Source organism: Helianthus annuus, chromosome 1, assembly GCF_002127325.2.
Source record: "Helianthus annuus cultivar XRQ/B chromosome 1, HanXRQr2.0-SUNRISE, whole genome shotgun sequence".
Lineage (NCBI taxonomy): Eukaryota > Viridiplantae > Streptophyta > Magnoliopsida > Asterales > Asteraceae > Helianthus > Helianthus annuus.
This window is the reverse complement of record NC_035433.2, coordinates 144,157,017-144,213,934: the sequence shown is the minus strand read 5'-3', so window position 1 is coordinate 144,213,934 and position 56,918 is coordinate 144,157,017. Positions and strand designations below refer to the sequence as shown.

Below are 56,918 nucleotides of genomic sequence, written 5' to 3'. Positions count from 1 at the left end.
AACATCCCTATTCGAAGATACCTAGCCGCCTAAATCAAATGCTACTAAGACTATGCGTAGTCGTTGGGGTGAATAATGTCCCACCCTTGGGCGTTGCGCGCCATGTGGCAGCCCAGTCAGCAATGAGGCGTTTTTCTAAAATGGGTGTAGTAAGGATGTGGGCATTGTGGTGTAATAGAATTAAATAAATGAAAAACCACAAAAAAATTGTTATTGGACAAATAAAGATTGGAAACTGGTGATTGGGCAAAAGATTTGAAGCTGGGCGTGGAATATAGCACGCTCCAGACATATTTTCGCAAAAAAACACCCACGAGGGCCGAAAAGGGGCGTGGTTGGCATAAAAAAACGCCCATAATTGCATGACTACGGATGGTCTTACATTTAAGAAGCGTGTTTGGATTAAAAAAAAATATCTGGAAAGATCTTCAACATATTAGAGTATAAGTCAGATTCACTTTAAATAATGTATGATGTAATTATCGCTGGAAGATCTTCAACGTAACTTCTTGACCTGTGCCCATGCATAATATACAACACAATTATAAACTTAATAAGTCACTAAAATACAATTACAAATTTAAAAATAATTGGTAAAAACTGAGCTTAATGGTTACAGAACCATAACCAAAATAAATAAATTAAGTTTTCAAAGAAAAACATAATTTTGAATATTCAACCCGTTTTGACTGCATCTATGAATCAACTGGGCACTCATTTCAAACCACAAGTTGCAATGTGTAATTGTGTATAAAGCATGTTGCAAAAGTCGCTAGACGTTTACTAGTCGGATTTGAGAGTACTCGCGAGTACTCAAGAAGTATTCGGCCTAGGCGGAGATTACTTGGGGAGTAATTGGCCTAGGCGAACAATACTCGGGCCTCGGCAACCGACCTTGTAGCGAGTACTCGGGGAGTAACCGGAGCCTAGGTGAAACTTTTACAACCATGGTACAAAGTGGGACTCTCAAGTCCAACCACTCACTTGAGCATTATTTTAGCCCATTGGACCCGTTCGATTTCAAGGGCCATTTAAGTTGGTGACCATTTCAACCCGTAAGACTTTTCTTATGGCCCAGATTGACCCAGAGAGTGAGAACAGGTAGGCTGTTTCTAGTGTTCAGATTGGAATTCTTATTAATTAATGTAAACCATATTTAAAAATTCTTATTAATGTAAACCATATTTAAAAATTCTTATTGGGGTCGGAATGTTGGAAACAACAATATAAAAACATACCCTGTTAGGCCAGGCGGGGTCGACAAAGTTCGACGCGTGATGGCAAACTTCAACGCGTTGAAGTTCCGTGATTCCCACCGCCACAACAAAGTTCCACGCGTTAATCTTCCACGAAATCAATTTTCGTTATTTTTATCACGACGTTATTGTTTTGTTTTGGGAGGATAATTGTTGGTTGGGGGGAAATTGTTGAGTGTGGTGATGAGTGATGACCACCCTCACTAAAAAAAGTTGTGAATGATGGAAAAATGGTTGCTGACATGGCGGAACATGATTGGATATTGTGAGTGATGAAATTCTATCACTAGTGACCACCTCTCTCCTTATTATTTCTAAAAGGAAAAAAAGGGTTAGGATATAATAGCAAGTTTATTTGGCTAAGGCCATCCGTAGTCATAACGCCCCTTTGTGGGCGTTATGCGACACGTGGCGCACCACGTCAGCGTGTGGACGTTATGGGGCCTTATGCATTTAAGCCCGTAGTCATAACGCCACTACCTCATCATTACCCAATTAATTAATAAACCCTTAAACTATACATATATATGTATATATATATGTCTGTGTGAGTGGAGGGAAAACAAACAACAAGCATGGCGCCGCGAAATATATAACGGGAGGAGAAAATGTTTACCCCATAACGCCCCCCGTAGTGGTGTTCAGGGCGCTATGGGGGCGTTATGAAGGAAAAGGGCGCCATATACAGCCCCATTACACATAGTCTAAGGCTAGCAAGTAATCTTGATCATCCATTTATTTAATCAAGGGCTAAAATTAGGAGAATATGGGTGGTCACTAGTGATAGAATTCCATCACTCACAAACATCCAATCAAGTTACGCCATGTCATCAACCACTATTCTATCACTCACAAGCCTTTTTTAGTGGCGGTGGTCATCACTAGTGATGGAATTCCATCACTCACAACTTTTTTTTTAAATTAGAAATTAACAATAAAATACCAAATTATAAATTTCATTTAAATTAAAAAATAAATTACATAGCGAAATAAAAAACAACTAAACATTAGAAAAAAAACTTAAATTAGACGGGTGGCATCTCCCAACCCCACCTTTCGCAAATCTCGCGCTTTTGTTGAATTACAACCGACCAGTGGCGAGGCTTGAAATTTTTTACGGGGGGGAGGGGGTCGAAACGTATATATATACCCGAAAATTTCTATACGAAAACTACATATATAACACTACTGGCCGAAAAGCTCGGGGGTCGGGCGCCCCTCCCGGCCCCTTCAAAGCATCGCCCATGCAACCGACTTAAGCGGTTCGTCGAGATGGGCAATTAAAGTTTAGATAAAGATGAGGGACCTGAATTGCAATTAAAGGAAAGCTATTTAAAAATAGCTAACAAAAAGTTGAGGGGCTAATTTGCACTTTTCATCAAAGTTGCCATTAATTCATTCATAAAACGACAAAACAATCTTTGTGGCTAATTTGTTTTCAACACGTGATATAAACAACGCGTTACAAATTCAACGCGTTAAAAATATGGGCGGCGGCGGCGTGCGATCGAGTTCCACGCGTGATGGGGTGGCCATCACGGACCACCCCCACTCCCCTTATGGTGGTGTTTGTTTTTCCTGAAAAGGTCTTCAGAACCTCTTATGTCTGCGCCGCGCAGACCTTTGGGTCTGAAGACTGTTTGTTTTCTCGAAGACGTTTCATTAAAAAAGGTTTGTGAGACCACTTCTTGGTGCAGACATGTACCAATGTCTTCTTAGGTCTGCACACCCATTCTTCTTCACAAAACCCTACCACCTCTTCTCCTTCACCCCTTCTCCTCCACCCACCGTCCGCCACCACCTCTACCTCTGCCGCCCCTCCACCTCCGCCGCCCCACTCCAGCCGACACCCACCTCTAGCCGACACCCCTTCTGCTCCACATGAGGTCCCGACGCTACCAGCCTCTTCTTCGTTGAATCGCCTCACATCAAATTCGAGATCTCATCACTTCATTGGCGGTGTTGTTCGCCGAAAAAATTGAACGCCGGCGATGCAGCAGCTAAGCTCCGTTCTCAGTTCCTTCAACTTCTTTCCAGTCGTCGGCCTGCTGAAGGTACTCTCATAAGTTCTTCACTTACATTTATTGATGTCATATATTATAGGATTGTTATAGTATAGCCACTTTATCTTGTTGACTTCTGTCTGCATCTAAAAAAAGGACTCAAATGTGAATGGATATTAGACTTTTTAATCCGTAATATGATGAATTTATTAGTTTTAGAATTTATATAAGTTAGGCTCTTATTGTAATCATAATAGTTAGGTGATAAGATTTTATTAGGTTCCTTTGTTTGGTATTATTCCAGCAGTTTGCAGAAGATAAAAAACAAACAATCTTCTTATTGCAGACTGCATAGGTTTGGTTCACCTCTTCTACTACAGATGTCTGCAGATGTGGTCCGCAGATTGCAGACATTTTACCTCTGAAAAACAAACAACACCTAAATGAGGGAAATTGAAGGGAAGAAAAGAGGCGCGTGAGTTTGTTTAGCGGCATTCTAGTCAATCCAAGGCAATAGTTTCTCTCTCCTCCAATTCCCCCCAATTTTTTAAACGCTAATAACTCTTTCATACGACATTATTTTTTTTTATAAAAATTGCACCAAAAAAACGAGCGTTTTTATCTTTAAAACGAGTATACTATTGCTATATTTTCGAATTTTTTTTCTAAAACCCAGTTGCGTAAAACGCAATGGAAAAAACCTAGTTGCGTAAAACGCAATGGAAAAAACCTAGTTGCGTAAAACGCAATAAAAAAACCTAAAAAAATGACATTTTTCTAAAACGCAATGCACCAAAAACAAAAAGAAATGTCTTATTTTGTAAAACGCAATGGCCAGAAAACACAAAGAAATGTCTTATTTCTAAAATGCAATAACATAAAAACACAAAAGAAAGTATACTTTCTAAAACGCAATGGACAGTACCTAAAACGCAATGCACAAAAAACACAAATAAATGTCTTATTTCTAAAACGCAATGGCCAGAAAACACTTAAAATGTCTGTTTTCTAAAACGCAATGGACTGAAAACACATAAAAATGTGTTTTACCTAAAACGCAATGCACCAAAAAACACAAAGAAATGTCTTATTTATAAAACGCAATGGCCAGAAAACACTTAAAAATGTCTCCTTTCTAAAACGCAATGGCCTAAAAAGAAAGAAAGTGTTCTCTCTAAAACACAATGGACTGAAAACACCTAAAAATGTGTTTTACCTAAAATGAAATGACTAAAAACACTTCAAAAATGTGTTCTTCTAAAATGCAATGGCTAGAAAACACATAAAAATGTCTTAGTTCTAAAACGCAATGGTCTAAAAACACCAAAGAAAGTGTTCTCTCTCTACAACGCATTGAACCAGGACAATAGTTTTGTCTGTGAATTGTCTAAACCAGGAAGTATGAAATCAAAAGGCTGTCTACAAATGCAATTTTCCAGAGGCAATTTACAGAAAATTAAATTTTCTGATGCATTTTTATTAAAGCAATTTAATCTCTGCCCCTTGGACCCCGCTAGGGGCTGCCGCTCCTTGGACCCTGCTACCAGGGGCGCTGCCCCCGGACCCCTGTCAAGATCGTAAAACGCAATGACTAAATCAAAAACCCTGATCGTAAAAATGAAATTAAAGAATTTCTTACATGGATCGAAGCCGATTTCTTCAACGATTGACGAAATTTGAATGATTGAAACACTTATTAGCGATCGAATCAGACGGATCGAGTGATTATCTTCAAAAACACCGGAAAAAACGAGATTTTGTATGCAATTCAACTGGGTTTTCTTCAAAAAAGCTGAACAACACGTTGATCGGGTGTTTAAATCATTGATTGGTGACGAAAGTCGCATTATAATGTAGTGAATATTGAGATAGAAAGTGAAGAAATGGTTAAAGATGATGGGTTTTGAAAATGGTGGTTTTTGAAGTTACTGTAGAGAAGAAGGAAGAAGAAAGGATAAGATTGACTAAAATACCCTTCGTCTTTATTTTAAATTTTGCTACATGTTCTAATCCTATTGCTTCCTATCTTTTCTAGCCAAAATAAATTTCCCATTTGATCCTCACCGAAGGAAAAAATACAAGTTTTGTCTTTTATCTTAATACCACTTATCAGGCGGTGTCCTTTTTAACGAATTTTGATAAGTTTTGCCCTTTATAAGGAATTTTGTTGCACGTTTTGTCCTTTAGACTTAGCTGAGTTAGATTTTCTTGTTAAATCTTGTCACCCAAGGGTATTTTAGTCTTTTTACCCATTTATTTAATATTATTTAAAAGAATAAAACAAAATATTTTAAGGTTCACTTTTGAAATAAATGGGTAAAAAGACTAAAGTACCCTTGGGTGACAAGATTTAAAAAGAAAATCTAACTGGGTTAATCCTAATGACAAAACTTGTAATTTTTCCTTTCTAAAAGGACCTTTTCTGAATGCCCAGTCAACATTGACGGTCTGAGTCAGTAGTTCCATTGAAGTTATAGCTTTCTCCGCTTCCTCGTAGTTTTCATATTCAATAAGTGCATATCCCTGTATAATACAATACATAGAGTAAACTTCCATTTTGCTCCCTCTGGTTTGATCACTTTAACGGTTTTGCTCCAAACCTTTAGAAATAGCCATTTTGCTCCCTGATGTTTCGGTTTTTTGCCAGTTTGCTCCCCGCCTCTAACTCCATCCAAATTGTTTGTGTTTCCATTTTGCTCCCCGCATGGAGCAAACTGGCAACAAAACCAAAACATCAGGGAGTAAAATGACTATTTTTAAAGGTTTGGAGCAAAACCGTTAAAGTGACCAAACCACAGGAAGCAAAACGGAAGTTTACTCTATACATATTTTACATAATAAATCGGAGAACTGTGTAAATCACTTGGTAAACAATAACCGTTAACTAACAAGTAAAGAGATTAATCGGCATGTTGTAATCGGAAACAAAGAACACAAGTAGAATACGATTTTTCACCGTTTAAACGTTTTTCCAGTAACCAGATCTAGACTAACGGCGTTAGGGTTCTGTAAGTCAGGGTTAATAGTTGGGATTACCAGTGGTTATTTTTTAAGTTGGGACTCTTGGCAGCCAACGGTAAATAATTGCGATTATTAAAATTCATCATTCTTATGTATAAAACACTTTTAATACATTTATCTCAACTGCCGAGTCTTCTTAATTGAAGCTCAAACCATACTTGGATTCTTTTTTCGGGGAGAAAACCCCAAAATGTCTCTCTGACGGGTCTCCAGGTTTAGTGTTCTCATCAAACATCGCAAACAAATACGTCTCGATAGATCTTCCACGCTTCAACGGTGTACCCGCTGTCCCTCTGACGTGATTGATCAAGTTCCTATAGTATGTTCCCGCATTTCCTACCGTCGCTTCCTGACCCTTATCCGAAGGCCATCCACTCTCTGACACGACAATCTCCACATCCTTCCCACCAACACGCGCTTGAGCTGCATAATGCGCGTCTAACATGGCGTCAAAAAGGTTGGAATACCGCAGACCATTGTCATCAGTCACCACTGTTCTTCCTGCGGTAAACAGTGCATATGGGAGATTTTTGTTAGGGTCACCAAGGTAACCAAAGTAGGGGTAGATATTAGCTAGCACTGGCAAGTTGTTTTCTGCTAGAAATCTAACTATTGGCTCAGCAAATTATTTATTTCTAAAAGCAGCATGGCTTGGTGGATAGCTGTTCATCAAAAGACCGGTGTAGGTTGCGGTTGTTACGGCCCCCAACCCGGTTTGACCCGTTTCAGGAGCCGCGGGACAGGAATCCCGTGGTATTTAATTTAAGTGACAGCGGAAGTCTTTTTAAAAACAGGATCTTTCAATAATTTAAACTGCTCGTTTCATAACTTAGGGATAAATTCCCGAAATTTACAATAATGTGATTTCTCAGGGAAATCTTTATTTTCAAAACATGTTCATTTATTTATTTACATTGAGCCACTTTTCTAAGCTGGGAGTGCTCCACGGCACTTTTCTTTGCTCATACCAGATCACCTGAAACATGTTTGAAAAAGGTTTTGTCAGCGGGGAAATACTGAGTGAATCATTCATTTTACTGAAACCGACACATTTGTTATAATCTACAGTATTAAGGGGAATTACAATGTTTCTGATATCAAACCAACTACCCACAGTATTTGTCACTCGACCATCCATTGGCTAGCCCATTTGTCCAATGGTGTCTGTGACTGTGGTCAGATCACCCCTTGGCCACCCGTTTGTCCAAGTGTGACGGGAAACAAGTAATGTATACAAAACCCCACATACCGGCTGTAACTTGGTGATTACATAGACTTAATCACTGTAACTATAACTTTGAAAATAATTTGGAGTTTTGTAAAACAGTTGATAAAAAGAGAATGACTCACAAACTGTGAGAAAAGAGTTTATAAAAGAGGAATGACTCACTTTGCAGATTTACAACCAGAGTATAAGCTTTACTGATTAGCCTGCTAACCTAATTTAAATAACAATGCACACACAAACGGGATTAGTAACTAATTCAGCAGTTACGTCAATTCACGAGATTAAACCCTCACAACTATTATCAAGTGCGATACTTAATAATCCAATGGATTCACAACGAATGACAGAGCATAGTCCGAATTTGAACAACACTCAAACATTCAAGTTGAAATCACAATGAATAACAAAGTACAAGCTCAATTTGAGCAGCACTCGGACAATCGTTGGATAGTTATAATCGATCGGACGTTGAATCGTAATAGTGACCGAGTTATTATCCTGATTGCCGCAGCACCTCGTTATCGTGTGTGTTTAATTGTGGACTGTTTTGAGTATAATTCGACGTACACAGAAGGTAATAACGTCGCTTCAACTCCTCTGTGCAAGTCCCAAGGTCGGCTATTTATACTAATTTTTGGGTCTCCCTTACGGACCGTATGCCGGACCCCTTACGGTCCGTAAGCTAAGCAGTCTAATTCATAGACTGCCTAGACTCGGTTATAGCTTAGGTGACTCAAAAATCCAGCCAATCAGAACATAGCTACGTTTTAGTTTAGATAATTATCAACTAGGGTTTGCCCCCCTCAAGTTTTAAGGGCCCTAATCCTGATTCTGATCATTCTGAAAATTTTAGAGTTAGTGCAGAATTACTTGGGTGTCTCAATTAGGGTTTTCTTATTGACTAATTATTGTCCTAACTATTGATTTTAGTGGCAGTTGTTACATCCTCCCCACCTTGAGAAAAATCTCGTCCTCGAGATTTACTGAAATAGATGAGTGTACTTTCGCTTCATTTCTTATTCCAGTTCCCAAGTATATTCAGGTCCTCTCTTGGATTCCCATTTGACTTTCACTAGCACTAGTCGTTTGTGTTTGAGAAATTTGATCTTCCGGTCTTCTATTTGTAAGGGTTTCTCTATGAATTTCAGCTTTTCGTTTACCTCTATATCTTGAAGAGGTACTACCAGGGATTCGTCTGATAAACATTTCTTGAGATTGGATACATGAAACACATCATGTACTCCAGCTAATTCTTCTAGTAGTTGTAAATGATAAGCTACTGGTCCTATTCGTTGGATCACTGGGAATGGTCCAACATATCTTGGACTCAGTTTTCCTTTCTTACCAAATCGTACAATCCTTTCCAAGGAGATACTTTCAAAAGTACTTTGTCTCCGACTTGAAATTCTAATGGCTTACGGCGATTGTTTGCATAGCTCTTCTGACGATCCCTAGCTGTCTTCAATCTTTCCTTGATTTGAGTTATTTTGTCTGTAGTCTCTTGTACAATCTCTGGACCTGATAACTGACTTTTTCCTATTTCTGCCCAGCAAACGGGAGTTCTGCACTTGCGTCCATACAGTGCTTCGAATGGAGCAGCTTCGATGCTCGAATGATAACTATTGTTATAGGAGAATTCAATTAATGGTAAATGGCTATCCCAATTACCACCAAAGTCAATTACACATGCTCGGAGCATGTCTTCCAGGGTTTGTATTGTCCTTTCACTTTGTCCGTCCGTTTGAGGGTGATATGCAGTACTCAAATTAAGTCGGGTTCCCATTGCTTCCTGGAAACTTGTCTAGAAACGGGAAGTGAAACGACTATCTCTAGCCGATACAATGGAGAGTGGGACTCCATGTAAAGATACTACTTCATCTACATACAACTTGGCTAACCTTTCCATGCTAAAGGTTTCCTTCATTGGTAGAAAATGAGCTGATTTGGTTAATCGATCCACAATTACCCAAATAGCATCATTGCCTTTTCTGGTTTTGGGTAACTTAGTAACAAAATCCATTGTTATGAGTTCCCATTTCCATACAGGCATTTCTAACTGTTGTAGTAGTTCTGAAGGTTTCTGAGTTCGGCTTTAACTTGTGAACAGGTTAGACACTTAGATACGTATTCGGCTATATCCTTTTTCATACCTATCCACCAAAAATTATTTCTTAAATCTTGGTACATCTTATTATTCCCTGGATGTACAGTATACCTTGATTTATGAGATTCTTCTAAACTCTTATTTCTTAATTCTCCTTGTTTTGGTACCCAAATTCGTTTCTTGTGGAATCTCCAAATTCCATCTTTTCCTTGTTCTAATTCCTTTAGGTAACCTTTCATTCCTTCGGCATCGTCCTTGATTGCCGTTCCCTGAATTTTCTTCAATTGTTCCATTAAATCTAATTGTAGATTTAACCTAAGAGCACGGACTCGCTTTTGCTTTTCATGATACTTACGACTTAAGGCATCGGCTACTACGTTCGCCTTTCCTTCGTGATATTGAATATCACAGTCATAATCACTTAGGATTTCCATCCACCTTCTTTGCCTCATGTTTAACTCTTTTTGCCCAAATATGTGTCTTAAACTCTTATGGTCCGTATAGATAGTAAACTTACTTCCATACAGATAATGTCTCCAAATTTTAAGGGCGAAAATTATGGCTCCTAATTCTAGGTCATGAGTCGTATAATTTTCTTCGTGCTTTTTCAATTGCCTAGAGGCATACGCAATTACCTTTTTGCGTTGCATCAATACACATCCATATCCTAATTTTGAAGCATCACAGTATACTTCAAAGTCTTCCGTTCCTTCGGGTAAAGCTAAAATTGGAGCATTCATTAATTTGTTTTTTTAGAATCTTAAAGGCTTCTTCTTGTCTAGGTCCCTATTCAAACTTAACGGCTTTACAAGTTAGTTTAGTTAAAGGTACAACTATCTGTAACACCCCGAAAACGGGTTTGGTAATTAAACCCCGTTAATACTAGGAACGGGTAAAATACCGTTAGTGGTAAAACTAACCCGGTGAAAAATTAGGATTTTAATAATTAATTTTATGTTAATAAAATTAGAAAGAGAATAAACGCTTTGATAAAACAAAGCGTATATAAAGCCCGACGGGTTAACGGGACTTAGAAATACTACGGGTTATGACTTCCCCAAACCCATTAAGTAACTAGGGATATCAACCTAGTTGGTTAAGTGTTGTTTAAACAATAAAAGAAACAAGAAATAGATAACCCTTTAAATAACTTGGGTAAATTGAGGGACTAAACCTGGGCAAATGAGATAAGCTTTTATCAAAACAAAATAAATAAATAAAACACACACATACGTGTGTGTATGTCTGCGATTTTAACCAGAGCCAGGAAGGCTCTCTTGCTCAAAACCCTAAAGTGCCAAGAATCACCAAATTGAAGGGCAGAACTAGCTCAAATCAGATGCATGAACACGAATTCATGATCACCTAGTCATGGGGATTACAAGGTATGTCGAATTTTACGATTTGGTGACACTTTGAGATTATGATGAATAATCAAAATCGAAATTCTGGAATGAATGTTGAATCCATGAGTGTTGTTGTGATTATATCTTAGTCTAGAAACAAACCCTAGTAGAAAGCTTGATGAATTGTTGTCAAAACTAGGGATTTGATAATTAACCTATTTTGTGCTAAGTGGGTTTTGATTATGTAGTGAAGATGATGGTTTACACATGTTTAAAATCATCATAGTTGCTAGTAGAAACAAGATACTTGAACAAATTGCAAGTTTGAGTGTTTAACATACATGACTTGAGATGGGTTTTTATGATATGATGATGTTAGTGTTACACTTGTGATTAGAATCATCATATTAGTTAGTAAGACAAAGTACTTGAACCATTTAGGTGTTTAGGTACATAAATCATATTTACCATGAAATGGGTTGTTATATGATATAGAGGAATTGATGTTAAGATCGTGATATAGATGCTTGAAATCATGTTACCTAGTTGTAAAATGTGTAAAAACAATGTATGCACATTAGGTGTTTGTTAAAATGCCTAAATGAAAACTAAGGTGTTTTAAATTAGAGTGAAAATGTGCAATGAATAAGTTGATAAGTCGATTGACTTTAAAAAGTCAAATCGACCAAGTGTATGATCGGATGGTAAATTCGATATAAGAAGAGTAGGATGGAATAGTCGTAAATGATTATGACTAACCTAACCATCTTACAATTACAATGATAGTTTGATGATCAACAAGCTAGGTGAGAGCTTGGGAACAAAGCGGGTCAAACGAAGCAAGAATGACGGGAAAAGCACAATTCGGATGCAAGGTAAGTATAGCTTACACTAGTCATATAGTTTAGAATGTCCTTTTGTTGTTTTGATTTCGAACAAGACAAATGGGAAATTAAGATATGGTGTTTCCGGCGTGTAGTCGTACGGAACAAGATAACCATGAAGGGTAAAAAAAATTGAAATTTGGACACTTGTTGACAATAATTATCGATTTTTGAAAGATACATATTTCGTAAGCCTTAATAGGCCAAAAAGAGTTAAGAGGTGAATTATAGTTAAAACGACCGTGCGGTGTAAATTTGAACGAGTCGTGTAGACGAGATGACAATAAGCTTTATCTCGCCAATATCATCGGTCATTTAGACCAACGGGTCACAAGGTGAAAATATCACATTTTGACAATATCGACTAATGGTTTGATGAGTTGTTTGATTTCAGAAATAAATATCGAGTGGATATTTACATCGCTATTACTTAGTAGATATTGAGGCAAGGTGCTTAAATGGGTCAATGTAATGATCCGAGCCAGGTACGCATAATAAGATAACTCACATTTAAATGTAAGACTAATGAGAGTTAAACGAAGCCTAGAATAAGTTTTTGATTACCCTAATAGGTAAACCAAATGTTACGGACGATGGTCATTATATTTGAAAGGCCTAGTGCCCTTTTAAATAAAATCATAGTTAAAAGATCGGAGTTTGGGTTAAACAAGTAATTAAAAGTCATTCGTCGTAAATGAAGGACTAATGTTGACCAAAACGCCCTTGTAGGCTAAATTGAACAAACAACCCTTAAAGGTTGTTTGGAAACGAGTTTTACAATTAGACAATTACTTAGGATGAGTATAGAAGTTGAAGGATGTAAAACGTTAGTCAAATGGCTCTATTTGAGTCTTTGCCGTAAAATAACGCTTTGAAGGGTAAATTTTGATATATATAAATCACCACATTAAATCCACCACAAATATAGTTGTGGTGGAAGATCCTTTGATAAGAAATGTGGACATATATATTTGGAAATGAATGAAAGCAAATGGGGCTTAAAATATGCTTAAATACCTCAAACGGGTCAAAATAAGCATATGGGTGAAAATGGGTTAAAGAAGTTATATAATTCTATAATTGGAACCTAATATGTTAGGCATCATTGAATTTAATAGAGTTATGAGAATTAAGGGTCAAACAAACTTGTATGTTTGATAAAATCACGAACGGGTCAAATTTTGGTAAAAGAGTAATAAGCCGAAGACTTAAAAGTCTTAAATTTTATTCAAGCCGGATGTCGGATTTAACTCCATATGATGGAGAATTAAATTAAAATCATGTAGGAAGAAACGGTAGGTCAAACGGATAAGCGGTTTGAAAGATACGAAAGATTTCGTGCCAAATACGGTAAAATGGAAAGCTGGAATGCAGAGACCACCGTAACTTACGGTGCCACAGTAAGTTACGGGGGAGATGAAAAAGCTACGGTAGATTCCCCCTGTTTTACGGTGGGAGAATTAACATTCAGAGGCCACCGTAACTTACGGTGCCACCGTAAGTTACGGTGGAGGCCAGGTTGAAATTTTTGTTTTTCTTATCAATTGTTTCTCGGACTCGTTTAGACACGTTTTAAACCCTGTATGACTAAAGCATTTCATGTTTATGAAATGTAGGTACACCTTGGATGCCGGAAGACGATCAAGCTCAATGAAGAACCGAACACGATAAAGACACATGCTTCCGCACATTGCCTCGTTGTAAATTTTAACGACGAACCCGATCACGTTATGTAGAATAACTTATGATTTGTAAAAGTTTTAATAAACCCGTATTTTTGTAGTATGTGTAGTCATAACTACACATCTAATTGTTGGTATTACATATAAAATCGCTTAATAGTAACTAGGGTGTTACACTATCCTAGAGAAATCTTTAATAAATCATCTATAGTATCCAGCTAAGCCTAGAAAACTTCTAACTTCCATAGCTGTTCGTGGAGCTTTCCAATTTGTGATTGCTTCTATTTTAGTAGGATCTACGTGAATTCCTTCGTGATTCACCATATGACCTAAAAATTGCACTTCTTGTAGCCAGAATTCACACTTCGAGAATTTGGCATAAAGCTTTTCCTTTCTTAACAATGTTAAGAGTGTATGCAAGTGCTCACAATGTTCCTCCTGACTTTTGGAATAAATAAGTATATCGTCAATGAAAACGATCACAAATTTATCCAAGTAGGGTTTACAGATCCTATTCATCATGTCCATAAATGCAGCTGGAGCATTTGTTAATCCAAAGGGCATGACTGTAAACTCATAATGACCATACCTAGTTCTGAAAGCAGTTTTAGGTATGTCCTCCTCTTGCACTTTCAGCTGGTGATATCCTGATCTTAAGTCTATCTTAGAGAAATACCTAGCTCCTTGCAATTGATCAAAAAGATCATCAATCCTAGGTAATGGGTATCGGTTCTTAATTGTAACTTTATTCAATTCCCTATAATCGATACACATCGTCATTGATCCATCTTTCTTTTTCACAAACAACACTGGTGTACCCCAAGGGGATGAACTAGGTTATATGAATCCTTTGCTTAGTAATTCATCTAACTGCTTTTTCAATTCTAGCATTTCAGTAGGTGCTAATCGATAAGGTGCTTTAGCTACTGGTGTAGTACCTGGAATTAGATGAATTCTAAACTCTACTTCCCTATCCGGTGGTAAACCAGGTAATTCTTCTGGAAAAACATCTGGGTATTCTGAAACTATAGGGATGTCCTGGAGTTCCTTACTTTTAGTGTTAATGATTACAGAAATCATATACACCGTTTCTTGTTTCCTTGAATAACTAGCCAATTTCATTACTGAAATGAATTTCAGTGGCTTTCGAGGTCTATCTCCTGTAATTAGAATTACTTCTCCTGTGGGGGTACGGATTTCTACGGAATTCTTATCACATAGGATTCGATCATGGTTGGCAATTAACCAATCCATTCCTAATACTACATCAATTCCGGCTAAATTCATAGGTAATAGGTTTGCAGAAAACTTATGACCTAACAATTCTATCTTTCCTTCTTGCAAAACCTTGTCTATGTTGACAGAATTTCCATCTGCCGTTTCAACAGTAAAGATCTGCCTAAGGGTAATTAGAGGTAAGTTAAGAGCTTGGCAGAATGCAGTATTAATGAAACTTTGGTTTGCACCAGAATCAAATAATACTTTTGCATAGACGTTATGCACTAAAAACGTACCCGCTATCACGTCTGGAATGAGTTCGGCTTCTTGAGTGGTCAGCTGGAATGCTCGTGCATTTTTCTTAGTAGTTCCTTCGGTCGTTTTAGCTCTACTGTCTGCTGGTTTAGCTAACTTAGGACATTCAGATTGGAAATGTCCCGTTTCTCTGCAGTTATAACAAATTCTTGTTTTCCTTCTGCAGTCTTCTTCCCGATATGTCCTTTCGCCTTGCAGAAGTTGCAAAATATATTGCACTGTCCATAGTGTTTCTTTTTGCAATTTCTGCAGAAAGGAGGTGATGAGGATTGCCCTGTTCCCCTCTTTTTGAACTTATTATTACTATTACCTACACGAAATCTTTGGGTAATCTTCTGAGCCAATTCCTTCTTGTGATCTTCCTCTCTGGTGCGGACTAGTTCATCGGTTAAGGTATTAGCTAATTCCACAGCATCGTCAATCGTGCGTGGTCTCGCAGCTTTAACGATGTTACGGATTTCTCCAATTAATCCCCAAATATAACGGGAAATAAGTATCGGTTCTGGCGAAGCCAGGGAAGGTACCACTCTCGCATATTCGAAGAATGTCGAAGTATATCCTCGACAGTCTACACCTATCATACGATGGCTCAGGAACTTGTTTGCCATTTGTTCCTTCTCGTATTCGGGACAGAATTTTCTTTCTACAAGACTCTTAAATTCTTCCCAATTCATCGCATAGGCCATCCTTCTTCCTTTTGCTTGTAGCACCGTGTTCCACCATTCTAGCGCCCCTTCTTTGAACAAGTTTGACGCATACATCACTTGATCATCTTCAGCACATTTACTTATTGCAATTACTGCTTCGGTTTTCTCTAACCAACGCAGTGTTGCAGTTGCCCCTTCATTACCTGCAAATTCTGCGGGTTTACAGGCAAGAAATTCTTTGTAAGTGCAACCAGGCGTTGCAGCTTTCATTTTCTTAGGGAGTGGGGCCTGTTGCGGATCATGATTGTCATGATTGCCGCCTCCATTTATGCTGTTACTGCCGTTATCTTCCGGAGTACGTTTACTAGGAATTAATTGTGGTTCGGCAGGTTTCTGAACAGCAGCCACAATTTCTGGAATAGCATTGGCTATCCCTTGAGCAATAAAGTGCTCAATATCTTGTCTAGTTATATATTGATCTTCCTGATTGTGCTCAGACTGATTTACTTCATTAACTGGTTCACTATTAGCGTTTTCCATCTGCTAATTAGTATTAATAAAATTTATTAGTGTCTAATTATTGATACCAAAATCACAGATAAATACATAGATCAGTATAACATGCAAGCATAGCCAAAATTGTCGATACCTCGACTTCTGTTTTGTTTTACATATTATACCTGCTTCAATACACACTTTTTATCTTACAGTGTTTTATTGCCCATTTTACAGAATCAGTTTTACTATATTAGTTATAATACAAACAAACTTCTCCAAACCCCTCCTATCTTTTGGTTCACTGGCAGTTTCAGTAACGACGCTCCCTCTCGTCGTACTTCCAAGAGATCTGCTCCCCCATTTCCCGGATCCTATTCCCGGTGCCTATCAGTTCTTCACCAAACTGACGTAGTTCAGCTAAATTTTCATAGCTCATTGGCGGATTAGGGATAGGTTCTGGATCAAACTGTGGGAGAAAACTATAGGGACTATTGACTATATTTTGGAATTGCCAGTCATTGGTCCACCATTCCTCCATTTGGCCTAATGGTCGGGTGTGAACTAGTGGGTCTGGAATAGCTGGTGCTAGGTTCATTGGGAATTGGGCTGTAGCAGGATAAGAGAAGAGATTATCGTTGATAGGCTCTAGTATATCACAATTATCCAGTAGGCGGTCTATTTCGTCCTGGAATGTGATTTCTTCAGGCTGTTTAGAGCTTTCTCCGATTTCTATTCCCTTTTGCTTTAGGTCTATTCCTATTTCTGCTGGTTTGGAACTTTCTCCGGTTTCTATTTCTTTTCCCTTGCTCACACTCACAGGATTTTCTATTTTAGGGAGTCTCCTAGGTTTCCTTCTGCGCACTTTTCGCCACCCTACATATCTTCTTCTCTTTTTAGGTTTTGCTTTTTCCAGCGGTGGAGCTTGGAATTCCAGAGGTTCCTCTATGTCAGCAATGTAACCAGTGAAGTTGTGGGAGACTTCAATTGGCACAGGATAGAGGTTGAGGTTCTGAAATGCTTCCGACATCTCATTCATGCTGTACGACATATATGAAAAATGCACAAAATGCCAAGTTAAAACTTTGGAACAAAGCTTAACAAATAAACATTTTTATTGCACACCAATTTGTACAACATAACAGCAAACAGAACACACTCAGATTTATTTATTTATTTACTGGGAAGTACTTATTTCTAGATTTAGAGTTTAAAGATTTGCATTTTCTGCTACAGTAGCGAGCAGATACAGATTTGCCCATTTTTCTTCTAAGTTATTTTCCCCTGGTGGATTACTATTAATTTCCTGAATTTCTGGGTTAAACCTCACTCTCTTGGTTTGGGGTTTCTTTTTCTCTTGACCTTTCCTAATAATCAAATTCCTTTTCTCCGGTGTAAGTGGGTTTTCATAATTTGCCTTACGGACAAAGATTCCTTCCTCTAACTTGACGGAAGATTTGGAGGAAGAGGTTCCCTGTTCTTTAGGTGTACTATCTAATTTGCGGTAGATAGCAGAAATCTTTTGTTTACCCATACTGTAAATTTAACAACTAATCAGTTAATAAGCATATATTCACAGAATGACAAATAAAATTTTCCTAAATACTTAAATTAAAATAGTGAGCTTAATCACTAAGCTTAAAACAGTGGCTCTGATACCACCTTTTCCTGTCACGGCCCCCAACCCGGTTTGACCCGTTTCAGGAGCCGCGGGACAGGAATCCCGTTGTATTTAATTTAAGTGACAGCGAAAGTCTTTTTAAAAACAGGATCTTTCAATAATTTAAACTGCTCGTTTCATAACTTAGGGATAAATTCCCGAAATTTACAATAATGTGATTTCTCAGGGAAATCTTTATTTTCAAAACATGTTCATTTATTTATTTACATTGAGCCACTTTTCTAAGCTGGGAGTGCTCTACGGCACTTTTCTTTGCTCATACCAGATCACCTGAAACATGTTTGAAAAAGGTTTTGTCAGCGGGGAAATACTGAGTGAATCATTCATTTTACTGAAACCGTCACATTTGTTATAATCTACAATATTAAGGGGAATTACAATGTTTCTGATATCAAACCAACTACCCACAGTATTTGTCACTCGACCATCCATTGGCTAGCCCATTTGTCTAATGGTGTCTGTGACTGTGGTCAGATCACCCCTTGGCCACCCGTTTGTCCAAGTGTGACGGGAAACAAGTAATGTATACAAAACCCCACATACCGGCTGTAACTTGGTGATTACATAGACTTAATCACTGTAACTATAACTTTGAAAATAATTTGGAGTTTTGTAAAACAGTTGATAAAAAGAGAATGACTCACAAACTGTGAGAAAAGAGTTTATAAAAGAGGAATGACTCACTTTGCAGATTTACAACCAGAGTATAAGCTTTACTGTGACAACCCAAAATTTCAATCCATTAACATAAAATCCGACAACTTTAATTGTTTCATGAAAGTTCATATAATGTTTGTTGAATGTAATGAATATGTTGGCCGACAACATCATTGAAATCGCATGCAATTCTTGGGCCGATCAATTTGAATTGATACATGAACTGTTAAAGGACAACAATTCTCACATGTGGTGATTTTAATTGGACCTCATATTGTTAGTGGGCTTTTCATAAACTATTTATATTAAACTCCTATTGGACCATATTTTAATCCAATCAATATTTAAAAGATTTGACATAATAATTGTGAGTAGAGTTTAGTCACAAACCCTAACACATCCCCTACCTGTCTTCGGTTATCGGCAGTAGCAGACACCCCCCCTCGAAGTATAGATTATTCGGTTAGTATTGTTAATCTCAATCCTTGTTGTTTATGCGACTGTAATTCTTGTTGACTAGGGTTATGTTTATACACATCATATGAAATTCGTAATAAAGATGACTAGATGGTGTAGGTTACTTGTTGATTGTATTGATCATGCGTATGTGTCGTTTAAATGGTAATGATAATGAATCTGATATTGTTTAGCTATTCTTGGATGTTGTGCATAATAATTGATGAATTGTCGAAATCGATTAGTTTGCTTAATGTTATATGATGATTATGATATTTCATGGATATGTGCTAATTAATGATCGAGAAACTGATAGGGGTGTGGGTCCGATCAAGTAACAGTGTAGGTGTACACATGTAAGTTTGGTGTACACATGTAAGTTTTGTAGTATTTGATTTGATACTTGAGAGGAATATCATGATATTCGGACTTTGTGACAGAATGATGGTGTTATATTAATGAGTGTGAATTTGATATTTGTCACTTGACACTTTGGGGTATTGTTGATATTATTTCACTGATCATACCATATAACCTCATGGCACAACAGCCATAACCAAACTGGACTAGATATATAACTATGTAATGGGCCGCGCAACAAAATGATGTGCCATGCTGTGAGTTGGGCCGGTCTAGGTGGGCTATGAGCTGAAACAGAAACCACTTAAGGGTTACAGGCCGGGACAGGATTGGGCCTGGGCCTCGTATGTCGGGTTTAAGGGCCACGAATGGTACATGAAGCCACACATTGTTTGTATGTTTGAAATGAGTTGTTATATGAATAATTGAAACGTGGTATTTGTCGTATAACTTTATATGCGTAGCACCTAATGTGTAAACACACTTTAATGATGGAGTTGTGTGCTTGATTGACTGATATACCATGCCTAGTGATGAGTGTTTATTACTTGTGTAAACCTGAACAATGTATGCCATATAAGTAAACACAAAACTGATTGGTGTTGGAACCTATGCTAGGACGTGTCTGATCAACTGGTCAACAAGTAAATTAATCTTACCGAGCAAAACTAAGGTGAGTTCACTGCACTTTTCTAAGCATGCGTCCCGGTGGTTTGGGACATCTGGTAAACGTTTCTGAAGGGAATACTGGGTAAACTGTTTAATTGGGATGTTGGTCATTGAACACAGTATAAATCATGTAAGACCCCGTACATCTACCGTGTTGCTGAAGAAGCAACGAGGTATTTAGTTGATAGCGCTATTAGGTTTGGCACCCTCACACCGGGCTGAAAGGACGGGCGTGAACTAATTACCTGGACTTCATGACCAATGCCTGGTTAGAGGCATTGGGGTTGGGCATTCTCATCGTATATATATATAAGACCCCTTACATCTATTCAAGGTTGTTTGATACCTTGACCTCATGACCAATGCCTAAATGGAGGCATTGGGGTTGGGCATTCACATCTAGTCGCCATATACGGTAATCGAGTAATAACAACATCAAAGCAAAATGTTGAACTGTTGTAAACACACATCTGGTAATTAAACGCGTTAACAAAACTTTGAACTCACCAGCGTCGTCTGACACACTTGTCTGCATGCTTGCAGGTCTATAGAGTTATATCTTGGGGAACTTGCTGTCTGAGAGGCTGGAGTGGTCATGGGACGAGATACATGGAATCGCAATACAAGCTTAATGGTTTATATACACATGATTTACGAAACACTTAACAAATGAGTTATGCTTCCGCTGTATACAATGAATGTCATATAACATTTGTAACACTTTATGCTAATGAATGAAAGTTTTTATTTAATTACATGTATAAGTTCAATGTGATTGGTGGCTTGGATCCTGGTACATCACACACCTCGCGGGGGTTCCCGCATGTGGTATTTTGGGGGTGTGACAGTTTGGTATCAGAGCCACTGGTTATAGTGAACTTGGTTTTAAAAACGTTTTTATAAAACCAGACTATAACCGAACAGTTCTGAAAACGGGAATACGACCATGACACTCAGCTCCAGATTGCAAGGTTCGTCTTTCTCACTTGATGCATACATTACATGACTAGTGTACACCTGTTTATGATGTAGCATATGGACACACACTCGTGACTATAGCATAATTACATGAACTGCTTGTTTACATTATGATGTGTTGTTAGTGTGTCGTAGCCCTGGGATTCTTGTAACCTTGATGTTTTTACAGCCCCTGTTTGATATATAAGTTTGAAGGACCATTTGACATGAGTTAGGAGGAGCTGAGATGAGCATGCAAATCACAATATTATTGTGGGTGCACACATAATAATAATGTGGGGTGCATGTGAGTCCCAGTGAGGCTTAATGAGTGGAAAAGGGGTTTCGTTCCGTTTTTCGGTTGATTTGAAACACAACAGTCTATAGGAGTCATAGGAGTGGTTGTCTCCTACTTGAATGTGATCTTTTCACCTCCCTCTGAAACCTTTCGAATCTCGATGCTATTGAGTATTACCTGAACACCCATCTGAATGCCTAGCTAACTGTGTAGAATGTTAGGCGCTTGTACGAACATCCCTTCCCCCTCCCCCCCACTCCTCTTTGTTGTTGGAAATCAATGTACTGACGCCTTAGACCCCCAAGTGTGATCACATCTGCAACACTCTGGAAATATACCGTGCATTACCCAGGTAACTTGCAGGAACGATGGACAAGAGGATGAGCGTAGAGCCTCACCAACCTCAGTATTAGAACGACCTTGATTACTGGCAGCGAACATCAGCAATTTGTCTTCAATCGAATCCTAAGCGACTGATGAGAGTCAACTCTTCCGAATCAATCGGGACATCGGCGATGATAATCGACTGTAGTATGGAATGTGTGACTGTTAGCACAATGAGTAATGCTCTAGGACGTGGCACGGAAATGTGACAGGATAGACCTTGTTGGTGAAAGGTCGCAGGGCTCCGTTTCGAGCAACGACATTAGAGGCAACAATCATGGCAACAACAAGGTACTCGTAATCGTAGCATGGAAACGAAGGTGGCATTGGCAAGGAATGACTGCTGTTAAGTCAGGACGACAACAACCTAGGGAACAATGACAGTTTTGGGAGTTCTAGTAGTAGTAGCAACAACACTGGATGTGGTACTTGTGAAGGGCATTTAGGATTAGCGTGGGCGACGCCAGGATTATAACAACATGGTGGCCTACACGTTCTTAGTAACAAATCGCTTCGTCACTGTTTTGCTCAACCCTGATACTTCTTGAAACCAAACCTGCTGTGGAATCGGCAGATGGCAAGCCAACTGAAACCTCATATGATTGCTGAAATGCAAACTCGACCTTGTGGGACAAGTGTTCGACGTCGACCATCCTTCTACTACCCTTGAAAGTTTTGATGCAGTAGTCCGTATGGATTGGTTATCCAGATATCGCGCAGATATACCTAGTAAGGAGGAAACTTTGTGTGGAGAATCGTTATTTGTTCTAAAGCATTAAAGTAGTGCAAAAGATAGCGCCATATCAGCTGTGAAGGCCAGAAGTGTCTACGGAGGGATTGTTCCACTATGTTAGCAACCGTTACTGATGATAGGGCTGAGGGAAAAGAGGATCGAGGATCCACCTATTGTTTGTGATCCCTCTCGGTTTGTTATCCGCGGAACTTTCGGGCTTACTTCCACAACTGTTAGGCAGAATCTCAGTTTAATCTCACGCCAGAAGCAGCTTGATCACTCGTACTTCATACCGTCTTGCACCAGAAGGGTTGCAAGAACTGTCTAGTCAACTTCAGAAACTACCGGGTCGGAGTTTTAGCGATCTAGCTCCTTGTTCTGGGGAGCCCGAGCTCTATTGTGGAAAATGAAGGACAAGTCCTTTCGTACGCGTACAGACTACCCCAATGTGGCAATCATAGACCATCACCCTCTATTTTGCATCGAAAACCTGCTCGACCCGCTGCAATGATCAAGCTTCTATTAGGAAACCGACATAAGATCAGACTGTCACTTGATGGAAGACCCAGGGGAGGATGATTTCTAACACGGCGTTATAGGCACAGTAAGACCACTACGATTTTCTGTTCTCGTTGTTTAAAGTTACCCAACACACTAGCAGCCTTAGGGATCACACGAGTAGTATGTGCCAACCCCATCTTGCCAGATTCTCCAACCGTGATTATCTATGACGTTTTGAATCACTTCCAGGAGAAAGGAGCACCATGAATGGCACTTGTATTTCATCGTAGAACTTCTAGGGGAGGAGCATCTACGTGTGAAGTCTACCTAAGTGTGACTTCAGGATTCGGGAAGAACACCTTTTGGTCATATAATCAACAAAGTGGGAATACACGTGAATCCCGCTAAGATCCATTTTGGTTAAAACCGATCGACACCAAAGATTCCTTAGGGGATACAGGAATTTATTGGTTTTGCTAGATGTTATCACAGATTCATCGAGGGATTTTTGAAAATTGAGCCGTTGTAACCTCTTTAGCACAGCAGGGTGCTGTGTTCGGGGAAGACAAAACAGGAGGACTTCTTTTCAGCTTTTGAAACCCAACCCTGCAATGCACTGAGCATCACTACTATCTGAGGGTACCGATGATCTGGCGTATACCATGATGGTTCGAATCAGAGCCCCAGTTACACATCGATGCAACATAAGAAGGAGATAGCCCACGTGGTGGACATACAGGAAGGACTGCACGAGTCACGACCTGCGGTGGAAGCCGTAGTCTTTGGATTTAAATGGGAGGCATTACTTGGACGGTACCGAATGCACCACTTAGACCGATCACAAGGGCCTCCCGTGTACCCTTGTTTCAAGAGAGCTGAACATGTGATGGCATCGCTGGATGGAACTTTTGAATGAATACAACCATGAAATCTGGACGGGCACGAGCTTTGCAGCTTGCTATCGACTCTAACATACCTGATCAGACTCGCCTTGCTCAAACTGAAGAACTAAAGGATGAGAGTTCTCAAGATTAACCCATGCGGGGCATGGGGAAGCAACCTTTGGCAGATCGGACGATATTACCTGCTTCCTGGAACGAATATGGATCTCACTATACAACAACATTAGGGGAACCGGTGCAGGCGAAGCACATAGGTCTCGACATCCTATTCAACCGAGTTTTGATAGGATGTATTAAAACCTGAAGACCATGTATGGGTGACTGGGCCTGAAGGCCCACATAGCAACGCATGAGAACAATGTTTGACTTGTGAGAAAGTCAAGGTGGGTTTTAGCAACCCGAAACACATATAGGGAAATGAGAACAGAATACCATGGGTTCTGTCACTAGTTACTTACAACTTAAAACGGAAAACAATACCACCTGGGTGATCGTTGATTTCCTCATGTAACCGGTACATCCTCTTGCAATCAAGGAAACTGGCGAGTCTTCACAGGTTGTGGATATTCCTCTGAGAGAGGCGGCTATTTAGGCACGAGGTGCCAGCTCCAGTATTTATGATTTTGATCTATACCTGATTTATGACAAGCACATAAGACTCTTGGCACACGTCTAGTCATGAGCAATACTTATCACCTTAGAGCAATTGGTCAGAGTAAACAACCCCCCCCCCCCCCCCCGACACTCGAAGACATGCTGCAAGCATGTGTGGGATTGACTTAGTGTAAGTTGGAAGGACGCATACCTATGGTTGAGTTCTACCATAACTGTTACCATTCTTGTATTCAGACAGCTTGTTTCAGGCATTGCATGGATGATAATGCCAGTCTCCTCGTGGACTGCGGTGGATGACAACCTGACCACGGGTCCAGGTCTTGCACTCGAAACTCTTGGAAGGACTATTTAAATTGGAAATTGTGTGGCGACAACGCGTGATCGCCAGGAAACGTGATAATTTAGAAAACACTGGGAGTTCGCTGTAGACGAATGTGTCATATTGGAAGTCTCACCCTAGGAGGGTGCGGTACGCCTTGGGAAGCGTGGTAAGCTTAACTTACGTTGTGTTGGGCCATTCAGAATTCTGGAAACATGTTGGCAAGTGGCGTACAAGCTTGAATTACCTATCCGGTTGAGTAACGTGCATGATATCATTTATGTCTCGAATCTAAGGAAGTGTTCGTCCGATGAAACGCTTGTGATACCCTTGTTAGAGTCGGAGGTTAATAACAGGTTGCAGTTGTTGAGGAATCTACTGAAATCATGGACTAAGTCAAGATTCGTTAACATCACTGAACTTCAATCGTGAGAGGTCGCTGGAACTCAAGATGTGGACCGGAGTTCACGTGGGAACGCGATGAGCGGAGTAAGCTCTAGTATCCTCAGTTGTACAGACGGTTGTATCAACTACTGATATCATTGATAAATTTCGAGACGAAATTTCTTTTCAAGTTGGGGATGATGTGGTATGACGTGATGTCGTGGGTCACGCAAATTTAATCCCTAAACAACTGTAGTTAGCGGTAGTAGGGTATCGAACTCAGGGAGTATGTGGAAAATGTGTTGATTGTATAGCTTTGTATTTAAACTAAAATTAAACTAAATTGCAAAAAATTAAAATTCAAGATTTTGGATTGTTGTTTTGGAAAACTAAATTAAGAACTAAGTCAAATCAAAGTTGGTTGTAAACAATTAGGAGAGAACAATGACCACCCTAGGTTTCAGTTTCTTTAAACAGTTGTGTGCAATTTCACTAGAAAGAGTTACATAGACATAACTCGTGTATATGTGATTGAAGTGATAAAAGGGAACAAAGTACTCGGATTAGATAACGCGAGGTTGTTTCCCGATGACCTATTAACCAATAACCAACCCTAACCCTTCCCGTGATATCTCGGTTGCCAACGGCACCAAGAACGTACGATCAAGACTAGAAATTGCAAAATTGATTAACACACTACAAACAATCAAACATACACCATGACATTCAAGCAATGCAAGATATCATTCTAGAAATGCAGAAATTAAACACACAAAAGTCTTAGAAACTTTCACCTAGGATGATCACCGAAGAGTTTAGCCGGACATGGCTCGGTGAATCATCATCATCATCAATCTAATGTTCATACAAATTAAAAACACAAACCGAATGATTGGAAATGTTCACAAAGCAAGCTTCTACTCCAAATTCGCCCCCAAAGTGCCCAAGAACCGTCAATGATGAGATAATACCAAAAGACACCCAAAAACCGATTCTAATATGGCAGTTACATATTTTTCGTGCAGGCTCCACCGTAAATTACGGCTCCACCGTAATTTACGGTGGACATCAACTTGTTACGGTGCTGAGGGCCTGATTTACGGTGCAGGAAATGGCCAATTCCATGTCTACCGTAAATTACGGTAGAACCGTAATTTACGGTACTCAGGTACTTTGTCTTCTTTGTTATGTCTTTTGTTCTCCTCTCGACCCGTTTTCCACCAAAGCCTCCAAAAACTGCTTTTGATCCATCTTTTAACTCTTAAATCGTACCTGAAACATAAGCATCGTAGTTATCTAATTCAAGATAATTACACGGCTAAATGGAGGATTATTTCATCTTTTAACATGCTTAAGGGTTGTCCAAAGGACCACCCGTCACATCCCCACACTTAACCGTTGCTTGTCCCAAGCAACTCATCAACATTATTCCAAAACAAGTGATCAAATCAAACCAAACAAAGCATGCAATTCCTTTACCAACCCCTTTTTAACACCCAAGCAATACACCCCTCACAAATTCTCTCCTCTCGGCTACAAGTAAAAACTAGCAATGATAAGCTAGACACACACTAGGCAAACGGGTGGATGCACAATCATAAGCTTGTACCTGAATCAATCATTCTCCTAAAATGGGTCAAACATGAATGCAAATCAAAGGGACTTCAAGGTTGTAACGTGGCTAGGTGTATCGGTAGGAAATGGAATATATATGAGTAGCGAAATTTCGACCCGGTCTTTTTATTACAAACATCAAAAACCAACTAACAAATGCACACTACTATATACAAGACAATGAAACCTTCTCTCTCTTTTTTTTTTTTTTCTCATTACTTTTTTTCTCTTTTTTTTATTTTTATTTTTTTTTCTCTTTTTTTTTTGTTTTTTTTTTATTTTTTTATTTTAACAATACGATAATACATTAACCATGACTACTTCAAACTCACAAAACTACTAATTCTAACACTAACGCTATAAGACCGGGTCAAATTTGGGTAAATTTTTAAGTAAGTAGCTAGGGGAAACAAATGATAGGCTTTAGGCACAAAATTGGGCAACTAAATGACCAAACCCCCGCCCCTCTCACTACCATGCTCATATATATAACTTATGAGGTCCAACCCCCCAAATCCCACACTCGCTCACACCAACGACGAGGCTACCTAATGCCCTTATCCTTTCTACATTCATGTCTAACTAAGGATTCAAATCGTATTCAAGCACAAGTTCTAACGCACCCCCACCCATAGCCACTCTCATCAAAGATTATTTATATACACGTGTGGTTACAACTCTCACCAAGAATGAAAAGGGTAATAAGGGTTGCCGGTGCATTAACTTGGGGATAAATTAGGGCGACAAGATTTCACATTGTTTTGCTCGGCTTAAAATTTTTCAAAAATCTTCAAAAAATTCCCCCCATCCCCACACTTGGGATACATTGACCCCAATGTATGGCTTTGGGAGGCTTTGATCACTACCTCAATCAACATCCGCAAAAAGCTTTTCATCTCAAACCCCAAATTTCTTTTTATATTTTTTCATTTTATATTTTTTTATGTTTTTCATTTTAAACACAACACCACCAACCAACACCAACCCAACAATCAATCACATGATCAATCACCACCCATCCTCCCAACCATAATCAACATAAACCAACAAATATATACAAACTATACAAGAGAGAGAATACCACCTGATCAATAATAGCGCGGTCCTGGGGGCCCAAAGATGGACGACATCATATCGTTCCACTCTCCAAACCCGAATGAGCCGCTACTGCTTCCCTCTTGTTGTTGTGGTCCCTCTTGCCGTCTTGGATCAAGCCACTGAGAATGGTGGAGCTGTGGGGTCGGATACGAAACGCTGCCATCATAAGGCGGCAATGAGGCATAATCCACATGTTGTGGATCCTCAACCACCGGCCTTCCAGCATGCCAATCCGCATGCATCCGCCTCGTCTGGTCATCGTGATATCTGTTATTCACTTCCACCTCTTGCGAATATGCGAAAGTACGGTTCCACGATTCTTGTCGGTCAAAACTATGTTTAAGCGCCCGCTCAATACTAGCGCTATTCCGCGTGCCTTGATCAAATAATGACCTCTCTGAACCCGACCAAGTATCAAAAATGGCCGCCGGCGGGCGTTGGCTCTCGATCACCTCCTGCATTGAACCACTATAAGCCCACCCCGGCTCATACGGTTGCTGCGTGTAGTCGTAGAACGTACCACCATGACCACCACCAAAAACCCCAAAACCAACATTTGCACCCCCCTGCGGCTCGTCTGCGCAATCCTCATCCCCACTCGGCACCAACTCTACATCGCTTTCCGGTTCATCCGGTTCTCCCGGTAGCAACTCCCTTGCACCCAATTTCAATGCCCTCCACCGTTGACCCTCTGATTTCAGCTTGTGATAACGTTCAGACTGAGTATATGTCCAAACGTTTCCCAACCTATCCAAAGTAAAAGGCTGGTGCTTTTTCGTTAAACCTCGGTCTTCAGATGTGAGTGCCTTCTGCTGTTTCATTAAACCCGTTATGATGCGACAGTACGGGACAATGTCTCTCCCGTATTTGTTCCGGCATATCCACAAATGGTGCATAATCAGGTAGCGTATTGGAAAGCGTGGGGATCCATGCATCAATGAATACAGAACATGTATCTCTGGGAACCTCACTTGTTCTTTATCCCCTCTTCTTGGGATGACATTAAGCAAACAGATCGTATGCAATAGCTTGGCTTCTATCTTCAGATTTTTTCGGTATAACACGCCACCATACCTACCGGGCAAAAACAAATCCGCCAACATGTCGTTCCATCTCACGTGCTTCTCTGGTTTGAGCAATAAATCATCAAGCGTGGGAATCATGTACTCCTTAGCCGGAAGACTATCATATTTTCCCAGCTTCTTCAACGTATCGAATGACATTTCAACTGGCACCCCATGTACCGTCCCGATCAACTTCATTTGTGATGGCCTATTGAAGTTGTGACATTTAAGTGTTGCCATCCACTCCTGAATCTCAGTCATAAACAGATTGCTCTTATCTTTATCAAAACACTTGAGTGCTCCTTCCCAACCCAAAGCACGAAACTTAGCAAATACCCCGAACTGGCCAAACTGGGGTTCATCAACCTCTTTTTCACAGATGAATGCGGCTGCTTTATTTTTTAATTTGTTCATGCAGTCGTTATAAAGGGTTGGCTGCCAAATTTCGGGTTGGTCATCCAACGACCCTGAATTCCACACCGGTTTATCACTTGGGTCTAATTCCATCTCTTCTTCTTCTTCGCTTTCACTCTCGCTTACCCTACCCATATATTGCCTCTTCTTTGATGGCCGTTCCTTTTCCTTACCCTTGCCTCTTGATGAAGATGAACTTGAACCCGCTTTTTCCTTTGTCTTTGCCATTTCCTACACACATGAGGGAACAACAAAAACAAACACAAAAATTAAACACTCTCTTCAAAAATCATCCCCACACTTGCTTGTTGCCATGATTGTAGATGTTAGTGAACCAAAAGTGTATCAAGAATTTTTCAAAAATTGGGCATGGTGTCTCTACAATGTAGAGCATCCCAAAAGTTCACTACTTTAACAACAATTCCTACATCTACAACCATCAACCATGTTCAATAACCAATTTCATACTCATATCCTAACAACAAGCAAGTGGGCAAGAACACATATCCTAAATCACCTTGTTTTTCACAATGTATCACCATAATATAGCAAAATAAGTGTTCATACCTTGTTTCAAGATGGAAGAGTGCTTGTGAAACCAAAAATCCCAAAAACCCCCAAATTATCTCAAACTAGGGTTTCAAACTTTGCCTCCAAAATCGCGTTTTCTCTGAAATCTCTCCTCACAATCACAAAGCTTGCGAAAAATTAGTCAATTTAGACTAAGATTCCACTTGATTTGGACAGGAATTGAAGTTTTTATGAGAGAAGAAAGATGGAAGAACAATGGAGGTTGTGGGTTTTTGGGAGAAGAAGATGACAATGGGAAAGTGAAAGTTGAATGAGTGGGTAGGGTTTCTTCACGTGATCAGCTTTGTTGTATTAGAGTTTATTATTATTATTTTTTTTATATATGTGCAGACCCCAGCCGACAGATAGGAATTTTTCGCGTACCGTAATTTACGGTCTCACCGTAAATTACGGTGAGACCTGAACCTCTTTTCTTTACCGTAACTCAGGAAGTTTGTACCGTAACCCTCAACAAATTTCAACCTCCACCGTAAATTACGGCAATACCGTAATTTACGGTAAACTCTGGACTTAAATTCTTACCGTAACACAGGAGATTTACACCATAAAGTCCACATTTTTTTTAACACCCACCGTAAATTACGGCTCCACCGTAATTTACGGTGGACACTGGGCATCCACATTTTGACAAAACTTGAGATTATAAGTGACAAATTTTTTAGATTTTTTAAATTTTTCGATTTTTTTTATGTTTTTTAATTTTTTCAAAAACTTGTAAAAATTACCCTACCCCCTCAAAAATCTCGTGTTGTCCTCAACACCATGTAAGAGCAATTCGCGACCCGAACTTCCCCACACTTGTTTCGAACACGGACTTCGAGGAACTATGGCAATTGTGCAAAAATACAAAACAAGACAAAACAAAACTACTATGTACACTACCACCAAACCTGGGCCTCTTATGGTTGTTCCTCCTCGACCGGGCGTAAGATGTAGCCCGCTTTGTCAAGCTCCAAGTTATTGATGTCATTTCCTTCCAAGTACGGCTTCAAGCGGTGACCGTTCACCGTTTGTTGTTTCAGCGTTTGCTCATCTTGGATGTCCACATCACCAAATCACCCAACCCTTCGAATAACATACGGACCCATCCATTTGCTTTTAAGCTTGCCCGCAAACATTTTCAATCGTGAGTTGTACAACCAAACCTTCTGACCCACTTCGAACGTTTTCTTGCGCAATTTCGCATCATGTACCTTCTTTAGCTTATCCTTGTAAGCCGATGCACATTCGTACGCCTCATCTCGAATCTCTTCTATCTCACTTAATTGTAACTTTCTCAACTTACCCGCCTCGTCGTAATCCGCATTGACTGTCTTGATCGCCCAATGCGCCCGATGCGCCAACTCCATTGGCAAATGACAACCCTTACCATACACCATCCGGTAAGGTGTTGTGCCAATCGGAGTCTTGTAGGCCGTACGGTACGCCCACAAAGCATCATCCAACTTGCTCGACCAATCCTTTCTGTCCGTTCTTACAGTTTTCATGAGAATCTCCTTGATTTGCCGATTGGACACTTCGACTTGTCCACTCGTTTGCGGATGGTAAGGTGTGGCGACTCGGTGATTCACACTATACCTCTTCAATAATTTTCCGAAGTTAAAGTTCTTGAAATGTGAACCACCATCGCTTATAATGACCCGCGGGATTCCGAAGCGAGAGAAGATGTTGGATTGAACAAATTTACAAACAACCGAATGGTCGTTTGTTCGTGTTGCAATAGCCTCAATCCACTTCGAGACATAATCCACCGCCACAAGAATGTAAAGGAAGCCATTCGAATTCGGAAACGGACCCATAAAATCTATTCCCCATACATCAAATATCTCTACAACCAAGATCGGCTGTAGTGGCATCTCATCCCTCTTCGATATGCTACCCATCTTTTGGCAATTTACACAATTCCGGGCGAACTCAATTGCATCCTTGAAAATAGTGGGCCAATAAAACCCACAAGATAGTACCCGATAGCCAGTTTTATGCCCACTAAAGTGACCCCCGCAAGCGGACGAATGGGCGTGCGTTAAGATTTCCAACACTTCCGTCTCGGGCACACACCTCCGAATAACTTGATCCGGTCCGATCTTGAAGAGATCCGGCTCATCCCAAATGTATTGCCTCACTTGGACCATGAATTGTTGACGACGCTTTTTGGTCCAATGAGTTGGAATGGCACCCGTGGCTAAATAGTTAACATAGTGAGCGTACCACGGGGCAACGAAAGTGGACACGGCTAACAGTTGCTCGTCGGGGAAACTTTCATTGATTTCACTTACATCATCGGTCCCCTCCACCGGAATTCTAGACAAATGATCCGCAGCTACATTCTCGCTTCCCTTCTTGTCTCGGATCTCTAGATCAAATTCTTGTAACAATAAGACCCACCGAATCAAACGCGGCTTCGCATCCTTTTTCTCCATTAAATACCGAACCGCACTATGATCGGAATAAACCACTACCTTGCTTCCCCAAATATACGAGCGAAACTTATCCAAGGCGTACACCACCGCTAGTAATTCCTTCTCGGTTGTGGTGTAGTTAAGTTGCGCTTCGGATAAAGTTTTGCTTGCATAGTAAATAACCACCGGCTTCTTGTCAATCCGTTGACCCAAAACTGCACCAATAGTGGTATCGCTTGCATCACACATTATCTCGAACGGCTTTGACCAGTCAGGTGGTTGCAAGATAGGCGCCTTGACCAAATGTTCCTTCAAAACAGTAAAAGCTTGCATGCACTCATTAGTAAAGTCAAACGGGACATCTTTTAATAACAAATTGCATAAAGGTTTGGTGATAACACTAAAACCCTTAATGAAACGTCGATAAAAACCCGCGTGTCCCAAGAATGACCGTACACCCTTAACATTTTTAGGAGGTGGCCACGATGATATTACCCGTATCTTTGCCTTATCCACCTCCATCCCTCTTTCCGAAATCACGTGTCCCAACACAATGCCCTCTTGCACCATGAAGTGACTTTCTCCCAACTTAGCACTAAATTTTTCTCAACGCACCTTTTTAAAACCTTTTGCAATTCGTTGAGACAAGCATCAAAAGTAGTGCCAAAAATGGAGAAATCATCCATGAATACTTCGAGCGACTCTCCAACCATGTCCGAGAAAATACTCATCATACATCGTTGAAAAGTTGCCGGAGCATTACACAAACCCAATTGCATTCGCCTAAAGGCAAAGGTGCCATATGGACATGTGAAGGTGGTCTTGTGTTGGTCATCCGGGTGTATGGCAATTTGATTATAACCCGAATACCCATCTAAGAAGCAATAATATTTTTGACCCGACAATTTTTCAATAATTTGGTCAATAAAAGGTAGCGGGAAATGGTCCTTAGAAGTGGCGGCATTCAGTTTTCGGTAGTCAATACACACCCGCCATCCGGTAACCGGTCGGGTGGCAATTTGTTCACCACTTTCATCCTTGACTACTTGAATGCCGGCCTTCTTAGGCACAACTTGGGTGGGACTCACCCAAGCGCTATCCGAAATCGGATAGATGATTCCCGCATCCAACCATTTAATTACCTCCTTTTTTACTACCTCCTTTAGGTTCGGGTTCAACCGCCTTTGAGCTTCTCGTGTCGGTTTGGCATCTTCGGTTGTGATAATTTTATGCATGACGATGGATGGACTAATTCCTTTGAGATCGGCAATCGTCCATCCAATAGCACCCTTGTTTGCTTTTAACACCTCCATCAACTTTTGCTCTTGTGCCAACTCCAAATTAGAGGCAATAATGACCGGTAAAGTGTCATTATCCCCTAAAAATACGTACTTTAAGTGGCTAGGCAAGTCCTTGAGCTCTAACTTTGGTGGTTCTTCCAACGATGGTTTTGTACCCGAATCGATTTCCACCGGTAGACCCTCGAATTGATGGGTCCATGGTGGTCTACCTTCTTTCATCGCCATCACATCTTGTGCTTCCTCTTCAACCCGTAGTGCATAAGCATGTACCTGTTCAGAAAAGTCACACAGGCAAATATCCAAACCATCCTCCTCATACTCATGCGGGTTGCATCCATCTACTATGTCTGCCATAAAACACTCATCAACACCGTTAGCATTAGAATTGTTAGTAAAAACATTCAAACGCATTTTTCGATTTCCAAATGCCATATCAACTGTACCAATTCTACAATCGATAATAGCATGTGCGGTGCTTAAAAATGGCCGACCCAAAATTATGTTTTGTTGTTGTTTAGGGTCCGCCGATGAGTAGTCCAAAACTAAGAAGTCCACCGGGTAATAAAACTCATCAATTTTTACAATAACATTTTGAACCATACCCCGGGGCAACTTATGAGACAAATCGGCCAAAACAACCGTCGTCTCCACCCTTGCTAATGGACCAAAGTCATATTGGTCGTATAATCCCCCCGGTAAAATGCTAACTCCGGCTCCGAGATCTAGCAACGCCTTAGCCATTTGAAAATTACCAACTTGTACATTAATCAATGGTGTGCCCGGATCTTGGAGCTTAGGAGGAAGCTCCCCATTCAACACCGCACTCACTTGCCCGGTCAAATCTACCCGCTTAGGCACTTTTTTCTTGTTTTGCCTCTTTTGTGTACATAATTCTTTTAAGAATTTTGCATAAGCGGGAACTTGTTTTATTGCATCAAGGAGCGGGAGATTTATTTTAACTTGTTTGAACATATCCCACATTTCCTCTTTTTGAGGACCTCTTGACACAATAAAATTTTTCTTTCCCGGGTCAAGTAGGGCCGATGGGAATGGAACTTGACTCGGTTCACCCTCAATTTTTTCATTCTTTTCACTTTCACCCAATCCCGGTTTTTTAATAATTGTTTCTTTTGGTTTAACCGGTGAAAGTTCATCATCACTTTCCATTCCCGTGATGTCCTCAACCACCCCCTCGACCAATTCGGGTGACAAATTGGCCTTAAACTCTTTCCCACTTCTTAAAACACTAACATGGTTAATATTAACATTACCTCGTGACGAACCATGTGAAGGGTTTACCTTTGTGTCGCTTGGAAGTTGACCCTTACCTTTCTTCATTTCCGCCACCTCGGTCGCTAATTGACCCATTTGGGTTGTTAGTGAGTGGATGCTTTTATCACGAACCTCGTCTTTTTGCATTCGTACTTCATCAAGTTGGTTCCGCTTTTGCATCTCCAATTGCATGCTTTTAAGCATCTCCATCACCTCGTTTCCACCCGAAGATCCCCCTTGTTCTTGACCCGTTTGGTATTGTTTTTGATACCCTTGGTTATTTCCGCCCCGGTACCCACCTTGGTTATTATAAGATGGCCGTGAACCAAAATTACCTTGGCTACCTTGAAAATTTGGGTTCGCTTGATTTGACGGGTTCCCATATCTAAAGTTCGGGTGATTCCTCAATCCGGGGTGGTAGGTATTAGAATTCATGTTATTGTAGTTCCTACCACCTCCTCCTTGACTTTGACCTTGAACCGCGTGGACTTCCTCATATTGCCCTTCCAACATTCCTTGGCAATTTTCAGCCGCGTGACCTATCTCATTACACAAAGCACACACATCATAAATTTGGTTAGTAGTTTGAACATTACCGTCATCTATGGCATGCACTTGTGGTCGGTTAGTTGTCGGTCGGGCTCTTCTTGAAGCTTGGGCTTTCCTTTTTGATGTAGTTGCCATACTTTCCAAAAACTCCCAATCTTCATTCTCATAATTCGTTCCAAACGTCCCTCCGGTGATAGACATTAAATCCCGTGCGTCTTCGGCACTCAACCCCTCATGAAAAGCGTTCATCAACTCCCATAACTCGATCCCATGATGAGGGCAGTTTTTAATCATCATGTTAAAACGCTCAAACGCCTCATGAAACATCTCACCGTGTTGTTGTTGAAAGCTTCTCAACCCCTTCCGCGCATCATTGGTCTTTTGGGCGGTGTAGAATTCATCCAAAAAGGTTTGTTGCATCTCCCCCCATGTATATATTGATGCCGAAGGTAATGTGTAAAACCACTTCTTAGCCTTCTCTTCCAAAGAAAATTGGAACAACACTAATTTGATGTCGTCAGCTGAAAACCCTTGACTCCCAAGGGTGTTGCAAATTGAGTCATAAGCCTCTAAATGAAAGTAAGGCTCTTCATTTGCCAACCCCTTATATTTTGGTAAACTTTGTAACGAGTTGGTTCTCACTTCGAACGTGCGCCCTTGATCATTATGAGGAATGACTACCGGTGAAGGGTTTTGTGTGATTACCGGCCGAAAATGTGCTTCTATGCCCCTCACATTTTCTCTAAGATGTCTTCGTGGCACACCATACCTACCTCTCGGAATAATCGGCCCATTCGGTCTTGGTACCTGCCCTTGTGGTGCGATCGGTTGTTGAAACTGTTGTGGTCGCATCGGTGGGCGCTGAGGTGGTCTTTGGAATTGTTGTTGGTGTACATGTTGTGGCCGGACCTGTTGCAATGGAATCGGTTGTGGCATTGGTGGCCCTTGTGGTCTTGGCCGAATGTGTTGTGGTATAAGTTGTTGATGTTGCATTCCACCAACACTTGCCATCCCTTGAGATTGACTCTGAACATAACCAAAATCCCCTTGATCACCATAATCTCCATACCCGTACCCATCATCTTCATACCCCTCAAAGTCTTCAAATCCCTCATCATAACCACCCCCTTGAATTCCTGAAGTTTGCCCAAAGGGAACGGTTGAATATTGAAAACCTGATTGTTGTGGTCTAAAGGATGAGGTAGCATGCACAATAGTAGAACTCGGTGCAATTGAAAAAGTAGATGTTGATTGACCCGTAGTTGGGGGAAAGAAGTGAGATAATGGTGGGATTGTAGTGGATGAATTGTAAGTGATGGACGGTTCAGTTTGGGTGGTAATTGGTTGGGTGACATGGGATGGTGTGAATTCGGCAATGGTATTGGGTAATGTGGTGTTTGGTGATGGTTGAGTGGAAGTAGGTATGAAGGTAGAAGATGGTTGACCCGTTGTAGGTGGAATTTGGGAATCAGCCATGATGTTTCTTGGTGTAATGGGTGAAGTGGGTGAACCAATGATTTTGTTTTCTCTCACTAAAACTCGGTTTTGTCTTAGCGTTCTTTCAATTTCCGGATCAAACGATAGCGGTGATGACCTGTGAGAGCCTCTAGTATGCATACACCTGAAGTACCTGCACACTAAACACAACCAGCGTAAACCCGAAAATAACAAACAAAACTATTAAACTAACACACGTTGCGCACTACTCCCCGGCAACGGCGCCAAAATTTGACGTGATGTCGTGGGTCACGCAAATTTAATCCCTAAACAACTGTATTTAGCGGTAGTAGGGTATCGAACTCAGGGAGTATGTGGAAAATGTGTTGATTGTATAGCTTTGTATTTAAACTAAAATTAAACTAAATTGCAAAAAATTAAAATTCAAGATTTTGGATTGTTGTTTTGGAAAACTAAATTAAGAACTAAGTCAAATCAAAGTTGGTTGTAAACAATTAGGAGAGAACAATGACCACCCTAGGTTTCAGTTTCTTTAAACAGTTGTGTGCAATTTCACTAGAAAGAGTTACATAGACATAACTCGTGTATATGTGATTGAAGTGATAAAAGGGAACAAAGTACTCGGATTAGATAACGCGAGGTTGTTTCCCGATGACCTATTAACCAATAACCAACCCTAACCCTTCCCGTGATATCTCGGTTGCCAACGGCACCAAGAACGTACGATCAAGACTAGAAATTGCAAAATTGATTAACACACTACAAACAATCAAACATACAACATGACATTCAAGCAATGCAAGATATCATTCTAGAAATGCAGAAATTAAACACACAAAAGTCTTAGAAACTTTCACCTAGGATGATCACCGAAGAGTTTAGCCGGACATGGCTCGGTGAATCATCATCATCAACAATCTAATGTTCATACAAATTAAAAACACAAACCGAATGATTGGAAATGTTCACAAAGCAAGCTTCTACTCCAAATTCGCCCCCAAAGTGCCCAAGAACCGTCAATGATGAGATAATACCAAAAGACACCCAAAAACCGATTCTAATATGGCAGTTACATATTTTTCGTGCAGGCTCCACCGTAAATTACGGCTCCACCGTAATTTACGGTGGACATCAACTTGTTACGGTGCTGAGGGCCTGATTTACGGTGCAGGAAATGGCCAATTCCATGTCTACCGTAAATTACGGTAGAACCGTAATTTACGGTACTCAGGTACTTTGTCTTCTTTGTTATGTCTTTTGTTCTCCTCTCGACCCGTTTTCCACCAAGCCTCCAAAAACTGCTTTTGATCCATCTTTTAACTCCTAAATCGTACCTGAAACATAAGCATCGTAGTTATCTAATTCAAGATAATTACACGGCTAAATGGAGGATTATTTCATCTTTTAACATGCTTAAGGGTTGTCCAAAGGACCAACCGTAATTTACGGTACTCAGGTACTTTGTCTTCTTTGTTATGTCTTTTGTTCTCCTCTCGACCCGTTTTCCACCAAAGCCTCCAAAAACTGCTTTTGATCCATCTTTTAACTCCTAAATCGTACCTGAAACATAAGCATCGTAGTTATCTAATTCAAGATAATTACACGGCTAAATGGAGGATTATTTCATCTTTTAACATGCTTAAGGGTTGTCCAAAGGACCACCCGTCATGGTACCCGAGGAAAAATCCACGGTCAACCTGATCTGACACTTCGCCACTCTTGGATTACTTATCAAATTTCGGGACGAAATTTCTTTCAAGTTGGGGATGATGTGACAACCCAAAATTTCAATCCATTAACATAAAATCCGACAACTTTAATTGTTTCATGAAAGTTCATATAATGTTTGTTGAATGTAATGAATATGTTGGCCGACAACATCATTGAAATCGCATGCAATTCTTGGGCCGATCAATTTGAATTGATACATGAACTGTTAAAGGACAACAATTCTCACATGTGGTGATTTTAATTGGACCTCATATTGTTAGTGGGCTTTTCATAAACTATTTATATTAAACTCCTATTGGACCATATTTTAATCCAATCAATATTTAAAAGATTTGACATAATAATTGTGAGTAGAGTTTAGTCACAAACCCTAACACATCCCCTACCTGTCTTCGGTTATCGGCAGTAGCAGACACCCCCCCTCGAAGTATAGATTATTCGGTTAGTATTGTTAATCTCAATCCTTGTTGTTTATGCGACTGTAATTCTTGTTGACTAGGGTTATGTTTATACACATCATATGAAATTCGTAATAAAGATGACTAGATGGTGTAGGTTACTTGTTGATTGTATTGATCATGCGTATGTGTCGTTTAAATGGTAATGATAATGAATCTGATATTGTTTAGCTATTCTTGGATGTTGTGCATAATAATTGATGAATTGTCGAAATCGATTAGTTTGCTTAATGTTATATGATGATTATGATATTTCATGGATATGTGCTAATTAATGATCGAGAAACTGATAGGGGTGTGGGTCCGATCAAGTAACAGTGTAGGTGTACACATGTAAGTTTGGTGTACACATGTAAGTTTTGTAGTATTTGATTTGATACTTGAGAGGAATATCATGATATTCGGACTTTGTGACAGAATGATGGTGTTATATTAATGAGTGTGAATTTGATATTTGTCACTTGACACTTTGGGGTATTGTTGATATTATTTCACTGATCATACCATATAACCTCATGGCACAACAGCCATAACCAAACTGGACTAGATATATAACTATGTAATGGGCCGCGCAACAAAATGATGTGCCATGCTGTGAGTTGGGCCGGTCTAGGTGGGCTATGAGCTGAAACAGAAACCACTTAAGGGTTACAGGCCGGGACAGGATTGGGCCTGGGCCTCGTATGTCGGGTTTAAGGGCCACGAATGGTACATGAAGCCACACATTGTTTGTATGTTTGAAATGAGTTGTTATATGAATAATTGAAACGTGGTATTTGTCGTATAACTTTATATGCGTAGCACCTAATGTGTAAACACACTTTAATGATGGAGTTGTGTGCTTGATTGACTGATATACCATGCCTAGTGATGAGTGTTTATTACTTGTGTAAACCTGAACAATGTATGCCATATAAGTAAACACAAAACTGATTGGTGTTGGAACCTATGCTAGGACGTGTCTGATCAACTGGTCAACAAGTAAATTAATCTTACCGAGCAAAACTAAGGTGAGTTCACTGCACTTTTCTAAGCATGCGTCCCGGTGGTTTGGGACATCTGGTAAACGTTTCTGAAGGGAATACTGGGTAAACTGTTTAATTGGGATGTTGGTCATTGAACACAGTATAAATCATGTAAGACCCCGTACATCTACCGTGTTGCTGAAGAAGCAACGAGGTATTTAGTTGATAGCGCTATTAGGTTTGGCACCCTCACACCGGGCTGAAAGGACGGGCGTGAACTAATTACCTGGACTTCATGACCAATGCCTGGTTAGAGGCATTGGGGTTGGGCATTCTCATCGTATATATATATAAGACCCCTTACATCTATTCAAGGTTGTTTGATACCTTGACCTCATGACCAATGCCTAAATGGAGGCATTGGGGTTGGGCATTCACATCTAGTCGCCATATACGGTAATCGAGTAATAACAACATCAAAGCAAAACGTTGAACTGTTGTAAACACACATCTGGTAATTAAACGCGTTAACAAAACTTTGAACTCACCAGCGTCGTCTGACACACTTGTCTGCATGCTTGCAGGTCTATAGAGTTATATCTTGGGGAACTTGCTGTCTGAGAGGCTGGAGTGGTCATGGGACGAGATACATGGAATCGCAATACAAGCTTAATGGTTTATATACACATGATTTACGAAACACTTAACAAATGAGTTATGCTTCCGCTATATACAATGAATGTCATATAACATTTGTAACACTTTATGCTAATGAATGAAAGTTTTTATTTAATTACATGTATAAGTTCAATGTGATTGGTGGCTTGGATCCTGGTACATCACACACCTCGCGGGGGTTCCCGCATGTGGTATTTTGGGGGTGTGACATTTACTGATTAGCCTGCTAACCTAATTTAAATAACAATGCACACACAAACGGGATTAGTAACTAATTCAGCAGTTACGTCAATTCACGAGATTAAACCCTCACAACTATTATCAAGTGCGATACTTAATAATCCAATGGATTCACAACGAATGACAGAGCATAGTCCGAATTCGAACAACACTCAAACATTCAAGTTGAAATCACAATGAATAACAAAGTACAAGCTCAATTTGAGCAGCACTCGGACAATCGTTGGATAGTTATAATCGATCGGACGTTGAATCGTAATAGCGATCGAGTTATTACCCTGATTGCGGCAGCACCTCGTGATCGTGTGTGTTTAATTGTGGACTGTTTTGAGTATAATTCGACGTACACAGAAGGTAATAACGTCGTTTCAACTCCTATGTGCAAGTCCCAAGGTCGGCTATTTATACTAATTTTTGGGTCTCCCTTACGGACCGTATGCCGGACCCCTTACGGTCCGTAAGCTAGGCAGTCTAATTCATAGGCTGCCTAGACTCGGTTGTAGCTTAGGTGACTCAAAAATCCAGCCAATCAGAACATAGCTACGTTTTAATTTAGATAATTATCAACTAGGGTTTGCCCCCTCGAGTTTTAGGGGCCCTAATCCTGATTCTGATTATTCTGAAAATTTTAGGGTTAGAGCAGAATTACTTGGGTGTCTCAATTAGGGTTTTCTTATTGACTAATTATTGTCCTAACTATTGATTTTAGTGGCAGTTGTTACAGCGGTTGACACCTTAATTTGGTTATGTCGGCCCACGGCTCTAAGGGCGTTGTGAACATTTTGCATAGCGGGGAGTACATAATCCTTATATTTCATACTTTCGTTATTTGGATCGACCTCATTTCCAACCGCGATGTATTTGAAGTTGACGTTAGAGTACTTAAGGATGTTGTCATTAACCCATGTGTTTGCGACATTTTGATCAGTGAGCTTTTCAAGATCTTCGTTAGGAACACCGATCATGAGTTCGATATTGGTTCCACTAAGTGCTTTAAGCGTTTCTGGATTTGGATCATAGATTCGCATCCTGGATATGCCGTTGCTCTGGTAAAGGGCTACCGTTTCTTGTTCTGATGGCAAATCATTACCAAGTTGGCCGTTGCACACGCTTATTTTTGCATCTGTTTTGCACCAAATAAATATATTATTCTTAAAGCATACACGGTGTTCATTTTCGAACCAATAATTTGTCAAGAATCGCATAGCATATTTACTTATTCTATAAATATGATACACATGACGTTGTGGGAATCGTCTTAGTATAGGCCCGACCTAAGCTGCGGTAGCCTAATACAAGAAAGTCGTTCTAAAAAAACTATAGATCATGACATGATTAATGACAAAACGTTCTTTATTCCAACCACTCGATTTCGCAATCATCTTTACATTAGTAAGAACACATTTTTACTAAATATTCCAATTTATTTTTTGCATTCAACATGTGTGTGGTGCTTTTGATATCATAAATAAATTTTCATATACAATTGCAAATTGGTGATGGCTTTATTATTTTTGTTTTCATAAGTCGGAAAACATTGAATCATAGGCATGTGGCTCCAAATATTGACTTTTAATATATAGTCAAGTTTTGTTGCTGAGTTGCAACTTGCAAGAATGATTGAATTATAGCCATGTTCCTCCAAATATTGACTTTTAAGGGTGTACGAGTGGTTAAACATTTGAGAGTGGCAAACTAAAAAATCAACCAATCAGAGTGCGCCACGTCAATCAGTGAAAAATGTTTAAACTTTGATGAAAAGTGTTGGCGATGGTTAGACACTTGGTGAAGTGGTAAACTTTTTAAAAAAAAGGAAAAAGGTGTGATTGGTTGAGATTGGAATGGACCACACCCCACACTACCCTCTCTCTCTCCTTCCTCCCTTCACCGAAGCCCTCTCTCTCTCCTTCCTCCTTTCACCGCAGCGGCATCCCTTCACCGATCAACATTGAAACCGCAGCGGCAAAGGGGTCGGCGGCGGTGTTACTGCGCGGCAAAACCCTTTGCCGCACCACTCCGGACACCCTAAGATATAGTAAAGTTTTGTTGTTGAGTTGCAACTTGAAAGAATGACTGGGGAGTTTCCAAATATGGTAATACCCAAAGTTTGAATATTCTTTTGTTCTTTTTGAAGAAAACTAGGTTTAAAAAAGTTCGAGCAGCTTATAAAGGAGGAGTTGTTCATTTGGTGACGCAAAGCGCAAAAATTCGAGCTCCGGTTTGGCATAAATGGATATATTTTGATGTTGGTGATTTATTGTAATGTCTTTCTTTTTCCTTTTATCCGTTCTGTACTTTTCCCTAGTTTCTTGTTAGAGCTTTATCTTTATATATATATATATATATATATATAAAGTTGCGTCGCAGTTCAAAAAAATGCGACACATAGAACATATATTTAGATAAAACACTAAAACCTTCCATAAAGTTTTTGTTACAAATGCAATACATGCATGCGAGTTGAATAGCTCGTAATGATGATTTTGTAGAAAATGGTAGATCCAACACAGAATAAAGAAGATAGCGACAAAATGTGATCGAAAACTTGTATTTTTTCACCCAACCCAGAAATATTTATTCTTACTAATTTTTTGTTTAAAATTCTTTATAGAAAAACAAATATTTATTCTTATCTAATTTTTGGTTTAAAATTATTATTATTATTATTCTTTTAGTTAAAATAGGAAAAGCTTTTGTATACAAAATAACCCGTCTAACAAGTTTTTCCACACAACTAGTTAGTTTAAAAAGGTTTTAGTTGTCTCTTTATACACTTGAGTCAATCTTATCGTTGAAAAGTATTTTGGTCTTGATAAGTTAATTTAATGACACAAACGGCATCATTGATGAATCTTGTGGAATATATTGTTTTATAAATTCTTTTTATTAAAATTAGTTAAATACTCACATTACAAAAATAATGGCAAAGTTAAGGAATTCATCGTATTAAGAATATTCATTGGTTCAACTATATGTCATTTGTAAACAACTAAAAATCAAATTTACGGAGTTGATTGAAGAGTTAACAGTTAATAAGAGACACAATAAAAGAGGTCGAAAACAAAAAAATCATTTTAAAACAGATATAACTTTGATCCCTTTGATATTACCATACCAACAACATATGGATGGAGATGATTTAACGAGCTGGCACTTTGAAAAGTAGTCACATGTAGTCTTCTCAACTCTTGGACCCGAACTAAATTTGACTTAAAAAACCCTCCTCAATTTTACGGTTTTAGATTTATTTCGTTTTCAATCACAATCATGAACATGTGAATCGTGGACCTTGTCAATTCACACTGTATCATTAGCCGCCTAGTATAATTTCTTCCATTAAAATTCGAAAATCATGATTTTGATTTACATAATTTATAATTATCTTGACAAACATGATCAATTTTGAATTATATAGAATGTTAGGTATTAGATCAGAGTAGGTTTAAGCGAAAGCGAACAAACACATGTACGAAAGCAACAAAAAATAAAGAACACGAAAATTTACGTGGTATGGTCAAAGTGACCCACGTCTACGGGTTGGTATGGCTTCTACGAGTTGCACTTACGTTCGACTAACTGAAAATGAGTATCGCATTGTAAATTATTGCCACCGCCGCATCGTTCGAGTTACCTACTAGTCTTGCACGTGTACCCCATATTAAAATACCTGGTTTCATGTCCTTGATTATATGCTAAAAAGTTCTTTGTTTACGAATGTATGATTATATGCTAGTGTAACACTTTGTTCCCGAGTCTCATTTAATAGGGGAGGGGGAAAAAAGAGATGAAAATATAAAAAAACCATGTTTCCGAGTTTTTTTAAGGATAGGAGGGGAGGGGAAAGGAGGGAAAAGGGAAGAAAATTTGTCTATATATTTATCCTTCCAAATTTGAGATATTAGGAGAGAAAATACTATTAAGTACTAAATTGCCCTTATATCTATAGATATAATTTGCAACTATAGATGATGATTTGGAGGAACAACTTACGGGAAACAGGTAACCCCTGGATTTCGTTCATGAACTCCTCCGTGTTATTGATGTGACCCAATTTGAGTTTACTTTACACCGAATTGAAGTTATTTGTATGGATTTTAACACTGACTTTTACACTAATCGTCTAAACTCAGTTTAATGATATTAATGATGCAAATTGTGGTTTAATTTCTTGGAATCGGCATGTATTTCCATCTTATTTACTATAGATGTTCGTCAAGCAAGTTGTCAAGTGCATTTGGTTTTAAATTGCGTTATACATGGTTTCTCATTGCAAGTAAACAATCATTCTTTGTCCTATGTTTTCCGACAAACAAAGTTTAGTCCTAAAGCAGGTTTAAGCATTTGAGTCACATGGGTATGTATATAAAAAGCGCCCTTACCCTCACGCCAACTCCAAATTTTGTTATTGGAATAGTGTTCGCTATGCTTCGCCACAACACGTGACGTCATAAAAATAGTATTAATAATTATTGTTATTTATATTTCTAAACATAAGGTGTTACAAAAACTCTGAGGAAATAATCAAACATAATTCTTTAATTCATTATCGATTTATTAAATATAAATCACTTTTTTTTTGACAAATGCCAAGCTAGCCTTCCTAATTGAAGGTTAACCCATCATACTTAAGTTGTTGACTCAGGGAAAAAATCCCAAAATGTTTCTCCGTCTCGGCTCCACCTTTCAGGTTCTCATCAAACATCGCAAACAAATACGTCTCTATAGATATTCCCTGCTTTGCGGGCGTGCCCGTCGCCCCTCTAACATGCTCAACCAAATTCTTATAGTAAGTTCCAGCATTGTCTGGTGTCGCTTCCTCGCCACCTTCTGAAGGCCATCCACTCTCAGACACAACAATCTCCACATTCTCCCCACCGACACGCGCTTGAGCTGCATAATGCGCATCTAACATGGCATCAAAAAGGTTGGAATACTGTAGACCATTGTCATCAGGCACCACTGTCCCTTGTGCGGTAAACAATGCGTATTGGAGATTTTTGTTAGGGTCACCAAGGTAACCAAAGTAAGGGTAAATATTGGCTAGCATTGGCAAGTTGTTTTCTACTAGAAATTTAACTATAGGCCCAATAAACCCTTGCACATTGCCTCTAAATGCACTATGACTTGGTGGAGATGTGTTCTCCAAAAGACCCGTGTAGGTCGCGGTTGACACCTTAATCCGGTCATCAAGGCCCGCACCTTTAATAGCGTTGTGTATATTTTGCATGGCGGGGAGTACAAAATCTACGTACCCACGGTTCTCGTTATTTGGATCAACTTCATTTCCAACCGCGATGTATTTGAAGTTGACGTTTGAGTACTTTACGATGTTGTTGTTAACCCATGTGTTTGCGGCATTTTGATCAGTGAGTGATTGAAGAGCATCATTAGGAACGCCAATCATGACTTCGATGTTGGTTCCGCCGAGTGCTTCAAGTGTGGCTTGAGATTGATTTGGATCATATATTCTCATCCTTGATATGCCTTTGTTTTGGAAAAGGGTTACAACGTCTTGTTCTGATGGCAAATTGTTGCCATTTCGACCGTTGCATACGCCTACGGGTTCGGCATCTGTTTTGCACCAAATATAAATAATATCGTTAAAACATATAGGGGAAGGTTAACGTGCAATATCCCTTGACACATGATATGAAATTACCCACGTTATAAAACTTAAAACCCTAATCACCTATGTTGAAAACCATAAATCACGTATGTTGAAAACCATAATCACCTCTGCTTATAATTTTTCAACATTCGTTATTATGGTTTTTTAAACATGCGTTATTAATTATGGTTTTTACTATGCGTAATTATGGTTTTTTAACATGCGTGATTAGGGTTTTGAGTTTTATAAACTGCGTAATTTCATATCGTACGATAAGGAATATTGTATTTTACACTTTCACAAAACATATAATACTACTTCTACTACTACTATTATTATTGTATTGTTATTATTATTGTTATTAAAAATATTACTAATAAAAATAAAATTAAAACTATGCATGATTAGAAAACTTGGATAATGAAATCATAAAAAAAATCCACACGGACGATTAATAAACGGATGGTTCAGTTATATGTTTTTTATAATAACCATTTTTATGGTTTGGTAAATGGTAATAATTATATAGGTAGGGTAGGGATCCTAAGAGAAGTGCACCCTATTTGAAAAATTTAAGAACCATTCTGGATCACACATTTTCCCTAAGCTTTTCGTAATATACACATATGTATAGTTTACAATTGACTATATACATATGTGTATAATCCAATATACATATATGTATATAGTCAGTTTTAAACTATACATATGTGTATATTACGAAAAGCTTAGGGAAATGTGTGGTCCAGAATGCTTCTCAAGTTTCTCAATTAGCTTAGTGCTTCTCACATGATCCTAACCCTATATAGGTTATAGGTATATATATATAAAACCATAATAACTAAAACAAACCAATACCGTAAATACCCAACATTTTTATTTTATATATTTTTTCTACAAATTCCTTCTTTTTATTTGACCGTATAAGAGAGTTCACAGCAGAAAACTTGTAAATAATATTGACATTTTTATGAACACAAAATCTCTTATTTTACATGTAATTAGATAAACTATAGATAAAATGAAAAGAGGGAAACCTGTGAGCATGAGAAGATTTACGAGTAGACCGAGTAGTAAAAGCTTGGATGCCATAACTTCGAGTTTATGAAATATTTCATTTGAGATCTAACCATATATATAGTGGACAAACATTCATGAGTCAACCTTAATTTCTATAATATAATAATATTTTTTTACTAATTTAATATAAAAAAGGGGATATTTTTATGTGAACTAACCCGTGAAACAAGTTATGAAATTTTCCACACTAGACTTTTAAGCTGTCTTGATGTTCTTTGAGTCAATTTTCTCGTTGAAATGTCTTTTAGTCATGATGAATTGATTCAAGGCCATATCTAACGGTATGATTGATTAATGCTATAAAGTATATTGTTTGATAAAATATTTTATAAAACTACTCATCACATTAAAAAAGATGAGAGTAATGCTAAGGAATTCAACCGGGTAAAAACTTTAAAAATTTTTAATCTGATTAAAGTTACGAAATTATTCCATATATAAATTAACAACTTTCTTGTGCATTATGACTTGTAATTTATGCTTGGGGTCTTTTTCAAAAAAAAAAAAAAAATCACTTTTAACCTTTGAAATTTTTAAGTTATGCTTGGGGTCTTTTTCAAAAAAAAAAAATTTACTTTTCACTTTTAACCTTAAAGTTTTTTCTTTTACTTTTTTTAACCCATTTAAAATTGAAATTTTTACTTTTAACTCAAACTTTTTTATCTTTTATAATTTACCACAACACTTTATTATTTACAACTTTGGTCCCCCATACATTTTGTCTTTCGCAAGTTTTTCGTTTTACGTTTCGTTTTAAATTTTGCGAGTTAACATATCATAGTGTGCATGTGAGGTTCAACGTTTTTGCTCTATTTTTTCATATTTGATAGACACGTCGCAACGCATCCATTTTTTCCCTTTGAAAACTTTCCCGCAACGGGCGGGTCCTAGATCGACTAAGTTATTATTTTGTACGTTTTACGTTTCTGGTTAATTTCTTCGCATTAAGACACTGTAACGGGTGTGCGTAGTTCAACAATTTTAGTCTCCTTTTCGTTCAGTGTAATTTTTACCATTTTATCTATTTTATTTTTACAATGTTAAGAGTCGATGTCGTTGGGGCATTGGTGCTACTTGGCATGGTTTTACGAACGTTTTTAACCTATTAATTTTTTAATATTTTGTTTCGGTTTACCCCTATACTTCCTTTACTTAAAAACTATTTTTTACGTGCATATTTTATGTACGGGTATGTATAAATATGATTTGTTCTACATTCAGACGTAAACTTTTTTTATAGACGAGTAATGTCAAATATAATACGTTTTCTTTTAAAGAAGCCATTTTTACGTGCTTATTTTTATGTACGTTTTGGTATAAATTTAAGTTGTTCTACGTTTCGGCGTAAACTTTTTTGGGAAATGATTCAGGTCAAATATAATATGTTTTTGTATTTATTTTATGTATGTTTCATAAAGTGTTTTTTTTTAACCGAGTGGAGTCAAATTATGGTTTCTCTTTCTCGCCTTTTTTCCGAAAGCTCTAATTAATCCCTTTCGATTACATGTGCATATTTTCCTTCATACACGTTACGTTTTCTATGTATGAGTTGGGTCACATATAATACGTTATGATTGTTCAATATGAATTCCATTTACTTTATGTTTGATCCAATCACAATGCTTATACAGGTTACACTGAGCTCACTTGGATACGTCGAAATGTGTGCTTTCATATGGTTAATGCATCATATAACGTTTGGATAAATCCATTCAATGTTTACGATGTACCCGCGCCGCAACGCGGGCGGGTCTTAACCCTAGTTATCCAATAATTAGCAGATTTATATACGAATGAACTGAAGAAAGAGTAAAAACAATAGAAAGAGATCCGTCTTTAAACAGATAAAGCTTTTGATCTGCATGGAAACAACTTAATGGCCTATACGGTTTGGAAAATAGCCATACAATTTGCCTAACCGCATTACTTAATGGAGTTTTAACTAACCCATCCTTCACAAGCTTGTTATGGTTTAACTTATAAAATAAAAAAAAAAAAAAAGAAAAACAATAAAGAAAATTGGTTATTGGTTAAGGTTCTATGGCCTCACATCTCTTTCTCCCTAACAGCCACTAAAGGGGTGACGCCCAAATGTTTGGCCCCCTCTAAACGCCACGTTTTGGTGTATAACGCCCTTTGTTGGTGAGGTGGTATAGGGCACCATCCCACAACATGCCGTGCACCAACTTTACGTTTTAGTTTGATTTCGTTTTTAATTATAAAACTCATGAATTGTGGATGTCATCAAATTACAAGTTTCATTTCACCAGCCATCTAATTTAATTAGAATGTCACATTTCAAATATCAAGATTGTGGGTTACTTCCTAAATTATAACTGTCAAGGGTATGATATAAAATTTATACACTTAGAAAAATGTATTACTCTTCCCTCAAAGCTTGTACCTTTTTTATTTGTACCTATGTTATGTCATGTGTCTCATAGGCATTGGCTTAATAAATTTTCCACTAGACCATTTGTACTCGTACAACGTCACTGGCTTAATAAATTTCACATTAGACCATTTGTACTCGTACAACGCCTTCTTGAAATAGAAGATTTTTATTAGCTGCAAAATTAATCCATATACGGGATATACGCTCTCATGCTTCTTCTGAACTTCTCTTTCATGCACGTTATCTTGCTCAAGCCCAAGCCCTTAGCACACCCGTAATAGTGTTTAATGCCCACTGAGGGTGACTTAGCATGGGGCATCAAGCCATTACACCGCACCTTATAATATTTTTTTATTTGTATCACATATATAACAACCGATTATTTTTAAAATAAAAAAGAAAAACAAATAAGAAATTACTAAAAAAAAAGTCCAACAGCCAGCCTGCCTGCCTGCCTATTTGCTTATGTTCACATGTTAAAACGAAATCTTCCCATTAATATCAGTGTTTTAGACTTTAGAGTGTTAGTGACCCAAAACCTCATACCCCTTTTGTATTCGTGACCATTGTTGTAAAACAAGGTCTCCAACGCCGAGTACTTCCCGAGTAGTCGCTACAAGGTAGACTGCCGAGACGACTTTCTTCAACTCTGCCTAATTACTTGGAATCGATTATAATGCTGTCAACCTCGGTCGGAATCGGATCTAGTAGGTCAACTCGGGCCGAGTTTGGTTTAAAAAAAAGTAAAACATAATTTCTATGTATATCATATTAAAGAATATATATAATTTTCACATATTTTGTTATAAATATTAGTAAATTTATGTTATCTAACATATATTTAATTTTCCAAAACTAATTTCTTTATAATTTAACATGTCCGAGTACTTCCCGTGTACTCTCCACCCAGGCCGAGTACTCTCAACTCCCTTGTTGACCGATTAGGGAATGCCTAGCGACTTTTGCAACCATATTGGTGACTTGATAATAACAATATGGACGAATCTTATAAATCAGAATTAATTGGAATTAAATATTTAATATTTTATAATAATCTAACTTATAATAAAAGATTCCAATAAATGCCATGTGGCATTCTCTCTTTCAACCTAAAAAAACTTATTTATATTTTATTTTAATATTTTTTTATAATTAAAAATATATGAATATCAACAATTTTAATTATATATCTCTTTCAATGTGTATACATCCATTAATGTATATGTATCCACTAAAATAGGAAGTGATGATGAATGAGATTTTATTTGAAATAATAATAATAATAATAATAATAATAATAATAATAATAATAATAATAATAATAATAATAACAACACCAATTTTAAAGGATATATATGATTTGTTAATTAGTTTATAAAAAAAGATGTGTGGAATATATATGTGGCCGATGAGAAAAGAAAATTAAAAAGAAAAAAATATTAAATTTATGTATGCTTGGGTAGCTATTAGTGGTGTTCTTCTGGATTTTTTTCGGGTTTCAGTTTTTCGGTTCAAATTGTTTGGGTTTGACTTGAAAAAAGTGGCCTGATAACAGATCAATATAAGTTCGGATTGATCAGGTCTGGGTTATCTAGGTCCGGGTTAGTTTGGGTTGGGTTCTTCGGTTTTCGGGTCTGGATTATTCAGGTCCAGGTCATTTCACCGATAATGATTATACACACGCTTATGATTTACATTTTTTGTGATATTCAACCCGTGTAATACGCGGGTTTGTAAGCTAGTTACAAAATAAGAAAAATGTTTTTTAGAACGGCTAAGTTACAAAAACTATCAATAAGTCTATCAAGGAAAAATGTTCACGCATATTTTCAAACATATAGATGAAAATACAAATCAAAACTGTAGAGCACTACCGCTTCAAACATTCAATGAAATATTTTCCACATAATGGGTGGGTTATTTCTCCAACTTTAATTTTGAATTTTCTTCATTGAAATACGAAAGAGTTCAACAAATATTTGGCAAAAGCTGGTGATGAATTCTGTCTAAATATAATGACTTTGAAATATATGATAAATTGATAATAAATCAAAATCAGTGTAGAAAAAATATATAAGTTTATAAGTGAAAATAGGGTTACAAAATGATAGGCGTACGCAAATTATACATATTGTAAGACAATTTTCGATTCATAATTCATAACCCAGAAATAACTAGAAAAACAAAAAAAAAAAAAAAAAATAGTACTATGTTATATGTATGTATACAACTACAAGACCCATGCTAATATGAGTCAAACAAGATCCAACGTACATCTCAACTTCTTGAAGATGCACAAGAGAAAAAAAATCAAGTAAAGGGCTGTAGAATTATGCCTTAGAGATCTCAGATCAGCATCATTGGTGATTGAAAATGTGTTGGACGAGGTCTCAACTAAAGCTTTGCTACAAGGATTACACAAAAAAAACGAGTTAAATACAGGGTAAGAGCTTTCTTCTCCTCCACTCATAAGACCATTGGGTGTGGTTTGGGTAGTCCCTTTGGGGACTATCCGCCACGTAGGCGCCACGTCACATTCGATAAACGACCATCCAAAGGGGATTATCCAAGGGTGTTGGGACTACCCAAAGTTAATAAAAAACTAATATATAATAAATAATTAAAACAAAAAAAAACTCTCTATCTCTCTCTATGTGGTCCCCACCATCAGCCATCAGCCAATCAGAAAGCATCGTCGCCTCCGTCTTCCTTCCACCGTTGGCGACGTGACGAGCCCCAAGGGGGCGGTGTGCGACGTGGGGGATGAGCCGAGACGGGGAGGGAACGACCCCCACACCCCATGGTCTAATAAATTTATATCGCGTGTTTGGATGGCTCATAAAGTTAAAGACCAGCCGACCCTAAGAATTCGTGTACCATGTTCGAACTCGAAAAAACATGCCCTTAGGCCTTAACGAAATTGGGTACTGCGCTCACTAAAGGTCTAAACATAATGCCAATGGGCTAATAACTAATCTAAACCATAAAAATAGATTTGTAGGTGAGTCTATGATGGTGTTTGTACGAGTATAACCTATTAATTTATTTTTTTACATATACATATCGGATTTTTTTAAATAATGTGCCCTTCGAAATATCGGGCTCTGGCCGGTGGTCCTTCCCGCCCACCCTCAGGACTGCCCTTGTTAAAGACATAAGAAGGAGACTAGATGACATTGCATCCAAGAGATGTGAGTTAAAGTTGACCACTTCAGGTGTCATAAGTCATGTACATGATATGGGAGTTGCATGTGAGATGCCAAGTAGGGAAACGAGCTCGCTTATACACGATTCTTCAAATATCTCCGGAAGAGATCAAGAGGTGGAGATGGTAACCGGAAAAATATGTGACAAAGATATAATTAAGGAAAATATGAGAATGGTGAGATTCGAGTGTATGGTATATAGAGTATGGGACGTTTGGGAAAAACTACTTTAGCTAAACTAGTTTATAACCATGAAAGGGTGAATAAGTATTTTGACTTAAAATGTTGGATGTATGTCTCTGAAAATTGATATAATAAAAGGAATCATCACATCCATAGATAAGAGTGAGTGTGGACTTACACAACTTGGTGTTATGCAAGACTCCCTTTAAAGCTAGTTATGGGAAAAGAAATTTTTAATTGTACGAAATGATGTTTGGATTGAATATAATGAAAGACCAAGTGGAACCAATTAAGTGAATCACTAAGTTGTGGGGCAGAAGGAAGTATTGTTGTAAGAAAAGGACTAGTGGTTATTATTCCAAAAGCTTGCATTTGCAGAAGGGAGAGATGGGGGTGAAATATGTGAGCTAGAGCCTATTTGAAGGGAGATAGTTGAGAAATGTAATGGACTGCCTTTGGCAGTGAAGACCTTGGGTAGCTTAATATGGTCGAAAAGAGGTACAAGAGATCGGGAACATGTGAAATGCAGCGTCATATGGAACTTGCAAGGACATGACGTCTTGTCTGCTTTGAAGTTAAGCTATGATAACTTGCTTCCACATTTAAAGAGATGTTTTGCTTTTTTTTTTGTTTCCTAAAGGCTACGGTATGGTTAAGAATATTGTGATTCAGTTGTGGGTTGTTAACATATTCATTTCATCCAGAGCAGAAATCTACTTGTATGTTCATGTGGAAGAAATTTTAATTGTTTGGTTTGGAGGTCTTTTTTCCAGGTTGTTGTGTATAAAACTAGGTTGTTGTGTATGAAACTGATAGATATATGATGCATAATCGTGTGCATGACATGGCCCAACATGTGATGGGAAATGATTGTTTAGTTATAGAGCATGTGTGTAAGGAGGTTAAAATACCAAATGAGGTGCTTCATTTTAGCTCACCACATCCCGATTTTCTCTTTTCACCAAAGGAATTAAGAAACCTATCAGGCTCATTTATAGTAGTTCTACCTGAGTCGATTATTTATCTCCAAAACTTGCAAGTGTTGCTTTTACATTATTGTCTAAAGTTGTGTAAGTTGCCTAAAGGCACGAGATACATGATTAATCTTGAACATTTGGATCAGACGTTGTTATTAACTTTGGCATTTACCATATGGAATCAAAGAACTAACTGTCTATGAATGCTTTCCAGAATTCCCCTTGGTAAGAAGAGGGGGGGGGGGGCAAAATAGGGGAGTTGGGGGATCTAAATCTTCCTGAGGGAGAGTTGTGCATATTAGGAATTGATAATGTTGGAGTCTTTAGTGACGCCAAAAGTGCCAACCTCAAATGCAGAACAAATCTACTGGTTTTAGAGTTAGCTTGGTCGGTCGGACTATTCTTCAAGGAAAAATAAACCAGAAATGGTTGCATCTGATGAACAGGTTCTTGAGGGGCTATAACCAAATCCAAGTCTCAACAAACTAAGCATTTATTATTACAAGGAAGGATTATGCCTCCAAGTTGGATGGTCAATTAAACGAATTTGGTTGCAATTAATTTTCCTGGTTGTATGAATTGTGAGCATGTCATGGGACTTGGGAGATTACCCAATCTTAGGGTCATTAAGTTTGGGTACATGGATTTTTTAAAGTGTTTCCATGAAGACAACATAAACATATCTCAGGAGACACCACCAATTTGTTTCCTTGTTTACAAAAACTAGACATTTACAAACAAGTGTATGCATTTGGTTTCCTTGCCTAGTAACTTCCCAAAACTCAAGGAATTACGTTTAGTAGATGGTGACAGGTTAGTTTCTCTACCGGATGAGATGCAAAGTTTCAAGGATATGAATACACTTGAAATACGCGGGTGTCCATATCTAAGTGAAATTTTTGCCACCAGAACAATATTTTATACAGATAATTAAATCCATATGTAGTATAATAGTTACAAAATATTATTCAACCTTTCAAATGACATAAGTATATAACTTTCTCATTGCTTGTTTCATTAGGCATCATGTGCTAGCAAAATCCGTGTTTGAAAATAGCTAAAAAACTTCATTAAATCCTTTTCTGTTCAGGTTCTATAAATATGATCATATGAAGATTGGTGAGACTGGTGAATGGTGGCTGGTGCGTGATGACTTATGCAGTTGAGCTCGGTGGTATTTTGCTCATGATGTGCGCTATAAATTTGGCACTGATCGAACACTTGGTGCCTAGATTATATGTTTTGGTTTTTGTTTACTTTAGTTTTAGTCTAATGAACTTGTGGTATGTTCACGTACAACACTCGTTGACGGTAACTCTCAACGCGTTTGACCCTGTCCAATTTTTGCACATTTTTTATTCGAAACCTTAGAGATTAAAGATAATCCAAACGACTCATTTACAAGTAATCGGGTAAAACTACCACTTCTATCCATTAACAGGTCAACCGAAAACAACCCCTTTAATTAACGGGTCATTTTTATAAACGGTTCAACCTTGAACTGACCCGTTTGTTAAAGAGGTTAATTTTTTCAAAAAGGGTTTAAATTTTCCAATAACATGATTATAGAAACAAACAAGATGATTTTCTTGTCGTGTTAGGTATTGACACCCCTAGTAATACTACATAAACTAACACCTTCACCAGATATTGTGTTATAGTATTATGTGCTCACATACAAATGAAATAATAATAATACTAAAATATGAATTTCATAAAATTAAATCTGAATTATTTTGTTTTGTATTCTTGTATCATTGATCAAGCAAAATGAACTAGCGTTTACATTTTACAACTATCAATTCATTTCTAGTTAAATATTATCATAATATTGAAGCCGATAATCAAGAACAACTCCGCTCGTTTTATTATGTTTATTAGTTTATTAATGGGTCGAACAACTAACTCGTTTATGTTTGTTTTGTATTTGGCATCTAATTAGTGGGTCAAGACATTAACAAGTCCACTAGGTTTAACTGTATGGGTCATTGAGTTTGGGACGTGATGTGCAAACGTGTGTGAGTAAGGATACATAACGGTACCGCATGAACGGTTAACATGGAAAAGTCGCATCCTTTCTGTGAGTCATCGTATCCCTTCACTCACACCCATTCAATAGTATGTATACACGGTTCCATCCTCAGATTATATATGCAAGTTTCGATTGAAAACGTGTTTGCAAGTTCAAGTTCTAGTTCATGTTTCTTGTTTCGGTTAGTTACAATTTTTGTTTCTTGTATTTTTCGTTTAAAGATGAAGTGGTGTGATGTTTGTGGAGATTTTACATATATGTGTGATCATCATTCTTCCCAGTCTGATTGGTCCTGGGAACCCGTCAACTGTGATACCAACATTGGTATCAGAGCTAAGGGTTCGGTGAAAACCAAGAAAGATGATGGTGGTTCTGGAGATCATCTGTGGGATAAAGGAAAATCGGTTGGTGCCGATTTTGGTGATGAAAGGATGAATGCTGGAAAGTGTGGCCAGGGCTGCAACAAAGGGAAGTATGTTGCGCAGTGGAA

At 38.5% G+C, this 56,918-nt stretch overlaps 2 protein-coding genes, 1 non-coding gene and 1 pseudogene across 3 annotated transcripts; 1 reads left to right on the top strand and 3 right to left on the bottom strand.

Moving 5' to 3' along the window:
• Positions 1-6,416: 6,416 nt before the first annotated feature.
• LOC110883165 lies at positions 6,417-42,152 on the bottom strand (annotated as a pseudogene).
• Positions 27,310-30,159, bottom strand: LOC110883154. The gene is made up of 2 exons (XM_022130986.2): positions 29,873-30,159; positions 27,310-29,536 (listed from the first exon to the last, which is right to left on the bottom strand). Exon 2 carries the CDS (start codon positions 29,531-29,533, stop codon positions 27,818-27,820), a length of 1,716 nt encoding a protein of 571 aa, XP_021986678.1. The 5' UTR covers positions 29,534-29,536; positions 29,873-30,159; the 3' UTR covers positions 27,310-27,817.
• Positions 35,683-35,788, top strand: LOC118483022. The gene has a single exon (XR_004869471.1). It is a non-coding gene; the product is annotated as a small nucleolar RNA R71 (small nucleolar RNA).
• Positions 42,153-45,465: 3,313 nt separating the features above from the next.
• Positions 45,466-47,673, bottom strand: LOC110883145 (glucan endo-1,3-beta-glucosidase). Its single transcript, XM_022130978.2, has 2 exons — positions 47,593-47,673; positions 45,466-46,518 (listed from the first exon to the last, which is right to left on the bottom strand). The coding sequence occupies exons 1-2, from the start codon at positions 47,645-47,647 to the stop codon at positions 45,548-45,550; spliced, it is 1,026 nt and encodes a 341-aa protein (XP_021986670.1). The 5' UTR covers positions 47,648-47,673; the 3' UTR covers positions 45,466-45,547.
• Positions 47,674-56,918: the final 9,245 nt, after the last annotated feature.

What these genes read in the sequence shown, in the direction of transcription:
- LOC110883154 (XM_022130986.2), bottom strand. Translation starts at nt 29,533, where the DNA reads ATGGCAAAGACAAAGGAAAAAGCGGGTTCAAGTTCATCTTCATCAAGA.
- LOC110883145 (XM_022130978.2), bottom strand. Translation starts at nt 47,647, where the DNA reads ATGGCATCCAAGCTTTTACTACTCGGTCTACTCGTAAATCTTCTCATG. An exon ending in AAATCTTCTCATGCTCACAG is followed by an intron (nt 46,519 to 47,592) that starts GTTTCCCTCTTT and finishes GGTGCAAAACAG; the next exon opens with ATGCCGAACCCGTAGGCGTA.